At 40.9% G+C, this 62,868-nt stretch overlaps 3 protein-coding genes and 1 pseudogene across 3 annotated transcripts; 2 read left to right on the top strand and 2 right to left on the bottom strand.

Annotated features, from left to right (window-relative positions):
* Positions 1-15,248: 15,248 nt before the first annotated feature.
* Positions 15,249-16,255, bottom strand: LOC134202893 (trypsin-7-like). The gene is made up of 4 exons (XM_062677875.1): positions 15,965-16,255; positions 15,672-15,902; positions 15,506-15,606; positions 15,249-15,441 (listed from the first exon to the last, which is right to left on the bottom strand). The coding sequence occupies exons 1-4, from the start codon at positions 16,253-16,255 to the stop codon at positions 15,249-15,251; spliced, it is 816 nt and encodes a 271-aa protein (XP_062533859.1).
* Positions 16,256-23,849: 7,594 nt separating this feature from the next.
* Positions 23,850-24,865, bottom strand: LOC134202892 (trypsin-7-like; annotated as a pseudogene).
* A 25,611-nt stretch (positions 24,866-50,476) lies between these two features.
* On the top strand, positions 50,477-51,502 carry LOC134202890 (trypsin 3A1-like). The gene is made up of 4 exons (XM_062677872.1): positions 50,477-50,776; positions 50,848-51,078; positions 51,143-51,246; positions 51,310-51,502. The coding sequence occupies exons 1-4, from the start codon at positions 50,477-50,479 to the stop codon at positions 51,500-51,502; spliced, it is 828 nt and encodes a 275-aa protein (XP_062533856.1).
* Positions 51,503-60,018: 8,516 nt separating this feature from the next.
* Positions 60,019-61,040, top strand: LOC134202891 (trypsin alpha-like). Its single transcript, XM_062677873.1, has 4 exons — positions 60,019-60,318; positions 60,389-60,619; positions 60,682-60,785; positions 60,848-61,040. The coding sequence occupies exons 1-4, from the start codon at positions 60,019-60,021 to the stop codon at positions 61,038-61,040; spliced, it is 828 nt and encodes a 275-aa protein (XP_062533857.1).
* Positions 61,041-62,868: the final 1,828 nt, after the last annotated feature.

The following is a 62,868-nucleotide window of genomic DNA, read 5'->3' as shown; positions in this document are numbered from 1 at the left end:
GATTATGATTCAGAATTTTGCTAATGAAATTCTTTCCAGTAATTCCTCAAAGAACTTCTTCGGAAACCCTAGGAAGATATTTTTGGTATTCTTCAGAAATTTCCCTTTGAAATTTATTACAGAACTTTCTCCAGGAATTTCTTTTTAGAATCTCTGCAGAATTTTTTTTTTTTGGGAAATTCTTCGAAAATTTCGTTTGTGAATTCCTTTAATTTTTTTCAACCGTTGTTTTAGCTTTTTTAATTGCAAATAAAGTTTATCTCTCAACAACATCTTTTTGGGAAATTTATTCAAAAAATTTCTTTTAACTGCAATTCCTCAAATAAGAAATCTTTCTTTGTGAATTATTCCTGCAGGAATTTTGTAAAGTTTACTGAAGGAACTTCCTAAGACCTACATGGAGGAAGTTCCAAAGGAATTTCAGGAAAAAAAACAAAGGCCTTTCCGGAGGGTTTTTGAAGGAATCCCTGGATGAATGTCCAAATTAATTCCTGGTGGCTTTTCTAAAGAGATTTTCGGAGAAATTCCTGGGGGAATTTTCGACTCAATTCTTGAAGGAATAACCCAATGACAACCTAAAAAGATTTTCGAACAGAATTTTTAAATGAATTTCTGAAGAAATATCAGAAGGAATTCTGAAAGGAACTTATGAAGGAATTTTTATTAAGCGTTCAGAAAAAAAGCTATTGGAATTTATATAGAAACTCCTATATTTTCCAGGAATTTCTTCGATAATCCTGACAGTAGTAAAATAAACTCAGTTTTGATTATTGAGTCAAGACAAGAAAAACTCCCAAAATATCGAGATTGCGGATATAAAAAATTCCTTCGGAATTTACTGCAGAAGTTCCTTCGAAAATGTCTGCAGATTTCTTTTCGTAAAGTACATTCAGGAATTGATTCGGTAAGTCATCAAGAAACTTCACACCTTCAAAAATTTCGTCAAGAATTCGGAAGATCGTGAATTTCTTCAGGAATTCATTAAAAACCTCCACAAATGAAACCAAATCGAATTGAAATCTCAGGAATTACTTTGGAATTTTAGGATCCTAGAAATTTTTAAGAAATTCTTCTGAAATTCCTTCAAAATTCTTCTAAAATTAATTCTGACATTTCCTCCAGGAATTCATTCTGAAATACTTTTTGGAATACCTTTAAAATTTTCTACCCATGTAGATGGGTACAATTCCCCACAGTTGTAATGGATTTGAGGCGCCCCTCCTCAAAGAAACCATTCCTAAAAAAAGATCGCGAATCTATTAGTCTGTCGGATTACACTGTTGAAAGGATATTCTTAGAGATGTCGTAAAATCCCGATTAATCGATTAGTAATTAATCGATTACTCTCGATTCTTGTCGATTATTGAATCGATTAATCGTTGAATAGATCGATTACGATTACGATTACGATTACCAAAATTAATCGATTATCACAACGATTAGTCGAAATAATCAATTAATTTGCAACATCCTTATGATGTAGTAAAATCCTGAATTATCGATTAGTAACTAATCGATTACTCTCTATTCCTCTCGATTATTGAATCGATTGATCGTTGGGTAATAATCGATTCAAAATTAATCGATTATCACAACCAGTATTGGTAGAATCATGCTCAAATCTTACTCACCTAAGCCTCATGCGCGAGCTGACTCGCTTGCGATTCTGCATGGAGAGCATCGCGCATGAGTTTTTCACGCAGAATCGCATCGTTTCGCTCATTCGCCGAAAAATGATTTTGCTCTGAAAAGTGTCAAAACCCAATCGAAGCGTATTTTATGTTTACGTATGAATTTATTATCCATTGTTTTAAGCACAGAAAGTTATTCCGATGAATTTTACAAAAAAGAACAAGAAAAAATCACGCAATGATGCAAACCGCGAGTCGAATCATGGACGATTCCCTGAGCCATGAGTCGGGTATGGTTTGCCTCGTGTTTGATTTGAATCGTGGATGAGATTTGAGAGTTTGAGATTTCACAACGATGAATCAACTAATCGGAGTAATCGATTAATTTGCGACATCTCTAGATATTCTCTCTATCCCGCGGGCTTTGCGTCTCTGCTTACGGGTCCGCCACTTCCATGTTTTGGCCTTCATACAGCACTGCATTGAAATCAGAATGGTAATTGAATTTGACTGTACTATTGGGTAGCTAAAGCCGGAAGGGTACGATAGGCAGGACATGTTGCAAGAATGCCGGACAGCAAACCTGCAAAAATGGTGTTCGCTCCGATCCAGCTGGTACGAGACGGCGTGGAGCACAGCGAGCGAGATGGGTAGACCAGGTGCAAAACGACTTGGCGAGCGTGGGGCGCATTCGAGGATGGAGAGCCGTGGATTGTGGCGTCAAATTGTTGATTCAGTGTTATCTGTTTAGATTTAGACTAAATCAATGAATGAAAATTATTGGGTGGAGCCGTATGCAGAGCAAGACTCAAGCCAGGATGGTGCATAACTACATACATACATACATACTTTTAAAAATTTCTACAGAATTCCTCGAAGTTCTTTTGACAATTCCACTGGAAATTTTACATTTTCCGTAAGACATTCTATTCCTCGAAATTCATTTAGTAGTTCCTTCGAATTTTCTCCGCCATTTCCTTTTAAAATTCTAGGACGTATTTTAGATATCTCCGTAAGAATTCCTAGAGCAATTTCCAAAGGAAACCAAAGGACATTCTTAAATTTCTTAAAAAAAATTTGGCATTCCTCCAAGAATTCCTTTGGAATTTCGCCAGGTGTTCCTTTCAGAAAATCCTCCAGGAATTACTACAGAGATAAATCCAGAAATTTCTCACGACTCTAAGAATTTTCTACATGCATTCCTTCAGAACTACTCTCCTGGACTTCCTCCGAAATTATTTCCAGGGCAACCAAGAAATTTCTTTGGAAATTGTTTATCAAATAAATCGAAATCATTTTTTTTTCAGAACAATTCTGGCAATTGAAGTACAAGGAGGAGTGAAGGAAAGGTTCAATTTAATGGATCACGTGCTCCATCGTGCTTCAACTCCAAGAGGCAAGTTACCATTTTTGCATTCGCATATTATGAGTTAGCCTCAATGATATGACAATGATACTCCATGTCCAGGGAAGTTAAAAAAAAAATCGTACCGGACTGGGAATTCAAATCAAACATTTATTATATTGTTGACTTGTTGACAATGCGACCAGAATTTCATTGAAGTTGCATATGATATTAAAAGTATATCGCTACGCTCGTTAACTTGTAGGTCTGTAAATCAAGAAGTTCTTGGACGACTCTAGCATTTAACACACCGATGCAGTGACAATATAAAAGCAAACAAATCTGCTAATAGCAATTTATTTAATGTCTAATAGGTTGCCTTGGTTCGGAAGGTTGCCTTTGTGTTGCTCAATCATCGGCGTGAAATACGAAATTCGGCGGCGTGGAGCCAACTGGCAGTGAGGCGCCGCCGACACCTTTGATCGGCGTCGGCGTACGTCAATAAAGTGTCGGCAGCGGCGGCGTGGCGCGGCGGCGCACAGGTCTAGTTGAGGATAAGTTCCAAAAAAGTGAGCTAAACTTTTCGCACTTTTGGTGCGCACACACACACACAGAGACATCATCGCAGTTCGTCGAGCTTATACGTATATAACACTAAGAGTCTCCAGGCTTTCTGTAAAAGTTTGGTTTTGGAGCGAACATACAGCCTTTTCGTATGAACATAAATGGTGTTTCGGCCATAACTTCCGATCCCATAGTCCGATCTAACCAATTTTCAATAGAAAACAATGGGACAAGATTCTGCGTCGAATAAAACTTTTGCGAAAGCGACCTGATAAGCACAATATATTGCACATCTATCACATTAACTTATATATGACCGGATTCAGTCACAATATGGTTACTGCAACCAGATTTGTTGAACTTGTGTTGCTTGGGGAATAGATGAAGTCTAAGGGCTAAAAAAGTGAGCTAGACTTTTTTGAGCTCCTTTTCACAATAAATAGTAATTTGACCATAACATCTAAGCCCATAGTCCGATCTGGCCAATTTTCAGTAAGAAAATATTAGACATTCTGCATCGAATGCAATTTAATGCGAGCAAATCGGTTGAGGAAAAGTTCCTGAAAAATATGTGAGTTTTTTTAGCGATTTTTTCCATAAAAATGGTATAATTTTCGATCCCATAGTCCCGATATGGCCAATTTTCAATATGAAACAACAGGACAGGATTCTACGTCGAATGCAACTTGTTGAGAGTAAATCGGTTAAGGATATGTGCCCGAAAAATGAGTGTCATTTTTTACGCGATTTTTACGTATGAATTTGTATTTTGTCCATAACTTTCGATCCCATAGTTCGATCTGGCCAATTTAAAATAGGAAACAATGGGACAGGATTCTGCGTCGAATGCAATTTGTTGCGAGCAAATCGGTTGAGGATAAGTGCCCGAAAAATGAGTGACATTTTTTACGCGATTTTTTCGTATGAATTTGTATTTTGGCCATAACTTCTGATCCCATAGTTCGATCTGGCCAATTTCAAATAGGAAACAATGAGACAGGATTCTGCGTCGAATGCAACTTGTTGCGAGCAAATCGGTTGAAGATAAGTGCCCGAAAAATGAGTGACATTTTTTACGCGATTTTTTCGTATGAATTTGTATTTTGGCCATAACTTCTGATCCCATAGTCCGATCTGGCCAATTTCAAATAGGAAACAATGAGACAGGATTCTGCGTCGAATGCAACTTGTTGCGAGCAAATCGGTTGAGGATAAGTGCCCGAAAAATGAGTGACATTTTTTACGCGATTTTTTCGTATGAATTTGTATTTTGGCCATAACTTTTGATCCCATAGTCCGATCTGGCCAATTTCAAATAGGAAACAATGGGACAGGATTCTGCGTCGAATGCAACTTGTTGCGAGCAAATCGGTTGAGGGTAAGTGCCCGAAAAATGAGTGACATTTTTTGAGTAGTTTTGCGCACACACACACACACACATACACACACACATACACACACACACACACACACACACACAGACATCACCTCAATTCGTCGAACTGAGTCGATTGGTATATAACACTATGGGTCTCCGGGCCTTCTATAAAAAGTTTGTTTTTGGAGCGATCATATAGCCTTTACCGTATACTTAGTATACGAGAAAGGCAAAAATGGTATAATTTTCTATCCCATAGTCCGATATGGCCTATTTTCAATAGGAAACAACGGGACAGGATTCTACGTCGAATGCAACTTGTTGTGAGCAAATCGGTTGAGGATATGTGCCCGAAAAATGAGTGACATTTTTTACGCGATTTTTTCGTATGAATTTGTATTTTGGCCATAACTTTTGATCCCATAGTCCGATCTGGCCAATTTCAAATAGGAAACAATGGGACAGGATTCTGCGTCGAATGCTGCTTGTTGCGAGCAAATCGGTTGAGGCTAAGTGCCCGAAAAATGAGTGACATTTTTTACGCGGATTTTTTGTAAGAATTTGTATTTTGGCCATAACTTTTGATCCCATAGTCCGATCTTTCAAATTTTAAATAGAAAACAATGGGACAGGATTCTGCTTCGAATGCAACTTGTTGCGAGCAAATCGGTTGAGGATAAGTGCCCGAGAAATGAGTGACATTTTTACGCAAATTTTTTTTTAGAATTTGTATTTTGGCCATAACTTTTTATCCCATGGTCCGATCTTTCAAATTTTAAACAGGAAACAATGAGACAGGATTCTGCGTCGAATGCAATTTGTTGCGAGCAAATCGGTTGAGGATAAGTGCCCGAAAAATGAGTGACATTTTTTACGCGATTTTTCGTATGATTTTTGTATTTTGGCCATAACTTTGATCCCATAGTCCGATCTGGCCAATTTCAAATAGGAAACAATGAGACAGGATTTTGCGTCGAATGACTTGCGGACCCTCCGTAGACTGCGTGGTTGGCGACGTAATGGCGGACCGAGCCGAATGGAGAAGACTTTTATATACCGCAGAGGCCACTTCGGCCTTAGTCTGAATAAATAATAATAATAATCTAAGCCCATAGTCCGATCTGGCCAATTTTCAATAAGAAAATATGAGACATTCTGCGTCGAATGCAATTTCATGCGCGAATCGGTTGAGGAAAAGTGCATGAAAAATGAGTGAGTTTTTTTTCCGATTTTTTCATAAAAAACCCAGAATAATCCACCTAGCGGTGATAGTGCCTTTCTCGTTACTTTCGAGTGAGTAATTTCTACGCACTTTTAATGAAAAAATAGTATTTTGACCATAACTTCTGATATGAACTTTCCGATACTTCAAAATATCGATATTTGATTCGATACGATAATCGAATCAAAGTATCGATATCATCGATATATTGGAATGAAAATATCGATATATCGGAAAATCAAATGATATTTTAAAAATGAAAATATTTAAAATATATTTTATGTATTTATTCATTTACTGTCGTATTACCGTATTACCAATTTACAATAATTATTAGAAATGACTATTTTTAATCCAATCCGCTTCTAGAGTGTGCCAGTCCAACAATCATCGGCGGCGCCGTACGTCGTAGTTTTACCCGGTAGAGACAGCGTTTACGGCACCTCACTGACCTCACTATTTTCCGTTCGTTAGAAAAAATCAACTGAAGTTTCGAGAAATTTGCTGATTTTTTTTCTGTATTTCTCCTCGGGTTATTCTGTTTTTTGACAATATTAAATTCTCTCTTCAGAATTTCCAAGGAAGTTTTTGAAGTTTGAATTTAATTCTTAAATAAAATTCAGAATTTTTACAAGAAAATCCATTAAAATATTCTTAACTAAAAAGGAACTTTTCTTAAACTTTCACGAGAAATTATCCTCTTTGTTTACATGGAATTCTCTTGGATTTCTTCAGGAAATTCTCCTTGATTTTCACAGGCATTCTTCAAAATTATCGCAAAAAGTTCCATCAGAAAAAAAAATCAAAATTATCATCAGGAAACCCTAGAAATGTTTTCAGGAAATTCTGTTTAATTCCTTCAGGGCATTATTTTGAAGAAAATTTTCATATGTTTTCCAATACTTTTAACTCCTATTTCCACAAATCTCTTCCTAATTTCTAAGTTGATTTATCTAATTTATCATGGAAAACGCCAAATAGATAATTGCATTCGCAAAAGGATTTAAGGACCAGCGGCCTGACAGATGTTGCACAATGGTGCATCAATGCAAAGTGTCGAGTTGTCAAAACTATTTGTGATGACAGCGCACACCTTACTCCATCCGCTCTACCGAGAAAAATCCTCTAAATCAGTAAAAATACCGCATTCTGGATCCATTTTGAAAGAGGTATTTTTTCTTCACAAAATACAATACAATTGTTATTTTTGTGTTACTATGTTCTGATACAATATATCGATATCGAAAGCAAAAATATCGATATGACCGATATATTGAAAGCTAAATATCGATACAAAAATATCGAATATCGAAACAAAAATATCGATATTCCGATATATCGGAAGTATCGGAACGTCCCTAACTTCTGAGCCTATGGGTCTCCGGAACTCCTATCAAAAGTTCGTTTTTGAGCGAACATATAGCCTTTACGTATACTTTGTATACGAGAAAGGCAAAAAACTTATTATCAATCCTACAAAATCCAAATGTCTTCTAAATCTTTCGCATCTACATCCAGTTACCATTTTCTCCAGGAACCCCATGATATTACCGTGGATACTATAGGACCTCTTTATGAAACTTAGTACGTATGTGCGCTATGAACGGGTAGCGTGACCAATCAACTATACCTCATGGTTACACTAGCGGGTAAGGACTTGGCCACTGTATTGACAGCACGGTTCTATTCTCGGCTACAGGTTACTCCAGCCCAGTGTATGAGATAGCTATATATGGTCTGGGTTATGCTAAATCGCACCAAGCGCCATTGAAAAGTTATTGTTTATTTCCGTTTGCTTTTACGGACTCTCTCTATCTTATTGGCATTACATCCCCACACTAGGACAGAGCCGCGTCGCGGCTTAGTGTTCATTAAGCACTTCCACAGTTATACGCTAAGAGAAGAATGAATTCTGTCATCAAAAGAAAAAGTAGAATCATGAAAAAAATTTCACAGCGAGGTATGGAATGCAGCTTTCAAAATAATTTCAAAATTTCAAAATAAAATTCATTTATAAATAATTTATAGCATGAGGTTAGAATTTTACAAATAACATTATACATATATTAATTTGATTATTAATGACAATGAAGTTTTTTTAAAATGATTCCGGAGATGGTACTACTTTTAATCTTAATTGAATTTCTAATCCCGCCTAATAAATCATTTCCAAAAAAATCTCTTTTTGTAATTTTTAAAATTATTTTCAATTCCATTGGCTATACCTTGCCGTGTTACATTTCAGTGATTCTACTTTTCCTTTGATGACAGCGTTCATCCACTTCTCCTCGCGAATTAACTGCGAGGTTTCTAAGCCAGGTTACCATTTTTGCATTCGTATATCATGAGGCTAGCACCATGATACTTTTATGCCCAGGGAAGTCGAGACAATTTCCAATCCGAAAATTGCCTAGATCGGCACTGGAAATCGAAACCAGCCACCCTCAGCATGGTCTGGCTTTGTAGCAGCGCATCTTACCGCACGGCTAAGGAGGGCTTTTACGGACTAAGTATCGCAAATTCATCAAAAAGGTGTTTCACCGAACCATGACCATCGGCCATTTGAAGCAGCGAGAGATCTCGGATTGCCTGGTTTGACGTTGTGCCATTTCTACGAGCGACAGCGCTTACAAAGAGTGATTACTCTGCAGAAAAGGACTGAAATTGGGGGTTACTTGAATGGATTTATTGACTCAGTAATACTGGACGATGGACGCATAGTTGTCCTTAAATGAAACGATATCAACATGTTATTAGTCTGTTTCGGAAGCTTGGAGTGATGGGTCAGTAAAGGTACAATGGAGTAACTTTGTTGCATTATTGTACTTCTGGCTAGATTCTTCTTCTTCTGATTGGCATTACATCCCCACACTGGGACATAGCCGCCTCTGGCTAGATTAATTGCCATAAATACCTGCTCTTGGATTACGTTGATAATTATTATTATTAATATCTTTATTAATGAGGTTTTCGGCCCTGGACCGGTTCGCCTCGTAAACGTTGATAATCTTCTATATAGACTAACGCAAAATGAACTCCCCCAAGAAATTATGACGTTTGAGCGGGTCGCATAATGAACTTTTGTTCGAGAAGACGAGCCGCTCAAATGTAAAAATCGTAAAAATCCATCGGGTGAGTGAATTCGAAAACAGCTGTACAGGTCTATACATAAAAATGAATTTCTGTCTGTCTGACCATTATAGACTCCGAAACTACTAAGCCGATCAGCGTGAAAATTTGTATGCAGAGGTTTTTTTTGGGACGGGGAAGGTTCTTAAGATGGTTCGAGACCCATCCCCCCTTAGGAAAGGGGGGCTTCCATACAAATGAAACATAAATTTCTGCATAACTCGAGAACTAATCAGAGAATAAATCAATTTTAGATGAAACGAAGTTCGTCGAGTCTAAATAACTGGAATAAATAACTGGTCTTTGATGATTCTGCGAGCGTTACGGCCCATTCAAATTTTAGAACCCTTCCATACAAAACACATTACGAGGGGGTGGGCTTTTCGGTAAATGACAGCCGGTGTCACTGAGTACGTCGAGAGTATTTCTCATACGCGAGGAGAAGTGGATGAACGCTGTCATCAGAGGAAAAGTAGAATCACTGAAATTTAACACGGCAAGGTATAGCCAATAGAATTGAAAATAATTTTAAAAATTACAAACAGAGATTTTTTTGAAAATGATTTATTAGGCGGGATTAGAAATTCAATTAAGATTAAAAGTAGTACCATCTGCGGAATCATTTCAAGAAAAACTTCATTGTCATTAAAATCTAATTAATGTATGTATAATGTTGATGATAATAATTCTAATATTATTATTTAAATTTTTTATAAATAAATTTTCTATTGAAATGTTGAAAATTATTTTTAAAAGCTGCATTCCATACCTCGCTGTGAAATTTTTTCATGATTCTACTTTTTCTTTGATGACAGAATTCATTCTTCTCTTAGCGTATGGCAAGTGGATACGGTGGGTCAGATTTCCATTGACTCTGTTTTGATTAGTGATTGTTGCGATTACCGGAGGGGCCAGCAGGAAGCCGCAATATTCTGTATCAAGACAAAATTTTCAAAACGACTTATCTGCTTTTGTAAACAAAGATTCAAACGACGATTTGACGAATCTGATAGCTATCCCACGCAAACCAACACCACCAATAGGTAGGTGAAGGTTTCCGCCACCTGTTGATGGTGTTAGTTTGCGTGGGAGAACTATCAGATTCGTCAAATCGTCATTTGAATCTTTGTTTACAAAAGCAGATAAGTCGTTTTGAAAATTTTGTCTTGATATTTTCTCGAGACACTCAAAAGGAAACCGAGAAGGAAACAATGGAACAGGATTCCGCGTCGAATGAAACTTGTTGCAAGCAAATCGGTTAAGAGTAAGTAAAAAATATGTTTTGGCCATAACTCTGAAGCCCATAGTCTGATTAAACCAATATTCGATAAGAAACAATGAGACAAGATTCTGTATCGGGCAAATCGGCTAAGAGTAAGTGTTTAAAAAATGAAAAAAAAAATGTATTTTGGCCATTACTTCAAATCCCATAGTTCGAATCGACCAATTTTCAATACGAAACAATGGGACATGATTCTGCGTTGAATGAAACTTGTTGCGAGTAAATCAGCTAAGAGTAAGTGTCTAAAAAGTGAGTGAGAATTTTTGTTGTAAAAAAATATATTTTGGCCATAACTCCGAAGCCCATAGTCCGATTCGGCCAATTTTCAATACGAAACAATGGGACAAGATTCCGCGTCGAATGCAACTTGTTGCGAGCAAATCGGTTAATGATAAGTGCCTGAAAAATGAGTGAGATTATTTTGCGCACACACATACACACACATACACACACACATACACAAACACAACTTGTTGTGAGCAAATCGGTTGAGGATAGGTGCCCGAAAAATGAGTGACATTTTTTACGCGATTTTTTCGTATGAATTTGTATTTTGGCCGTAACTTTTGATCCCATAGTCCGATCTGGCTAATTTCAAATAGGAACCAATGGGACAGGATTCTGCGTCGAATGCTGCGAGCAAATCGGTTGAGGCTAAGTGCCCGAAAAATGAGTGACATTTTTTACGCGGATTTTTTGTAAGAATTTGTATTTTGGCCATAACTTTTGATCCCATAGTCCGATCTTTCAAATTTTAAATAGGAAACAATGAGACAGGATTCTGCGTCGAATGCAACTTGTTGCGAGCAAATCGGTTGAGGATAAGTGCCCGAAAAATGAGTGACATTTTTTACGCGATTTTTTCGTATGATTTTGTATTTTGGCCATAGCTTTTGATCCCATAGTCCGATCTGGCCAATTTCAAATAGGAAACAATGAGACAGGATTCTGCGTCGAATGCAACTTGTTGCGAGCAAATCGGTTGATGATAAGTGCCCGAAAAATGAGTGACATTTTTTACGCGATTTTTTCGTATGATTTTGTATTTTGGCCATAACTTTTGATCCCATAGTCCGATCTGGCCAATTTCAAATAGGAAACAATGAGACAGGATTCTGCGTCGAATGATTTGCGGACCCTCCGTAGACTGCGTGGTTGGCGACGTGTAGCCATGGACCGAGCCGAATGGAGAAGACTTTTATATACCGCACAGGCCACTTCGGCCTTAGTCTGAATAAATAATAATAATAATCTAAGCCCATAGTCCGATCTGGCCAATTTTCAATAAGAAAATATGAGACATTCTGCGTCGAATGCAATTTCATGCGCGCAAATCGGTTGAGGAAAAGTGCCTGAAAAATGAGTGAGTTTTTTTTCCGATCTGGTCAATTTCAAATAGCAAACAATGGGACAGGATTCTGCGTCGAATGCTGCTTGTTGCGAGCAAATCGGTTGAGGCTAAGTGCCCGAAAAATGAGTGACATTTTTTACGCGGATTTTTTGTAAGAATTTGTATTTTGGCCATAACTTTTGATCCCATAGTCCGATCTTTCAAATTTTAAATAGAAAACAATGGGACAGGATTCTGCGTCGAATGCAACTTGTTGCGAGCAAATCGGTTGAGAATAAGTGCCCGAGAAATGAGTGACATTTTTTACGCGAATTTTTTTTTAGAATTTGTATTTTGGCCATAACTTTTTATCCCATGGTCCGATCTTTCAAATTTTAAATAGGAAACAATGAGACAGGATTCTGCGTCGAATGCAATTTGTTGCGAGCAAATCGGTTGAGGATAAGTGCCCGAAAAATGAGTGACATTTTTTACGCGATTTTTTCGTATGATTTTGTATTTTGGCCATAACTTTTGATCCCATAGTCCGATCTGGCCAATTTCAAATAGGAAACAATGAGACAGGATTCTGCGTCGAATGCAACTTGTTGCGAGCAAATCGGTTGAGGATAAGTGCCCGAAAAATGAGTGACATTTTTTGAGTAGTTTTGCGCACACACACACACACACATACACACGGCCTTCGAGGTGGCGACGGAACAGCTGGACGCCATCATCGACTTTGCGTCATCGAAGCATAATATCAGCAAGGACCTGAAGAGGAGCTTGCAGAAACTTCGAAAGTCGATGCTGGACGCCAAGCTGGAGAGGGCGGTCGGGACGGCCAAGTGTAAACCCGTGAAATCGGTGGAGTCGAGGTCTACCCAGACTGAGGCCCAAGGATTCACGGACTCGGGCAAGGTCGAATCGACCGAAGGCGTGCCAGCGAAGACGGTGGTGCCAAAGTCTACCCAGACTGAGGCTCAAGTATTTGCGGGTACGTCGGGGGTGACTGCTCCAACGGAGCAGACACAAAAACGGGGAAGACAGTCTCCAGGGGATGAGCTCCCTGTGGGCCGCTCCAAAACGCGGAGGGTTACTACCCCGAACAAGGGTAGTGGGGCTGGGAAGCTGAACCCCGGTCAGGTACCTCCAAAACGGGGGAGGAAGGACCTGGAAAGGTCCGTCCACTCAGGAAAGACGGTGATAAGGGGTTACGGCAGGCTGAAAGTTCTCAGCCGCACCAGACCAGGGAAATAGAGGGGTGACGCCTCCTGGACCCTGGTCAAGAACAAGAGGAAACCGAAGACGTCAAGGGCCGAAAAGAAGGCCCAGGCGAATGAGGGTAGCAAGAAGTCTAGGGTAGGCGCCAATCGCTCCAGGGGCGATGCCCTAGTCATCACGGCGGACGAGGCTAAGTACTCGGATGTTTTGAAGGCGATGAGGAGTGACGTCAAGCTCGGTGAACTCGGCGCCGACGTACGTCGAATAAGACGTACCCGGATGGGCGAGATGATACTCGAGCTGAAGCGGGGCGTCTCGCAAAAGGGCGCCGCCTACAAGAAGTTGGCGGAGGAGGTCCTAGGCGAGACGGTCAAGGTGAGGGCACTCACGACGGAGGTGAATCTAAGGGTTAAAGACCTGGACGAGATCACTGAAGTCGAAGAGCTCGTCACGGCACTGCGGCGACAGTGTGAAGTGGAGACGACCACCGCAGCCGTTCGGCTACGGAAAGGTCCGGCAGGGACGCATGTAGCATTGATTCGGCTATCTGCAGCGGACGCCTCCAAGGTAGTCAAGTTAGGGAGCGTCAAGGTGGGATGGTCGGTATGCCCTGTGCGCATATACGAGCAACCCGAAGTTTGCTTCAAGTGCCTGGAACCGGGGCACAAGCAATGGGACTGCAAAGGCCCTGACAGAAGCAATCTCTGCCGACGCTGCGGATTGGAGGGACAGAAGGCACAATGCTGCACGAACCCTCCCAATTGTTTGATTTGTTCCAGCAAAGCTGTGAACAGCAAGCACCCCATGGGGGTCTGATGTGCCCGGCGTTTAAGCGTGCTGCAAAATCACAGTGCAGGTAACGCAGCTGGCTTTCTCGGCCTCGCCCGAGTGTTTGGTGTGCGCAGGTTTAGAGGAAACGGCGGAACACGTGTTGTTCGTGTGCTCACGTTTTCGCGCAATGCGTGACCACATGCTTGCCACATGTGGTCTGGACACTACCCCGGACAACCTAGTTCGGAGGATGTGTAAAGATGAAGTTGGCTGGAACGCCGTTTTATCGGCTATCGTCCAAATCGTCTCGGAGCTACACAGAAGGTGGCGCGTGGACTCGAGGGATGGCTAGTTCAGGCGCAAATAAGAGGTGGTCCAAGGGTTCGGAGTCGGCTTCATGGGTCATACCGGTGTCCTGTGGTCGAACTCGATCCTTTTATCGAACAAGTGGCCGCGCGAAGAACAACATGGTATCGTCGCTTTCGCGGCGTCGGTCAACCGGGCGGGTTCCGAGCCCGAGGACGGAAAGGGGTCCTCGTCAAGGCTGGGGCAGGCGTAGGCCTCGCGTCGGCAAGTCCCTCTGTGTGTTGGCGAATAGGCCCTATCGCAGAAAGGTCAATTTGGGGTGCACGCGGCATCATCATTCTTGATACCAGTCGTGCAGAGGGAAGCAGGCGCGAAGTCGACCCTTCCCACCCTCCGAGGACATAGGGCGTGGTAAGGCCACCTGGAAAGCCGGCAACGCGCTGGCTCGATACCATGGTGTTCTTCTAGAAAAGCGAGTTACGATGTTCGGTGCTGCAAGGACACGCAGCTAACCCCGAGGGTGCGTTGTGCACTGGCCCCCCTTTGAAGCATTACTTTCTGGTTGTACCGAAGGGACTATGGGCTTGGCGGCAATGGAAACGGTTTAGCGGGTCGGGAATGTAGTCCTGCCTCCCTCGGTGATCCCTAACCCCGCACTTCCTGGTCAACCCAGGATGTCTGTTGAGCAGATTCCCCCTCCATGGTTTAGGAAGAAAAAAAAACACACACACACACACACAGACATCACCTCAATTCGTCGAACTGAGTCGATTGATATATAACACTATGGGTCTCCGGGCCTTCTATAAAAAGTTTGTTTTTGGAGCGATCATATAGCCTTTGCCGTATACTTAGTAGTATGATACGAGAAAGGCAAAAAAACAAATTCACAAAATTGGAGATTTTGAAAACGTCTTTATTTGTAAAATTTCATCCCTTAATTTTTGTCACTAATGTATCGAAATTATAATTAAAAGTTGTAAATTTAATGTTTTTTGAATCTGGAAAACTAGTTTGTTACTGGGTTGCAAAATTTACAGTTAAGTTGGATGGGATATGAAAGTTGTCAAACTCCAGTGACATCGTTGATCCAGTTACGAATAGGAGGATGCGCAACTCGAGCATAGCCACTAGGTCGATTGCCAAGACAGTCGGGAGCTCCCCAAGATACAACTCCAATCTGGCGTCCTCCAGTTACCAGTGGGCCTCCACTGTCCATGTTGCAAGCGGAGCGTCCTGATTCACCAGCGCAGAGCATACTAGAAATAACAAAAACAACATCTTCTATTATCTTGTAAGTTGACTACACTGTAAAAAACTTACTCATCTGTCACCGACCCGGGCCATGCTGCACGACAAGTTACCTGATCAATCAGCGGAATATCGATCATCTGCAGGATTGCCGGTGAGGTTCCAGGTACACTCTGATTTTTTTTAAATAAGCTTTTATTATAGCTGAAAACGACATATAGTTATTATAAAATATTACCGTAAGTCCCCATCCCGACACGACGGCACGAGTTCCATGAGGATAGTATGTCTCAGCTGGTACCAGTTGAATAGGAGTAATATGCAAACCCTGCAAGACCTCTACAGTACGGATCACGCAGATATCGTTTTCTAATGTCCAAGAATTGTATTGGGGGTGATTTACAATCAACTCAACAGTAAAGATTGTGCCTCCTTCTAGTCGGTTGGAAGTACCTCCTCGAAGACTGATCTGTAGGCATAGTGATTATTGAATCTAATCTTCATTGAATTGTATATTATCCATAGACTTACGGTGTCTACATCAGGCAATGGATGAGTGCAATGAGCAGCTGATAGAACCCAACGATCAGATATAACCGAGGCACCACAGTTATGTACCCCATTGCGTCGCAAGGAGAGTTGGTAGGGAAAGTTTTCAATGTTGGCATCAATACCTCCGACAATCCGTCCATTTATAAGAGATCTATTCTTGAGTTCATAATATGCACCGGGCATACGTCTGTTGAACTGCAGCCATATGTCCTCCTCATGACCTGCAGTAACTGCCACTACAAATAACGCAAACACCAAAAACACATTCATCGCACTCAGAAATTTATTACTAACTGATACAAATTGATTTCCACCGTTTTTTATTTATAATATATTGCATTGAGAAAATGTCCATTAATACAATTATATAAGGTTTCCCACGATGAGATAAGATTGGCACAAGGAAAGTCCACAAGTATAGCAAGAAGCTGCATCGTTTGTTATCGTTTCCGTCGGGATTGCCCAACAACATGACCAGCTTTTGGAATTTCCGATCCTTTGGAAAATCGTTTAACAACATGCGTTGTTCGGTACTCGATTTCCGATGATCATTTTACATCATCGCAATTGATAATTAAAATTCAGAATTAACAATATTGTACGAATTAAAATGCCCAACAGAGTCTTAACACCCGTTAAACCTGGCTCATGCTGATTTTGGCCTAATTTTTGTGTTTCTCATACATCAAAGTTGTACCTAAAGGCTATAGGATTACTTTAAAAAAGAACTTTTGATAGAAGGCCCGGAGACCCATAGTGTTATATATCAATCGACTCAGCTCGACGAACTGAGGTGATGAATATATGTGTGTTTTTTACTTTTACTTACTCTGGTGGTTCAAAGAGCCGACTTGATAGATCTCCATCCTGAGCGATGTCTAGCTCTCGCTTTAACTTGTTGCCAGGTTAAATTTCGGCCGACTTCTTTTATTTCTTTATCGAGGCTTCACCGCCATGAGCCTCTGGGTGTGCTGCGATGTCTCGCTGGGTTCCGATCCCGAATTTGTGTTGCTATCGGCCTCTGGTGACAATGACGATGGAGCTCGTTGTTTGAGACCCAATTGTGAGGACACCAGGCCCGAATTATATACCGCAGGCATCTAACCGCAAGTCGAGCACATCTGTATATGGGGCTCCATATACAGATGTGCTCGACTTGCGGTTAGTGGCAGTGCAGCCGTTGAGTTTTCTCCACTGATACACACCATGTTTCGCTAGCGTATAACAGATTTCACGTTAGAGTTGAAAATTCATATTTTTGTGCGTTCACTTATCTGCCTGTTTTTCCAGATATTTCTTAAACTCACCCGAAGGGGAACGCTCGGCAAGGTCGTTAAGCTGCATATCAGTGCGCTTTTGAGGGAGGAGTGGAACGTCATCAGCCAATTCGAAGTCGTTTAGGTGATGTACCGCTAGACCATAATGTCCAAACAACATTCTCCAACAAGATACCGAAGTACCACGACTTGGTGGAGGAGTTGAAGCAGATGTGGCATCTTGGCGACGTGCGTATAATTTCGGTAGTCATCTCAGCAACCGGAATCGTCCCGAAATCTCTTCTGAGATCTTTAGAAGAGCTGTAACTTTCTTATGAACTATATTTATAGTATCCAAAAGACAGTGATTCTTGGAACTTTCAGCATTGTAAGATGGTTTCTGAACCACCACAATTAATTCGTTGCAAGTTATCCGGACGGTGCTGTGTGCAATCGAGGAAGACGCGCGTGCGGCCGGTGTGCAGGGAGACTAACGATTGTCGGTGCAAGAACGGCTGACCTGAAATATGAAATTACATTCGGCTTTGCTCCGAAAAACACGCAGTATACTGCCTATGATAGCATATTTGTCCCATATGAATACAAAATCCAGCAAAGATGTGACGAATATGCGATCATGGGCAGTATAGGTAGGTAGTAGAGAGAGACGTAAGTCGTCCTTCGTCAAAATAATTTGTATGAAGGAAATCTCCCCCAAAGAACTATTAAAGATTACAGCTAGTATAGCATTTTAGTAAATAATTACCAACACTTCAGGTAAAATTTGATCCTAGATCAACTGAAAAGTTATATGCTAGCCTTTCGGTACAACTTTGCTGGTATGTATGAGAAAGGAAAAATCGTAGGAAAAAGTGAGGAGACTTGATCCCCGGGTAGACTTGATCACCCACTTTTTTACCGAGAACTAAAGTAGTAGTACTCAAGAGACTAAAGTAGAGCCGGGCTGCAAAATGGTGGGTTGACATCAAGGAAGGAGCGCCCAACAGAGCTCTGGTCCCCACAAGTTCCTATTTCACGCTTCCACGGGTCGTCCGATGACAAAAGACCGCCAGCTAAGAGTTGTGTACTTAGCTGGTAGTGCACCTGGGCACTGTTGTCTTTCTGACATCAACTAGAGTGAGGAGGTTCGCCTCGAGCGTCTGTTCACCAGAAGGTGCGGCTCAAACAGCGTCTGCCTAGTACCCAGCGGCTAATCAACGAAATGCTGTATCGCGTCAGCTGTGTTGAGGATACGGGGCAAATTCTTCAATTACAGCCTAATCAATATTTGCGCACCGACAAACGATAAATCCGATGACGTAAAGGACACGTTTTATGAATGTCTTGATAAAGCCTATGGAGAGTGCCCAAAGCATGACGTGAAATTTGTTATCGGAGACACTAACGCTCAGGTCGGTAGAGAGGACTTTTTCCGTCCCATAATTGGTAGGGAGAGCCTTCACTCCGCTACCAATGACAACGGCCTACGGCTAGTAAATTTCGCTGCTGCCGGAGGGATGGCCATCAGTATCACCTACTTTGCACGAAAGAATATCCGAAAGCACACCTGGAGACACCCAAAAGGTGAAACTTGCAACCAGATAGACCATGTTCTGGTGGATGGGCGTCATTTCTCGGATGTTATCGATGTGCGGACATTTAGAGGTCCGAACATTGACTCTGATCACTACGTTGTTATCAGTAAAATTCGATCACGGTTGTCAACTGTATCGAACGAAAGATCACAGTGAACGATGCGTTACAATACCCAGCGATTGTCGGCGGTAGGAGTATCGGCTGAGTACCGCCAGAAGCTCGACGAACGGAAAAGTGCAGAACGTTAGCGACAACATCAACGATCTATGGGAGTCGATCTGGTGAGCACAACAGCACGAGAAGTGGTAGGCACTGCACAGAGGCGACCCAGAACGGGTTGGTTCGATGTGGAGTGTCAGAGAGTGACAGACGAGAAGAACGTTGCCAGAAGCCGGATGTTGGTGTCGGGTACCCGATCGAATAGAGATCGGTACAAGGAAGCAAGAGCAGCCGAAAAACGAACCCGCCGAAAGAATATGAAGAACAAGTGATTAGCGAGGCGCAGGAAAAAATGGAGCAGAAGGATATGCGGAGGCTCTATGAGTCTGTCAATGGCGTGCGGAGAAAGACAGCGCCATCTCCCGTCATGTGAAACGACCAACAAGGGAATTTGCTGACCGATAAAACCGAAGTGGCTGCCAGGTGGAAGCAACACTTCGAGCCTTTGTTGAATAGTGGAAGTGACGGCGCATTGGTGAACAGAATAAATATTAGCGTCGATTGACAAGCTGTGGAGTCGCCTACACTAGATGAGGTTAAAATATCTCTTAAAGAGCTGAAAAACAATAAGGCTGTGGGGAAGGACCAGAATTGAGACCGCTTGAAGAGTCCTTCGTCGGCGAATACCAGGCAGGTTTTCGTGAGGGCTGATCAACGACGGATCAAATATTTACCCTGAGACAAATCCTTGATAAATTCCGGGAGTACAACTTCATCTGTTTATTGATTTCAAGGCGGCGTACGATTCAGTGGAACGGAATGAATTATGGCAAATCATGTTTGAACATGGTTTTCCGGCGAAACTGATACGGCTGATTCGTATAACGTTGGACGGACCGAAATCAAGTGTAAGGGTTGCGGATGAAATATCGACGTCATTTGTTACCTTAGATAGATTAAAGCAGGGTGATGCACTCTCGAATCTTCTGTTCAATATAGCGCTCGAGGGAGCGATTAGGAGAGCTGGTTTGCAAAGAAGCGGTACCATTATCACAAGATCGCATATGCTCCTGGGATTTGCGGACGACATCGATATTATCGGGATTAATCGCCGTGCCGTGGAAGAGGCTTCTGTGACTTTTAAGAGGGAGACAGCGAGGATTGGACTCACGATCAATACCACCAAAACGAAGTACATGGTCGCTGGCAATCAACGTGGGTTCATTAGTGGTGGTGCTAGCGAAATTGTGCTAGATGGTGAAAAATTTGAAGTGGTAGAAGAATTTGTGTATCTTGGAACATTAGTGACGTGCGATAATGATGTTACCCGCGAGGTCAAAAGGCGTATTGCAGCTGCAAATAGGGCTTATTACGGACTTCGTAACCAGCTTAAGTCTCGTAGTCTGCAAACGAAAACAAAACTCGCACTGTATACTACTCTGATTCTTCCGGTGACGTTATACGGCCATGAGACATGGACAGAGTGTTTGAGCGTAAGGTGCTGCGGACAATACTCGGCGGTAAACGAGAGAACGGTATCTGGCGGCGTCGCATGAATCACGAATTGTACCAGGTTATAAAAGGCTGGATATTATTAAGCTTATACAACACGGCAGACTACGGTGGGCTGGTCACGTTGTTCGTATGCCGGATGAACGTCAAGCGAAGATAATATTTAGTAGAGAACCCGGAAGAGGCCGAAGGCTTCGTGGAAGGCCGCGTACACGATGGCTTTCTGCAGTTGAAGAGGTCCTGAGGGCGCTCAACGTTCAGAGCGACTGGAAGCGATTGGCCCAGGTCTCCAGTGGAGAAGGATACTCCATTCAGCGTAAGTTCATCGAAGAGCTGTAGCCCATCGATCCAATCCAAAAGTAGTTTTTCTAGCGTAGTTTTTAGTATAGATCCTCTAGACAAATGTCCTTTATAAGATGAGTTTTTGTTTTAGATTGACAACCTTATTTATTCTGCAGGCTGGTTTGTATGTTTTGACTTTCTTAAAGATTTTTTTATTGGACACGCAAAATTTGAACAACTTTTCATAACAATGACTAAATGCTTTCGTTTTTTCACAGCACATGCTTAATGATCTGTACTGATGAAAATGGGCTACAGCTCTTCGATGAACCCACGCCGAATGGAGTATCCTTCTCCACTGGACTCGATCCTGGGCCAATCGCTTCCAGTCGCCCTGAACATTGAGCGCCCTCAGGTCCTCTTCAACTGCAAAAAGCCATCGTGTACGCGGCCTTCCACGAAGCCTGTGGCCTCTTCCGGATTCTCTACTAAATATTGTCTTCGCTTGACGTTCTTCCGGCATACGAACAACGTGACCAGCCCACCGTAGTCTGCCGTGTTGTATAAGCTTAATAACATCCAGCCCTTTATATACCTGGTACAATTCGTGATTCATGCGACGCCGCCAGATACCGTTCTCTCGTTTACCGCCGAGTATTGTCCGCAGCACCTTACGCTCAAACACTCCGAAAGCTCTCCGATCAGCCTCCTTTAACGTCCATGTCTCATGGCCGTATAAAGCCACCGGAAGAATCAGAGTAGTATACAGCGCGAGTTTTATTTTCGTCAGCAGACTACGGGACTTGACTACGGTAACGAAGTCCGTAATCAGCCCTATTTGCAGCTGCGATACGCCTTTTGATCTCGTGGGTAACATCATTATCGCATGTCACTAATATTCCAAGATACACAAATTCTTCTACCACTTCAAATTTTTCACCATCTAGCACCATTTCGCTACCACCACAACTAATGAACCCACGTTGATTGCCAGTGACCATATACTTCGTTTTGGTGGTATTGATCGTGAGTCCAATCCTCGCTGTCTCCCTCGTAAAAGGCACAAAAGCCTCTTCCACGGCACGGCGATCAATTCCGATAATATCGATATCGTCCACAAAACCCAGGAGCATATGCGATCTTTTAATAATGGTACCGTACCGTGCATCACCCTGTTTCAATCCATCTAAGGTAACAAATGACGTCGTTATTTCATCCGCAACCCTTACACTTGATTTCGGTCCGTCCAACGTTATACGAATTAGTCGTATCAGTTTCGTCGGAAAACCATGTTCAAACATAATTTGCCATAATTCATTCCGTTTCACTGAATCGTACGCCGCCTTGAAATCAATAAACAGATGATGTGTCTGCAAGTTGTACTCCCGGAATTTATCAAGGATTTGTCTCAGGGTAAACATTTGATCCGTCGTTGATCGGCCCTCACGAAAACCTGCTTGGTATCGCCGACGAAGGACTCTTCATGCGGTCTCATTCTGTTGAACAGAATACGGGACATAATCTTGTACGCCGAATTAAGCAGGGTTATTCCTCGGTTATTGGCGCACTCCAGTCTGTGCCATTTTTTAAAGAGAGGGCAAATAAGGTTGTCCAACCAGATATCAGGCATTTCCTCGTCTACACATATTTTCGACATAATATGGTGCAGAACTTCATAAAGCTGCTCACTGCCATGTTTGAGAAGTTCAGCCGGGAGCTGGTCCTTCCCCGCAGCCTTATTGTGTTTCAGCTGTTTAACAGCTTTTTTAACCTCATCTAGTGTAGGTGACTTCACAGCTTGTCCATCGTCGCTAATGTTTATTCTGTTCACCGATGCACCATCACTTCCACTATTCAACAAAGTCTCGAAGTGTTGCTTCCATTGCTGGGTTCGTTTTTCGACTGTTCTTGCTTCCTTGTACCGATCTCTATTCGATCGGATACCCGACACCAACATCCGGCTTCTGGCAACGTTCTTCTCGTCTGTCACTCTCTGACACTCCACATCGAACCAACTCGCCTTGGGTCGCCTCTGTGCAGTGCCCACCACTTCTCGTGCTGTTGTGCTCACCGCTCCATGGATCGACTCCCATAGATCGTTGATGTTGTCGCTAACGTTGATTGCACTTATCAGTTCGTCGAGCTTCTGGCGGTACTCAGCCGATACTCCTTCCGCCGACAATCGCTGGTTATTGTAACGCATCGTTCGCTGTGATCTATCGTTCGATACAGTTGACAACCGTGATCGAATTTTACTGACAACGTGATAGTGATCAGAGTCAATGTTCTAACCTCTGAATGTCCGCACATCGATAACCATTGTCCTGACATTCCAGGTACCGAGTTTCCAATCATAGTCTTTATTTCATTGTCGGGTCGATTGCCAAAAATAACGTTCTCTTTTTCTTCTATCTCCAATTTTCGTGGTATTTGAGAGGCTTCAGTAAGCTACCTTACCGGGGTCGCGTTACCTACATCGCGCTGATGGGACTGTCACCTTAGGTATAGCTGACGCGATACAGCATTTCGTTAATCAGCCGCTGAGTACCAGGCAGACGCTGTTTGAGCCGCACCTCTTGATGAATAGACGCTCGAGGCGTACCTTCTCACTCTAGCTGATGTCAGAAGGACAACAGTGCCTAGGCTGCACTACCAGGTAAGTACACAACCCTTAGTTGGCGGTATTTTGTCATCGGACGACCCGTGGAAGCCCTACTGCTACAATACAAAAAAACTTTGATCGTTTACTAAACTTATTGATCTTCTGGAGGGACATTTCGATGACAAACCCAGTCAATCGAAATCAGCGACCACAGCTAATCTTATTCAAAATCTTGACGATTGAATCACAGAACTAAGAAAAAACACTAAAAAAACAAATTCACAGGATTGGAGATTTTGAAAACGTCTTTATTTGTTAAATTCCATCTCTTAATTTTTGTCACTAATGTATCGAAATTATAAATAAAAGTTGTAAATATAATGTTTTTGAATCTGGAAAACTAGTTTGTTACTGGGTTGCAAGATTTACAGTTTAGTTGGATGCGATATGAAAGTTGTCAAACTCCAGTGACATCGTTGATCCAGTTACGAATAGGAGGATGCGCAACTCGAGCATAGCCACTAGGTCGATTGCCAAGACAGTCGGGAGCACCCCAAGATACAACTCCAATCTGGCGTCCTCCAGTTACCAGTGGGCCTCCACTGTCCATGCTGCAAGCGGAGCGTCCTGATTCACCAGCGCAGAGCATACTAGAAATAACAAAAACAAATAAAAGATGTATAAAAAGATGTCTTGTAATTTGACTACATTGCAAAAAAACTTACTCATCTGTCACGAGCCGGGCCATGCTGCACGACAAGTTACCTGATCAATCACTGGAATATCGATCATCTGCAGGATTGCCGGTGAGGTTCCAGGTACACTCTATTTTTTTAAAATAAACTTTTATTATAGCTGAAAACGACATATAGTTATTATAAAATATTACCGTAAGTCCCCATCCCGACACGACGGCACGAGTTCCATGAGGATAGTATGTCTCAGCTGGTACCAGTTGAATAGGAGTAATATGCAAACCCTGCAAGACCTCTACAGTACGGATCACGCAGATATCGTTTTCTATTGTCCAAGAATTGTATTGGGGGTGATTTACAATCAACTCAACAGTGAAGATTGTGCCCCCTTCTAGTCGGTTGGAAGTACCTCCTCGAAGACTGATCTGTAGGCATAGTGATTATTGAATCTTATCTTCATTGAATTGTATATTATCCATAGACTTACGGTGTCTACATCAGGCAATGGATGAGTGCAATGAGCAGCTGATAGAGCCCAACGATCAGATATAACCGAGGCACCACAGTTATGTACCCCATTGCGTCGCAAGGAGAGTTGGTAGGGAAAGTTTTCAATGTTGGCATCAATACCTCCAACAATCCGTCCTGTTATAAGTGATCTATCCTTGAGTTCATAATATGCACCGGGCATACGTCTGTTGAACTGCAGCCATATGTCCTCCTCATGGCCTGCAGTAACTGCCACTACAAATAACGCAAACACTAAGAACACATTCATCGCTCTCAGAAATTTATTACTAACTGATACAAATTGATGTCCACCGTTTTTTATTTATAATATATTGCATTGACAAAATGTCCATTAATACAATTATATAAGGTTCTCTTTCCCACGATGAGATAAGATTGGCACAAGGAAAGTCCACAAGTATAGCAAGAAGTTTGTTATCGTTTTCGTCGGGATTGCCCAACAACATTACCAGCTTTTGGAATTTCCGATCTTTGGGAAATCATTTAACGACATGCGTTGTTGAGTGCTCGATTTCTGAAGATCATTTTACATCGTCGCAATGGATAAATAACATATCAGAGTTAACAATATTGTAGTCAAATGCGAGACTCATCAAAGTTCGAATTAAATTGCCTAACAAAGTGTCTGAACAACCGTAAACCTGGCTCATGCTGATTTTGGTCTAATTTTTGCCTTTCTTGTCCCGAAAGGCTATAGGATTGCTCCAAAAAAGTACTTTTAATAGAAGGTCCGGAAACCCATAGTGTTATATACCGATAAACTCTGCTCGACGAACTGAAGTGATGAATGTATGTGTACAAATTTTGTATACACACTTTTCGGAACCTAACATTACCGATTTACTCGCAAGTTGCATTCGACAGGGAATTCGGTCCCATTGCTTGCTATTTTTTTTGTCTTTATTAGCGAGACTTTCAACCCTAGGCTGGCTCTTCTCGTTGTTTGCTATTGAAATTTGGGTCGATCGGATATTGCATCTCGGAATTCTCGGATATTGCATCTTCGGAAAAATCATTGTTTGTTTTCCTAAGGACAAAAAAAATCAAAATCGATTTTTTTAAAGTATGGTGGCAATGCATATATTATATATTGCAAAAACATGCAAAATGATAGCACTATCCGACTTATTCCCCTAAAGTGCTTTTTTTACCTTTCTAATGTGATTGTTGTAAATACATTCAATGATTAACGGCATCATCGTCACGAGGTAGATGATTCTGGTTTATTTTTTAAATCAAATATCAATAATAATCCAAAGATGAAGATGGAGAAGCATTCGATCAAATACATGATCGGATATATAATACTGGTAATGGGAAAACGAAGATTGAAAAAAAATAAAGTTTTGATTAATTTTGAGCACTCATAAGTCATGTCCGATTTAACTCAAATTTTGCATAGGGGGATATTTTGGGATACGGTGTTAAAATTCGATGAAAAAAATTTTCATCATCTGAAAAAAATGTTCTAAGAGAAAAAGGCACCCCTAAATCATGTCCGATTTAGCGCAAATTTTTCATGGGGTCATATTTTGGGTTAATGAAACTTCTGAGCAACGTCTTTTTTTTTTAATTCGAAAATGTCATTTTCATTGGCACCCTAAATACCTTTTAAACAATTTCGTGAGAACAGCAAAAAACTGTTTTTGAACAAATTGGCGCCGAAACTTTCGATTTCTTTGATACAGATCAATAGTTTTTGGCAAAACTAAACACTCTGGGGCACTTCCCGTTCCAAAAATTGCAATTGTACTCCATAATTACTCTTCAATGTGCGTGGACATATGTAGTTTCTTAAGATGCTGGGTCATTAGGCCGAAGGCCGTTAGGCCGTAGGTCATTAGGCCGAATGGTCATTAGGCCGAACGGCCATTAGGCCGAATGAGAGCTAGGGAGTGAGAAGTGAGTAGTGCGAAGTGAAAAAAGGAAAAAGGAGGAAGAAGTAAGAAGGATGAAGGAAGAAGGAAGAAGGCAGAAGGAAGAAGGAAGAAGGAAGAAAGAAGAAAGAAGAAGGAAGAAAGCAGAAGGACGAAGGAAGAAGGAAGAATAATGAAGGAAGACGGATGAAAGTAGAACAAGAAGGGAGAAGGAAGAAGAAAGAAAGAAGAATAAAGAAGGATGACGGGAGGAAGAAGGAAGAAAGATGAAGGAAGAAGGCAGAAGAGCGAAGGAAAAAGGAAGAAGGAAGAAAGAAGAAGGAAGAAGGAAGAGGGAAGAAGGACAAAGGAAGAAGGACGAAGGAAGAAGGAAGAAGGTAGAAGAAAGAAAGAAGAAGAAAGAAGGATGACGGGAGAAAGAAGGAAGAAAACGGAAGAAAAAAGAAAGCAGAAGGAAGAAGGAAGAAAAAAGAAGGAAGAGGGAAGAAGAAAGAAGGAAGACAGAAGAGGGAATAAGGAAGAAGGAAGAAGGAAAAAGGAAGTAGGAAGAAAGAAGAAGGAAAAATAAAAAGGAAAAAAAGAAGAAGGAAAAAAGAAGAAGGAAAAAGGAAGAAGAAAGAAGGAAGAAGGCTGAGGAAAGAAGCAAGAAAGAAGAAAGAAGGAAAAAGGAAGGAATGAAGAAGAAGGAAAAAGGAAGGAGGAAGGAATAGAGAAGAAGGAAAAGGAAGAAGGAGGAAGGAGGAAGGAAGATGGTTGAGGGAAGGAGGAAGAAAGATTAAAGAAGAAGGAAGAAAGCAGAAGAACGAAGGAAGAAGGAAGAATAATGAAGGAAGGCGGATGAAAATAGAAGCAAGAAGGGAGAAGGAAGAAGAAAGAAAGAAGAAGAAAGAAGGATGACGGGAGGAAGAATGAAGAAAGATGAAGGAAGAAGGCAGAAGAACGAAGGAAAAAGGAAGAAGGAAGAAAGAAGAAGGAAGAAGGAAGAAGGACAAAGGAAGAAGGACGAAGGAAGAAGGAAGAATAATGAAGGAAGAAGGTAGAAGAAAGAAAGAAGAAGAAAGAAGGATGACGGGAGAAAGAAGGAAGAAAACGGAAGCAAAAAGAAAGCAGAAGGAAGAAGGAAGAAAAAAGAAGGAAGAGAGAAGAAGAAAGAAGGAAGACAGAAGAGGGAATAAGGAAGAAAGAAGAAGGAAAAAGGAAGAAGGAAGTAGGAAGAAAGAAGAAGGAAAAATAAAGAGGAAAAAAAGAAGAAGGAAAAAAGAAGAAGGAAAAGGGAAGAAGAAAGAAGGAAGAAGGCTGTGGAAAGAAGCAAGAAAAAAGAAAGAAGGAAAAAGGAAGGAGGAAGGAATAAAGAAGAAGGAAAAAGAAAGGAGGAAGGAATAAAGAAGAAGGAAGAAGGAAGAAGGAGGAAGGAGGAAAAAAGATGGTTTAGGGAGGAGGAAGAAAGAAGAAGAAAGAAGGAAGAAAGAAGAAAAAAAGAAAGAAGAAGGAAGAAAGAAGAAGGAAAAAAGAAGAAGGAAGAAAGAAGAAGGAAGAAAGAAGAAGGAAGAAAGAAGAAGGAAGGAGAAAGAATAAAAGAGGAATGAAGAATAAGGAAGAAGGAAGAAGGTAGAATGGAGTAAACGGCGAAGAGGAAAAAATGAAGAAGAAAGAAGGAGGAAGAAAGAAGGAATTATTGAGAAGGAAGAAGAAAACAGAAAAAAACAAGAAGATTTGGATTTTGGATTTTGATTTATTTGATTTATTTGATGGTAGAAGAATGAAAAAAGCAACGGAAAGAAAGAAGCAACAAGAAAGAAAGAAATAGAAAGAAGGATAAAAGAAGAGGGAATAAAGAAGAAGGTACGAAAATAGAAATAAGAAGGAAAAAAGAAGAAGGGTGGGGAAAAGAAGAAAAAGGAAAGAAGGAAGAGGACGAAGGAAGAAGGAAGAAGAAAGGAAGAGGAAGAAGGAAGAACAAAGAAAGAAGAAGAATGAAGGAAGAAGAATGCAAAAAGAAGAAGGAAGAAGGGAGAAGAAATAAGTAACAAAGAAGAAGGAAGCAGAAAGCAGGAAGGGCGAAAAAGAAAAGAAAAGGATGAAAAAGGAAAAAGAAGACAAATAGAAGAAGGGAGAAGGAAGAAGGGGTAAGGTGATGAAAGAACTTCTCATTTTTCACTTTTTGCTTCTTTTAGCTAATTCGGCCTAATGGCCTTTCGGCCTAATGACCGTTCGACCTAATGACCTTCGGCCAAACGGTCTTCGGCCTAATGGCATGACACCTTTTGGATTATGATTCAGAATATATAAAAATCTCAATTTGGCCAAAAATGTTACATGTGCAGTTTCTCAAACAAACAGTTCATTTATTAGTATTCTTTTGTGCACGAGAAAGGCATCAACACCGCTAGGTGGATTAATAAGGGTTTTTTTTTTCATGGAAATATGTTATTTTTCTGGGCATTCTACTGCAGTTAGCTAATATTAGCAAATAATTCTATCATATTGTGAAACTATACATTCAGGAACATCACATCCATGATATCTCACTTGTCCATCTTTGTTCATTTTGGTTTGATGATCGTATTAGTTTTTGTATGAAAATTCAGCAATTCCAATCTATGAATTTTATTTTAAGCAGTTACTTTTGAACTACCGACTTGACCGATTTTGTTAAATAGGCGTAATTGTATTTGACCTTGAAATTTGAGACGACTCATACTCTGTCGGGTAAGCATATTCCGTTCAACCGACGTTACTACCAGATAGATCTCAATCTGTTCTTGCTGTTGAGTACATTAGCTGACCAAAAAAGTTTGAATTAAGAGCACAATCACCGTTCCAAAAATCGAGCTAAGAATCCATTACGCCTATTTGAAAAAAGTTCGTAGAGATCTTTTCTTGTACACAGAAAACCAAAACTACCCAAAAATGGGTTGTTTTCACACAAAACCATACTTTGCGCCAATAACCCAAATATGAGTGAAATGACTTTTTGGGCGCTAGATAGATTGTCTTCAATTCCATGCAAACAATTTACCCACAGCTAAGTTTAATTTACCCAAATTTGACCGTGATCTACTCAAAATTGAGAATAATGAACATATTCAATTTGGGTTATTGGGCCAAATCACCCCGGTGAGGTGCTTGCATCTTGCTCTAGTTTTGACAACAATCATGGGAAAGGAAGGGAAAATTACCCAAATTTTGAGTAAATTATGTTGCGATATTCTCATCAGTAAGTATTATGAACTCAAATTTTGGGTAGATTTATGTGCCTGTGTAGAACAGTAAGAAAAATCTTTTGCATAGTGCTGATGGATTTTGAGTTATCGAATTCGACGAATCCGAGGTACAAGGTGTGCCATGGTACAAAAATCTTGAAATGAGTGCCATATCAATTATTATTTTGTCTTCATCAAATATAGCCTTGAATTTTTTTTTGTCGCCTTGAACCATAATACGAGGAAAACAAGTGTCCCCCCATATTACTGAAACGGACGGGGTCGGCTTAGAAGCTATGCCCTTAATATTAACTCTATGTTAAACAGGGTCCGTGATTGATAGTGCGAACAAATTAAACAATATTTTTTGATAAAATCCACGATAATGAAAATATAAAACATGAATGACAACACGACACAAGATTACAGTGTAACAAAACAACGAAAACAGTAAAACTAATTTCCCCCAGAAGAAGGCTGCCAAACACAGCCGAAACGTCGGGTAGTTAAAACATTATTGTTTGAACAATTTTGAGACTGTAAAGCCGAATCCCATCACTTAATATTAACTTTTACAAATTTGTCATTCACATTTCAGGCACTCATTTTATTGGATTTGCTCCCAAAAAGTGGCATTCGACGGAGAATCATGTTCCTTTATTGAAAGTGGGCGAAATCGAACTATGGGCTAATAAGTGTGACGATCCATACAACATTTTCGGATGCTTCATACAAAAACCCAGATTAATCCACCTAGCGGTGATGATGCCTTTCTCGTGCGGTAAAAAAATAGTATTTTGGGCATTACTTCTGAGCCCATCGTCCAATCGGGCCAATTTTCAATAGGAAATAATGAGACAAGATTCTGCGTCGAATGCAACCTGTTGCGAGAAAATCGGTTCAGGGTAAGTGCATTAAAAGTGAGCTAGATTTTTTTACGCGCTTTTTTCTGAGAAAAAGTATTTTTGCCATATCTACCAAGCCCATTGTCCGATCCGTCCAATTCAATAGGAAACAATGGGGCAGAATAATGCGTCGAATGCAGCCTGTTGTGAGTAAATTGGTTGAGGGTAAGTGCAAAAAAAGTGAGCTAAACTTTTTGCTCTTTTGGTGCACAAACACACACACACACACACACACACACACACACACACACACACACACACACACACACACACACACACACACACACACACACACACACACACACACACACACACACACACACACACACACACACACACACACACACACACACACACACACACACACACACACACACACACACACACACACACACACACACACACACACACACACACACACACACACACACACACACACACACACACACACACACACACACACACACACACACACACACACACACACACACACACACACACACACACACACACACACACACACACACACACACACACACACACACACACACACACACACACACACACACACACACACACACACACACACACACACACACACACACACACACACACACACACACACACACACACACACACACACACACACACACACACACACACACACACACACACACACACACACACACACACACACACACACACACACACACACACACACACACACACACACACACACACACACACACACACACACAGGGGCAGCAGGGACTTTGTCCAAGGGCTTGACGACCCCTCCCCATGGCCACTGCGAGTTAGACCGGGACCATCGTCCCTAACCCCTAATCCCAAGGCGTCAAGCGACCCGTGCCGAGGGGATGCATGGCCAGGGGGGTGAAATAATAAGCTAGGCCTTTAACGGAGCCTGTGGGGTATCTGGGCACCCTCCACAGTAATTGTCCCTTACCGTGTTATGCTGGGCTCTGGCGTGGTGGACCTCTTTTCCCGAGCAACTCGTGGGACCAAAATGGAAAACCAAGTCAATTCTTCAATTAGTAGTAGTAGTGTAGGCGACAACCCCTTCGCAAGAGGTGGGTTGTTCAGGTCTCCGCCTAGGAGGCCAGAGGCAATAGTCGGCAGCTCAGTGCGCAGCGCCAGCGTGGGTCACTCAACCTTCCTCTCGGCTATAAAAACGCCGGTAGGGGTTATTGACGGCCCATGGCTTGTGGAGGCGATGAACCGCAAACGCGATGGGCTTTCGGCCTTCGAGGTGGCGACGGAGCAGCTGGACGCCATCATCGACTTTGCGTCATCGAAGCATAATATCAGCAAGGACCTCAAGGGGAGCTTGCAGAAACTTCGAAAGTCGATGCTGGACGCCAAGCTGGAGAGGGCGGTTGGGACGGCCAAGTGTAAACCCGTGAAATCGGTGGAGTCGAGGTCTACCCAGACTGAGGCCCAAGGATTCGCGGACTCGGGCAAGGTCGAATCGACCGAAGGCGTGCCAGCTAAGACGGTGGTGCCAAAGTCTACCCAGACTGAGGCTCAAGTATTTGCGGGTACGTCGGGGGTGACTGCTCCAACGGAGCAGACACAAAAACGGGGGAGACAGTCTCCAGGGGATGAGCTCCCTGGGGGCCGCTCCAAAACGCGGAGGGTTACTACCCCGAACAAGGGTAGCTGAACCCCGGTCAGGTACCTCCAAAACCGGGGGAGGAAGAACCTGGAAAGGTCCGTCCACTCAGGCAAGACGGTGGTAAGGGGTTACGGCAGGCTGAAAGTTCTCAGCCGCACCAGACCAGGGAAATAGAGGGGAATGACGCCTCCTGGACCCTGGTCAAGAACAAGAGGAAACCGAAGACGTCAAGGGCCGAAAAGAAGGCCCAGGCGAATGAGGGTAGCAAGAAGTCTAGGGTAGGCGCCAATCGCTCCAGGGGCGATGCCATAGTCATCACGGCGGACGAGGCTAAGTACTCGGATGTTTTGAAGGCGATGAGGAGGACGTCAAGCTCGGTGAACTCGGCGCCGACGTACGTCGAATAAGACGTACCCGGATGGGCGAGATGATACTCGAGCTGAAGCGGGGCGTCTCGCAAAAGGGCGCCGCCTACAAGAAGTTGGCGGAGGAGGTCCTAGGCGAGACGGTCAAGGTGAGGGCACTCACGACGGAGGTGAATCTAAGGGTTAAAGACCTGGACGAGATCACTGAAGTCGAAGAGCTCGTCACGGCACTGCGGCGACAGTGTGAAGTGGAGACGCCCACCGCAGCCGTTCGGCTACGGAAAGGTCCGGGAGGGACGCAGGTAGCATTGGTTCGGCTATCTGCAGCGGACGCCTCCAAGGTAGTCAAGTTAGGGAGCGTCAAGGTGGGATGGTCGGTATGCCCTGTGCGCATATACGAGCAACCCGAAGTTTGCTTCAAGTGCCTGGAACCGGGGCACAAGCAATGGGACTGCAAAGGCCCTGACAGAAGCAATCTCTGCCGACGCTGCGGATTGGAGGGACATAAGGCACAATGCTGCACGAACCCTCCCAATTGTTTGATTTGGTCCAGCAAAGCTGTGAACAGCAAGCACCCCATGGGGGGTTCGATGTGCCCGGGGTTTAAGCGTGCTGCAAAATCAAAGTGCAGGTAAAGCAGATGGCTTGCTCGGCTTCGCCCGAGTGTTTGGTGTGCGCAGGTTTAGAGGAAACGGCGGAACACGTGTTGTTCTTGTGCTCACGTTTTCGCGCAATGCGTGACCACATGCTTGCCACATGTGGTCTGGACACTACCCCGGACAACCTAGTTCGGAGGATGTGTAAAGACGAAGTTGGCTGGAACGCCGTTTTATCGGCTATCGCCCAAATCGTCTCGGAGCTACACAGAAGGTGGCGCGTGGACTCAAGGATGGCTAGTTCAGGCGCAAATAAGAGGTGGTCCAAGGGATCGGAGTCGGCTTCATGGGTCATACCGGTGGTCATGCTCTGTGGTCGAACTCGATCCTTTATCGAATAAGTGGCCGTGCGAAGAACAACATGGTATCGTCGCATTCGCGGCGGCGGTCAACCGGGCGGGTTCCGAGCCCGAGGACGGAAAGGGGTCCTCGTCAAGGCTGGGGCAGGCGTAGGCCTCGCGTCGGCAAGTCCCTCTGTGTGCTGGCGAATAGGCTCTATCGCAGAAAGGTCAATTTGGGGTGCACGCGGCATCATCATTCTTGATACCAGTCGTGCAGAGGGAAGCAGGCGCGAAGTCGACCCTGCCCACCTTCCGAGGACATAGGGCGTGGTAAGGCCACCTGGAAAGCCGGCAATGCGCTGGCACGATACCATGGTGTTCTTCTAAAAAAGCGAGTCACGATATTCGATGCTGCAAGGACACGCAGCTAACCTCGAGGGTGCGTCATGCACTGGCCCCCCTTTGAAGCATTACTTTCTGGTTGTACCGAAGGGACGATGGGCTTGGCGGCAATGGAAACGGTTTAGCTGGTCGGGGATGCAGTCCTGCCTCCCTCATTGGAGGTGGCCCCTAACCCAGCACTTCCTGGTCAACCCAGGATGTCTGTTGAGCAGATTCCCCCTCCATTGTTTAGGCAGAAAAAAAAAAAAAAACACACACACACACACACAGACATCACCTCAATTCGTCGAGCTGAGTTGATTGGTATATAACACTATGGGTCTCCGGGCCTCCTATAAAAACTTCATTTTTGGAGCGAACATATAGCCTAGGGTGGGTCAGATTAGTATGGAAAAAACTTTTTTCAACTTTTTTGATGGGCCGCCCTCTCATTCGGTTCTATTTGATGCTCTGATGCTCTGGACAAAATTTCAGCCAAATCGGTCAACGTTTGGGCAGTGCTAGACTCGTTGGAAGTTTATATGCAAAAATGTATGCAGAAACATCCAAAAACAGTGGATTGCAGTTGGACAGCACAACTTACGATGAAGAACTATGATACTCATTCAGATATTGAAGAATTTAATAAAGAATGTTATGCTGAAAACCGCGAGAAGATTAGAGTTTGCCCGGCTAAGTTGTTAGCATTTCTCTGAAGTGGGGTTTGAGCAAATTTCGTTTCTTTTACCTTTGAAAAGAAATAAATTCACCCCTACAACACTCCAGTAAAATGCTAATATCTTTGCCTATTAAGCTCTAATCTTCTCGCGGTTTTCAGCATAACATTCTGTATTTAATTCTACAAGTGCTGAATGAGTATCATGATCCTTGATCGTAAATTGTGCCGTTCAACTGCAAATCACTGTTTTTGGATGTTTCTGCATATATTTTTCCATATAAACTTCCAACGAGTTTAGCACCGCCGAAACTTTGACCGATTTGGCTGAATTTTTTTCCAGAGCATCAGGGCATCAAATAGAACCGAATAAGAGGACGGCCCATCAAAAAATTTGAAAAAGTGTTTTTTGAGCCACCCTAATATAGCCTTTAAGTATACTTAGTATACGAGAAAGGCAAAAGTATAACACAGGAAGAGAGGGGGTTGAAAATGGACATTTTTTGCGTTACGTAACTAATGGATCCCTTACCCCTAGGTGGATTAATCCGGAACTCGGGGACAATATCCACACTTGGCAATGGGTAAGTGCAGTGGGCAGCCAAAAAAGCCCAATAGGTAGAAATAACCGAAGCTCCACCCACAGGCATGACATCCATTGTAGCGCAAAGAGAGCTGATACGGGAAAGCCTTGATGTTTACATCTACACCTCCAACAATCCGTCCAGTAACGGGGGGTCTCTCAATGGGCTCCTTCAAACCGTAGTCACTGGACATACGACTGTTGAAGCGCAACCAAATATCCTCAGCAGGACTTGCAGCTACTGTGACAAGGTATGCAGCTAGCACAACGAATGCTTTTATCTCACGCAAGTCTACTGTCAAATGGTACTTTAATTTTTTTTACCGAATTTATATTTATACTCATTTTCGTCAAGCTATGGCGACACAGGCATAAGTACATTATATGTAATATGGGTTCTTAAATTAAGATTAGATATGTACTGCGAATGACAAACACATTTATGCGAGCTGATGTCATCTCTCAAGTCTATCCGGTAGTGGATTATCTTCCTATTTCTGGGGAATCCTAAGTAGGACTGATACTGGTGCATTCGGTTAGTATGAAATTATGTAAAATCATTTCGCCACCTGTAGCTGGGTTATAGTTAAGCATTCAGTTATATCACATTTTGAAATAGCTTTTAGAAATCAAGACTAGGTCCATTAGTTTAGTAAGGACAGTCAAAGTAACTGCAATCATTTCGAATGCACAGAGCACCTCCAATAACGGCAATAATGGCAAAAGTCGCAATCAATTGTTATCCAACTAGCACTGAAGCCATCTGTGATAAAAATGAGTTCGTGCAAATAGACGTTTCCAGAATTCAAATGGACGGTTGATTGTACAAGTGCCAAATTTACTGTGGGAAAATCGTTTGTAATATCGATATAGTTACAGTGCTCAAAAAGTCATTAAGGATTCATCGAAGCACATGTGTACATGATAGAAAATAGTCCGACCCTCCGACATAATAGGAAATAGTGAAGTGCAAGTCCATCGCCAAGTGCACTTTCGACCATTGCCCTAATTGCCATTGCATCTTCCATTGGGAAATTGCCGCCTTGCAGCTTAGTGTTCATTTACCATTTTAGCAGTTATGAACTGCGAGGATTCTAAGACAAGCTACCTTTACGCATTTATATATCATGAGGCTATGGCGCGATGATTCTGTTATGTCCAGGGAAGTCGAGAAAAATTTCTAACCCGAGAATTTCCTATTTCGGCCACCTTCAGAATGGTATTACTTGGTAGCCGCGCATCTTACCGTACGGCTGAGAGAGGCCCCACGTTCAACCTGCGTAAGTAGCTAATTACGATGTATAACATGCTGATCACACGTCCAACAGCTCGTAATCATAGGATATTCCTCAATACGCATGGATGAGCAACAGACGAAGACGTCGAATATAGAAATCTAGACCCCTGACCTGCATGGTTCTCGTCAACATTGATCTAAAAGTTGAGAAATGGAGCAGCTTGAGCTTCACAAGCTTCATTCTCCAAATAGTGAAGATTTAGATCGATGGTGAGTTAAACGTCATCGAAAGCAGTGATCATCTGAAGCAGCCCTTCGGCAACGTGTACAACTTCGGAAACGTGAATGTTAACAATAATGATTAAAAATTGAATATGCTCAATTCAACGGATGTAGACTATTCTACCAATAATTTATTAGTGATATAGGATACAATTATTCAGAAGCGAGTTTCTCTCCGTTTAACAGCACTTTAGATATAGATATATGCATCGGATTTTTAAGGGGTTTTAAATTAGTGTGAATGATGTTTGCATGATACAAATTGAGGCCAAACTTCAAAATTTGATGCGTTTTGGTGCACAGGAACTATTTCAAATTAACTCGAAAAATAAATAAACTTACTTCCTAATTTTACTATCGGTCGAGTGTAGAGAGTCACAGAGTAGATTTTCAATAGTACCTTAGAAGATTTTTCAATTATCATTTTTTTTTCAATTATCATTATTTTGTAGTTCAGGAAAAAAAACCCTCATTCGTATCTGGGTTGAAACGATTGTATTGGGTTATAATGTAAGGATCTATGTAGGTACATAATTTACAGGTTCGTAATGCGATAAGTTCATCATTCAGTTGCAAAAGCTTGCACGTACTTTATTGCGTTTGTCGGAAGAACCTCGGTTAAGTAAATGAGAACTTTAAACGTAATCAAAAGCCCTACAAGTTTGGAAACTATTAAATATCGTTCGCAACGCTATATTCTCATTTGTTATTTAACTAATTCCATAGGTGATTTTTCCAGTTACATTCATATGATCAGTGGATCTATTCATCAAGTTACTTTATTTGCAAAGTTTACTTGTATTTACTAAGGTTTCAATCACTCATGCAGCGCTAATCTTTTCACGTTATAGATTTGTTCCAATTGCCTTTGCTGTCTGTCTGTTGATCAAATCGCTCATTTTTGTACACTTGGTACAACTCGTGATTCATGCGTCTGGGCCATTTACCATCTTCCACCACACCTTTCAAACACTCCTAAAAATCGATAGTCTTCATCTGTATCTACCGCAAGTAAAATTCCCAGAATTCATCAAGGATTTGCCGCAGAGTAAACATTTGGTTCGTTGTTGATCTTCCTTCTAGAAAACCGCTTCGATATTCACCGACAAAGGTCTCCCTAAACGGGCGCATAATTCGGGAGATTACCTTGAATACGGTATTATTCTCCAACATTCTTGTATTGATTACGTCTGAATTTCGGTCCTAATGTGTTTCCACTCTTAATATCTCAGAAGCTGTTACGAATCTTGATGAAAACTTTACACCGTTTGAAAGAATATTAAAATTCACGTCCAACAAATCGCAAAACAAGTTCCAACAGCAAATTGTAATCGTACAATAATGCTAGAAATTTGAATGTAAAACTATCGATCGAAATTGCACCGAAATCTCAACAGCAGAACTGTTCAGTTTTTATTGATTACAATAATTTAATAGTTCAAATTAGAGAAATGTAAGGGGGAAGGATTTTTTAAAAATCTTTTACTTTTCAAATAGCGAGCAAATGCGCTTTAACCTACGTTAATTAGCCAAGACCTTCGCCCCATCCATGGAAAATCACCTGCCAACCATCCTTCTCTTTCTATGAGGGCGTTGGTGAGTCACTGGCTTCTCGTTAATAGATGTGATGTCATTATTTCCTTACCTATCCTAGTAACGGTGAAAATCCACAAGCTATCAACTAACCTCTGGCGGACGCCGGAGGTCGTAGGTTCAATCCCAGGCTAGTGCCATTCTACTACTTTGCACCTGCCCATATATTTCTTATGTTCTAGTAATTTCAAGAACTGCTAATAGACTTTCATACCGTTTCTATCTTCTATCCTAAACCTTTTACTTTGTTGAATAGTTAATTAACAACCTTTTACTTGAGAGGTGCCTCTTCGAACTTCTGCATTCATTGAGGTACCCCTATTTTTTCGTTGTAAATGAAAAAATAGCATAACTCATAAGATAAATGGAAATCAGGCCTTGAAAACTAATGGAATATATGGCTCTCCAAAATGTCTGAAATCGCTGCTAATCTGTGAAACTTTACAATTCAAATTAGGTTTTTATACATCAAGCTTCCTATAAGACTTTGATGACTTTTGGTAGCTTCTGAGATTCTTGTAAGTGGGTTTCCGCGCTTCACGAAAGGTTGCTTCCGAGCCTCTTGAAACTTTTCTCTAGATAGAACGATGAGTGATAAACTCATGAATATATAACATAATCTTAAAATTGGTAACAAGAGCAAACACCATTACAAACCAGTCTTCGAACTGATGAAGTTGGGGACAACAGCAGTACCGATGTTCGTATGAACATCAACCAAGTTTGCCTTGGCACGAAACTGCATCCCATGACGCGATACCGATCTAACGACCTGCAGTGACCAATGAGTCTCCGCTGTCTCCGTTGTAAGAATCACGCCTTGATGGCGTAGCAAAAGTCACGAAAGCGGCTTAGCGGGTCTGGGTCTTCTGGATCCCAAAATCGAACACAATACAAAGTGTTAGATTTAAAATATTCTTATAACCCTTATTTAATCTTTTCTTTCTGTAATAAGCTTATTTGCCCTTGGGCGTTACAAGGCCTAATATCTCTTAATCGTTTGTGTGGATAACCGACATACCCTCGGGTGACTCGAGGTTAGGGATTACAAACATACAATATGAAAAAAGGGAATTCAGGGTTCCTCTTATGCTATTCATTGTGATGTTGGTGACATTATTTATGTTGGAATTTAGCGTTATTCTGTAACGGCGTTTGTTACGGCGGCGAACTATATTCCATTTGACTTTCTTGTTAAGTCCGTGACACGTATGATTTTTTGCCTCGGTGCACATTCGAATTTTTCTGCTTATATTGTTTCCGGCGGTCACCAGTGACTCCAAGTAAACGAATTCTCAATTCGGTCCGCCTCGATTCCGTCACCGTTTTGTTTACCGTTTTCAGCGCGTTGATGATGTTAAGTCCGATCCGCTTAGCTTCCCTATTAAGCTTGCTGTATGCTTCCTCCAACCCCTGAAAGATACGTGCCATAATATCAATGTCGTCGGCGAAGCCAAGTAGCTGAGTGGATAACGTGAAAATCGTACCATGATTCCTGCCCTTCGTATTACACCTGTTAAGTGATATTTGTTGAATAACGGGTGAAAAAGATCATCACCTTGCCGACTCGTGAAGGCCCCTAAAATTAGAACTCTGCACATCACCGATCCATTGTAACTTTGACCAAACGTGTTGGTTTTTTCCTCCGAAAAATAAAGTTTTGTCTTTTCCGCGCCCGTTTGTATCGTGGCTCGTGCAATGGACGCATCCAGTGACGCCGGGAGTGGGTAGGACAAGTAGGACATGTCCTACGCATGAATGTTCCGAGGTAGGACAGTCAAGGCATTGTCCTACCCATGATTATGGTAAGAAGAAATCATCTACATAATTATTTCAGTTGCAATACTGCCTGATAGTCTGATTTTTAGGTCTACAAAAATATCATCTAATATTATGCAGCTTAACGTATGTAGTTTTGTATGACGTCATTGTCTGACTAAATCTGTGTGCTACCAATGAGGATATCAAAGTTAATCAGAGTTCAAACACTAATCATAAAGGTTTCTGGGACCCTTAAGAAACATTCTAAGAATTGCTCTTAAGAGGTAATTTTTAATCCCAAAAGTGCTCAAAGATGTCTCAAGGTTTTCAAGGGACAAAAAAGAAGTTGTGGGAATCTAACTTGTGATTATTTCAAAATTTACAAAAATGTTCAGTCATTTATTTTGATTATAGCACTTATAATTGGATTATTAGAAGCATACAGGAAAAAGTTTTGCAGTAACCGGAAAGGGTTTATGGAAATCTAAGCAAACACCTGCATCTCAAAACCTGCATAAATTGTCAAAGTTTTGAACTCCCTAAAAGATTATTTGATGATCACACGATTTCCTGGTAGTTTGCTACGATCTATTTTAATTTCTGAAAGTCGTTAAAAAGTCCAAAAAGTTAGTTTTAATCATTTCTTGGAACCATTAAAGACTTGGATAAAATTGTGAGACCCGTGCTGGGAGCTTGAAAACATTTTCGAAAATCAGAAGCCAGGATGGGCTATAGGACGAATGGATAGAAGGTAGAAGAGGGAATCGTTCGTATGAACAAAATTTAAAACAAAATAATTTTGTGTACGGATGATTAAGACAATATTTTAGGCAATAATTTTGGAAAGAAGCTTCTGAAGCAAAATCTGGCTCATAACATATCTCAGAGATTTCGCCTTCTTTATTTATTTGATGGTCAGTTTTTCACCAAATTTACAGTGAGTGTGCAACATCCACCAGTCGAGTAATGGGTTGTTTTTTTTCTAGTCACAATACAGTGAAATTGAATAATTAGTGTTTGATGGTTCGTGCACTTTTAATACGCGTCGTTTCTGTCGAAATAAGCTGTGTATAAGCAACTGGAGTGCGTGGAGTACGTGATGGAATGTGCAATCGCTTATCAGGCGACGCGGAATACGCACGTTAAGTTAAACTCAGTTTTTGTCTTTATGTTTTTGAATTTTTTATTAGCTTTTCAAGGCGACTTCCTATACACTACTATCCCTTAACTAAACTACTACCCTTCTCTTCCCTTATCTTACATTGATTGTGATCAGACGGGAAGAGCAAGTACGGAATAAACATTCATTCTAATTGGAAATGCAATAATTGTTGTGAAAATCGGTTAATTATGTGGAGTTGCCGACCGGAAGGTCTTTTGAAGTGCAAATATTTTTGATTTTCACGGATTTATTAACATCTTAGACGGCCTGTTAAAGTTACAATCAAGTGGTGGAAATAAATCGGTTTATAGGGGAAACATGTATAAAGGGCCATCCAGAAACCACGTGATTATGTTTTTGAAGATTTGCAACCCACTTCACCTCATGTGGTTTATTGTGATCATCTACTGGAACCCCCCCCCCCCCTTGACCACGTGATTTTCTTTCTAGTCAAAAAAAAAAAAAAATATACTGAAAACATATGATTGTGCTAATCAGCGTGCTGCTGATCTTCAAAACTGTGGACATGAACGAAAATGTTGAAACGTGTATTATTAGGATAGCTAAAACTCGCACCTATTCGATGCTTCTGGATACAAAAACCATTTTGATTCACCAAGTAGTGATGCTGCCTTTCTCGCATTTAGTCAAGACACCAACCTTATTTGGGCTTATATGGTTTGATGTACCATTTTCTTCATAACTTTCAAATGCAGCGGTCGATCGTTATGAAATTCAATAGATCAACAAGGACTTGTCCCCTATCGAATAAAACTTGTTGCGAGAAAATCGGTTAAAGATTACTATATTAAAAGTTGTCTAATGTTTTTTTAGCTTTTGTGCACACACATACACACATACATACACACGGACAGGCTGACATGTGTTCAGTTCGTCGAGCTGAGTCGATTGATATATAACACTATGGGTCTCGGATGCTTCTATAAAAAGTTCGTCTTCGGAGTGAAATGATAACCTTTCGGTACAACTTCGTTGTACGAGAAAGGCAAAAAGGCTCGCGAACATGTTTTAAGAACTCCGAGAAAAATCTGTCTTGGTATAGATTTTTTTCGAAATACCTCTAGATTCCTAAGAGTTCTTTGAGTAACGGAAGGTGCTCTGGAGGTACCGGAAATATTTAAGATATATTATATCGAGAAGATTTTTTTTGTCAGAGTCCATAAATATTGTAGGAATCACAGAGTTAAAATGTAATCTTAGAGATGCAAATATACTCCTACTGTTGTTTCTTTTAGAAGTATTTTTGTAGAAATTCCAGTATTGTTATCAGAATCATCAAATTAGTTTACCTTCTAATATTCTTTAAGATTTTCTAAGGGCATGCAAGTTTTATTCAGAATTTCAAAACTCTTTTCATTATGCCACAATTCTATGATTCTAATCAGAGCTGTCACACATTGATATAGATATCCCTTTGCCTGAATTATAAATTATTTGCTGAAAATACTAGTTTTCAATTAAGGACATAGTTGGAAGAGTACCACGATGGCCGTCAATATGGCACCGGACCTTCCACGGGTCGTTACCACACCTCCCGCACTCCTCTCCCACCAACATTCGAATGCATCGAACAGCATCGAACAAAAGTTTAATATTCAAATTACTAACCTGCTCACAGCATATTTATTTACTTCCCGTGATAATTAACATGTTTCTGCAAAGAGTCCTATGCATTTCGGTTCGAATTATAGAATAAATCAGCAGCTTCGTGCCAATTTAATAGCCGTTCGCGATTTGGTGGGCTTATCACTGCACTTCACTTCCTTTCAAGGGGCATTGAAAAAATCAAGTTTTCACACACTTCTCCGCACATGAGCAGCCCGAAATGTTGATGGAATGCTAATTAAACATCACTTTTTGAAATCAGTCACTTGTTTAAAACGAAAACTTAATATAAACTGCTATTTTTGATCGAAAAAACTGACTAAAAACTGATCGCGGATCGAATGTGAAACACCGGCAGCGGCAGCAGCACTCTAATATTTAGGGTGGCTCAAAAATTATTTTGCTCCGCCACGCTCAGTCGAATATGTTTCATATTCTGGGTGTCTTCCGATTGTTTGGGCTGGTTTGATTAGAGGCTTACCTTGTACTGGTCGTTTCAGGTTTGTAAGACAGTTGATATGGCGAGGTTGAATTTAACATTATTTTGATTGTGGCGCTCCGTCATTGGGCCATGGCGAGGGGGGAGACCATATGATTGGATGAAATATTCAAGAGCTTTGACTCCATAGACAATGCATATTGAATTGTCGTTCCGATAGTTGTGAGTCGATTTTATTCGAGATTACCAATCCTTAGCATGATAATTAGGCTTCTCAGAAAGCATCAGTGAAACGTGTCATTCAACAAAATAGCCAGAATTTGTCTGTGATATCTATCGCACCAGGAGCAGATAATTCATACAAAAAGTGTGACATGGGAGTGAGCGGGGTATAAAATGCTATTTTTTGCGTTACGTAATCAATGGATCTTTCCCAAGGTGCGGTTTTCATTCAGCTATGTGGGTTCTCTTTTCGCCAACGTTTGGAAGAGAAGCACTGTAGTCAGTGTAATGAAAGGTTTAGTTTCCCATACTAGCTTTCATACAAACTTGAACCGGCTTGTGACCAATTGGTTTTTGTTCAAATTGGCTTTTGGAATACACTCGGAGCATGGGACGGAATCGATTGAGCGTGGTGGAGCTGAGTCGTTCTTTGAACCACCCTACTAATATTCTTTGCTTTTTTATAAATACTACACCAATACTACTACAGTATATGACAGTTTTCATTGTACCAATACTTTCAAAGCTTTGTTTTGGTACTCAACCAACCTTCACCTTAAAATCATCAGTTTTCATTATCTTTGGGTTCCTTATGGTCAGAGTTGTCTTACGCAGTTGGCCAAAAGTCTTGAACCATGCTTGGCCGTGAAAAGCTTGGTTCCACAATTAATAAAACTTTGTCTATGCAAGGCGGATCGAATCTTAACAGCGGAACTAATCTTCCCTAGTGGTGATCGGCACCCGGGCCGATGCACTAGTACCTAAAGGATTTCGGTATGTGGTATCCACAAGAGAGCACATTGAAACCTTGGAGGTTGGTAAAAGATTGTCTGTATTTCGGTTCTTTTTTGGTATTTATAGGCAAAAGTAAATTTGGGTTTACAAAACATCTTTTTCTTAACATTAACTTGAAGTATGGAAACACAGAGGCGCCTGGGTGAGTGTTGACAAACATAAGTAATATCGACTCAGAATGCTGTAGCTGTAACGCGTCCATCGTATTTATTGTTTTGTTATTTGACGCTCCTACGCTCCTACGCTTGCTACGCTCCTTCGGTGATGCGCGGCTCGTCCAACGCATTGATACTTGAAATAAGAACTCAGCAAAACATATCCGCGGTGTGGTGCATTCTTGCATTCACTTTGGGTTTGCGGTGCTGGTTTCCATTTGTCGATCATGCTGTGGCATAGTAACGAATCACGTGAGGTGTAGAGTTTCTGTTGTGTTTTTGGTTTGAAATTTATTGAGGTATGGTACACCTTCCCCCTTTTTATTGAATGATGTAGTGAAACGTAGTGAAATGAAATCAAACCTATCCCAGACGTCTCTAACAATTTTGCTTCTTCTTTTTGTTTCATTTGAATTGCTTACTTCTACACTGAAAAAAAATCATTGACCTCTTTGGTTTTGTTTATTATTTTTTGAATTTCCTCTTTTTTTGCAAAGCAGTGTCAATTATTCTATTTTTATGTACAGTGGAAACTTTTCTTGTGCTGATTTCTTCCAGTTTACAATTTTGTTCATATACTTCTTGCACTCTAAATGGTCCGATATAATGTGAATCTAATTTTTTCTGTTTTCATTTGTTTTCATTAGACTAAATCTCCAATCGTTAATTTAATCGAATTTGTATTTTTATTTAAATTTTCAAGTCTTTTTTGCTTTTCTTTTATCAAATTTTCTCTAGCTATTGCATTTGATTTTTGTAATTTGAACTTTAACTCATTATAGTATTGATCTATATTGTATATTGGTTCGACTTTTGTCTTTATCATATCTTGTGGCAAGTTAGCTTTTCTTCCAAATAAAAGTTCGTAACGTGTGAATTGAGTATCTGTATGTGTTGTTGTGTTGTAAACGAATGAGTAGAATTTTATCCATTCATCCCAATCATCATGGTGTTCGTTCGAAAAAGATCTCAGGTATGGTTTGTGGATGATAAGCTGTAGCGAAAGTTTGTTTAAATTTGAGAATTTTAGCAATTTGTTTGATTACTTCGTTATTGTATTCTGTTCCCTGGTCGGATCTCATTTCAAGAAAATTTCCGTAAACTAATATAAAATTTTCGATTAAGGCTCTAGCTATAGTAGAGGCTTCCTTATTCTGTATAGGTATAATTGATATGAATTTAGTTAAATCGCATTGGATTGTAATACAATAACGATTATTATGGTTCGTTTTAGGTAAAGGTCCAACTGTATCAATTGATATTACATCAAAAGGTTTAGCAGGGGTTGTTGTTACTATAGTGGGTTCTTTAGTATGCTTACATACTTTGTTTATTTTACATTTCTTACAATTTTTGACAAATCGTGCGATGGTTTTTTTCATATTATTCCACTTATATTTGTCCTTAAGTTTTTTGTATAGTCGGTTTTGTCCAATGTGACCTCCAGTTGATGTCACATGGTAATCGTATAATATTTTCTCAACTTCATCGGTTTTCGTGATCTTTACGCGCGGTTTGTATAGTAATATTTTGACGTCTTTTAATGTTTTGTTCGCGATACTTTTGAACGATTCTACTGATAAAATCGCAAATATGTGACTTTGTGTCGACATGGCTAGCTTTTTAATTTTTTTACTTTTTCAAAACGTCATTTAACCTTAGACAAACTGACTCTAGAGTCTGAATTCCATTGGCTGTGACAGTATAAATTTCTTTAATTCTTTTGTGATCCGTTATCTCTTTTATTTTTCACAAATTTTAACAGTGAAATAAAATTCATTCAGTGAGTGCAGCTAATAGAAAATTCAACAGAATTATAGAATTTTTTTCGGGGTTCTTAGGAAAATTTTTCGGATTTTATACTGGAGATTGTTTTGTTCGTAGTAATTTCCAAGCTATGTTTTTAGAAATTCAACAATCTCTTGTTGTTCGTTCAAATTTCCATGATAATTGTTTTAAAATCATTCGAATTCCAGCACTTCATTAAAATTATATGAAGGACACTCAACCGTCTTTCTACGTCACTTATTGGGGGACGCAAACCGAATGTGACGTAAAAAGCATTTTTGCTGAAATTTCTAGTATTTCAATTAATTTATTGATCGTTGGATACTTTTAAATACATTCACTTGCGTCTTACATGAGGTATTGCAGGATCTCTCCAAATCTAGGCAAATGAGATGTTATAAGATCTCCAAATTGTCCTGGAGTTTGAATCAAGTGGTCTACCGAATTAACCAAGGCTTTCACGATGTCCCCAGCCGCGGTGTCAACCCAGTTTTGTCTTCTAACTATTAGTCTTTCACTTACGTCTCAAATACAGGCATAAGAGATGTTGTAAGAGCTCCAAATTGTCCTGGACTTTAAATCAAATTGTTTATCGAATCAACTAAAGTCTTCATGATGTCCCAAGCCGTGGTATCAACTCAATTATGTCCTCCGAGCATTTGTTTTTCACTTGCGTCTCAAAACAAGACATATTAGGAGTTGTGAGATCTCCAAATTGTTCTGGAGTTTAAATCAAATGGTCTACCGAATCAACCAAGGCTTCCATGCTGTCTTCAGCCGCGCTATCATCAAAATCATGCCCTTCGAGTATTTGTCTTTCACTTACGTCTCAAGTTTTGGTATATGAGATGTTTTAAGGTCTCCAAATTGTCCTGGAGTTTGAATCAAATGGTCTATCGAATCAACCAAGGCTTCCACGATGTCCCCAGCCGCGGTATCAACCTAATTTTGTCTTCTGAGTATTAGTCTTTCACTTACGTCTCAAATACATGCATATGAGATGTTGTAATATCTCCAAATTGTCCTGGAGTTTAAATCAAATGGTCTATTAAATCAACCAAAGCCTTCATGATCTCCCCTGCGGCGGTATCAACCCAGTTATGTCCTCCGATTATTAGTCTTTCACTTACGTCTCTAATCCAGGCATATGAGATGTTTTGAGATATCCAAATTGTCCTGGAGTTGGAATCAAATGGTCTTCCGAATCAAACATGCCTTCTGATTATTAGTCTTTCACTTGCGTCTCAAATTTTAGCATATAAGACGTTGTAAGATCTCCAAATTGTCCTGAAGTTTAAATTAAATGGTCTGCCAAATCAACCAAGGCTTCCATGATGTCTTCATTCACGGTATCAACTCAATTATGTGCTTGCGTCTCAAAACAAGACATATGAGGTGTTATAAGATCTCCAAATTGTCCTAGAGTTTGAATCAAATGGTCTAATGAATCAACCGAGGCTTCCATGATGTCCTCAGCCTTGGTGTCAACTCAATGTTATCCTCCGATTATTTTTCTTTCACTTACGTCTTCAATTCTTGCATGTGTGAAGTTGTTAGATCTCCAAATTGTCCTGGAGTTCGAATCAAATGGTCTACCAAATCAACCAAGGCTTCCATGATGTCCTCAGCCGCGGTATCATCTCAATCATGCCCTCCGAGTATCTGTATTTCACTTGCGTCTCAAGTCCAGGTATATGAGATGTTTTAAGATCTCCAAATTGTCCTGGAGCTTGAATCAAATCCCCAGCCACGGTGACAACCCAATTTCGTCTTCTGAGTATTGGTCTTTCAATAACGTCTCAAATACAGGCATATGAGATGATACCGCGGCCGTTGACATAATAAAACCCTTGGTTGATTCGGTAGACCATTTGATTCAAACTCCAGGACAATGTGGAGATCTTGCAACATCTCATATGTCTGGATTTGAGACGCAAATGAAAGACAAATATTCGGAGGACATAATTGGGTTGATACCATGGCTGGGGACATCATGGAAGCCTTGGTTGATTCGGCAGACCATTTGATTCAAACTCAAGGGCAATTTGGAGATCTTAGAACAACTCATATGCCTGGATTTGAGACGCAAGTGAAAGTCAAATACTTGGAGGACATAATTGAGTTGTTTCCGCGGCTGGTAGACAATTTGATTCAAATTCCAGGACAATTTGGACATCTTAGAACAACTAATATGCCTACATTTGAGACGCAAGTGAAAGACAAATACTCAGAGGACCTATTTTGGATGAAACCGCGGCTGAGGAGTCCAGGAAATTCTTGGATGATTTGGAAAGGAACGGCTGCTAAAGGCATATTGAGTTTGGTTTAATAGATCATAGGGCATGAACCATTTTTAAAAAGAGATAACAGCCTTTCAATTACGCGGGTAAACCTCAAGACCTATACTCCAGGGAATTCTTGGATGACCTGAAACGGAATTTGGTTTAATATGTCAAATAGGGCATGAACCATTTCAAAAAATAAATAACAGCTCTTTCGTTACGCTTGTAGACCTTAGGTTCTTAGTTACGCGTGAAGACTGCAGGAAATGCTTGGATGACCTGAAATGGAATAATTGTTAAAGGCAAATGATGAATATACAAAGCATCTGCTTTGTTCTTTGGGCTTCTAAGAGTGCCCTCTTATAGACTTACTTTTGGATGTCAATAATGTTTCAAATTCTTTTTACGTCACGTGCCGTAAAACGAAGTGACGTACAAAAAACTGCCGTAATTTAGCGTTGAGTGTAATTAAAAAGTTCTGACAGGAAATTGCGTCACGGTATTTTTCGTGAAAATCCATTAGATTTTTTTTTGAAGTTTCTTCTTAATTTTTCCTGGATTTTTGTATAAACTGAAATTGTTGCAACTGATGCCAAAAACCATCGGCGAGAGGTGGCTTGGCACGGCAGAAAGTTTTTTTTATATCGTGTGGTACGTATTGAATTCCAAAATTCTTTGTGGAAATTATGAATAAGATCGAAATCGTTCAACCTTTTTGGATAAAAATAGGATCTAAAGAAGCACTTTGCGTTCATTGTTTTATTGATGTGAACAATTTACACCGCTATTGTAATTCACCAAATAAAAAATAAAATAAAATTAAAAACACGTTTTTCGGGAGCTAAACCTCCCCTCCCCCATGTGGCTTATTGTGGTCAACTCTCACCTCCTCCGTATATAACCACATTGTTTCTGGACGGACCCTTAAAATGCGTTACCACCTTTTCTTGGTTTGTAAGCCATATTTTGTCTCACAATCGCAAATGGCCGAAGCTAAAAAACATTTGCAAGACGCAAAAAAAAATTTTTTTTTGGTCAAAAAATCTGTATTAAAAGTTTCAAAAAAATGTTTTGGTTTTTCCGGCGTAATTTCGGCGTTTTTGTACCCAACTTGTAGTAGGCTAAAGTACCATGAGCAGAGGTGAGCCAGCCAAGGGCTGAAAACCTCTGTAATAAAAATGATAATAATAATAATAAAGTACCATGAGAAATAGGCACAACTAATATTTATTTTCGTTATACTTCAAATTTGATAGAAATAGAATAATATGAACTACTGCGGTGTGATTAAACTGTACTCTCAAGAATTGAATAATTTCATTACAACAAGCAGCAATAGGGCTTATGGAACAATTGGAGCTTTTCTACGACTTTTTTTCTTTTCTAAATTGTACGGGGTGAGTATGATTGGTTGACATTAAAGTAAATGTACATAAAATAGGAACGAAAGCTCCAAAATGATCAAACTTTAATTTTAATAAAAAAAAAATTAACAATTTATAAATTTCGGACAGAAGTGAACTTTTATTTCTTCTAGCGGACACATACAAACAAAGAACAAAAAGATGTAAACGTAACTTGACAACATTACATAAGCTCATTATTTTTAAACACTGACAAGCAACCCTAATCACCCTGTAATCTCATGAATGTACGAAGTAACATCAAATATATCAATCTGGGTTTTTACATCAGCTCTACTTAGGATTCCCCGAGTATCAAATAAACCCCTCCACGATGAATTTGGTAACCCCCACTGAGAGAGCAATAAAACGAGAAAATTATATCGACTGACATGGATGGATTTTCCATTTGTAGTGCATATCTAATCTTAAATTAGGAAACCGAATTACATATAATGCTCATGCCTGTGCCACCTTAGCATAACGAAAAATTATATAAATATAAATTCGCGTATTTCTTAAGTATCATTTGGTAGTACACTTAAGTAGGATGAAAGTGTTCGCAGTGCTTGTGTTATGCCTTACCGTTGTGGCTGCAGGGCCTGATGAGGATATCTGGTTGCAGTTTAACAGACGTATGCCCAGTGCATACTACGGTTTGAAGGAGCCCATTGAGAGATCCCCCGTTACCGGACGAATTGTTGGAGGCATCGATGCCAACATTGCGGACTTTCCATACCAGCTCTCTTTGATTCGCGGCGGATCACATTTCTGTGGAGCTTCGATAATTTCTACAAGTTGGGCCCTTTCGGCTGCTCATTGTACTTACCCGATGCCAAGTGTGGATGCTGTAAGTCTCTCAAAACAACTTAATTTATAATCTGCGCGTATAACTTTTATTTATATTTTCGATGTTTGTAGGTAACCCTACGTGGTGGATCTGCCAGCCGATTGGATGGAGGCTCCATTTTCAGCGTTGATTTGATTATAAACCATCCTCAATACAATGATTCAACTATTGAAAACGATGTTTGCGTGCTTCGTACTGTGCAAGCTATGCAGGGATTGCATATTACTCCCATTCAGCTGGTACCAGCTGAAACTTATTACCCTCATGGAACCCGTGCGGTAGTATCAGGCTGGGGTCTCACGGTAAAAAAACAATATATCTATGCTGATCGTTTGTTGTTCATTTGAGCTCATGGTTTGTTTACAGAGCGTTCCTGGAACATTACCAGTCATACTACAGATGGTTGACATTCCGGTGATCGATCAGGCCACATGTCGCGCAGGGTGGCCAGTAGGCTGGGTTACGGACGAGTAAATGCATCGCAGCGTATTATTGATATATGAAGCAAAATACATTGTTTTTTTTTATTTTAGTATGCTTTGCGCCAGTGAGCCTGGACGTGATGCATGCAATGCAGACAGTGGTGGCCCACTTGTTACTGGAGGACGACAGATTGGTATTGTTTCATGGGGAGCAACTAACTGCCTTGGGAACGAACCTGGAGTTTATGCCAGAGTTGCTTTCCCGCTAATTCGCAACTGGATCACTGAAGCCACCGGAATTTGAGAGTGTTGATTTACCACCCATTAATTATTGAATATAAGATTTGTGAATTAATAGTGTCGTGTCTTTTTATATTTTTACTTCACCAGTACTTTGACTTAACCTTCCTAACGTGTTCGAGTCGGGTCAATATGACCCGTATCGCCTTTTCAAAATGTAATAACTTTTGAACGCAACAATGTGAAGGTCTGATACTTCTTGAATTCAACAATTTCGTGGAAAACTATGTTTCTGAACGTTGACCTACTTTGTACGCAGTTCCTGGAGGGCCATATTCACTCGGATTTGACTTAGCAATAGCTCAGGCATTTCTGACCCAAACTCACGTGTTTATATACCCCAAATAATCATCAGCTCAAAAATTTTCCGAATCTGGCTCAAATTTTTCCGAATCAGTTTGTTAATCGGCAACACCTACATCCTATAATCTTCGGAGGAAGAATCGTCAGTTTGCCACTTTTATATGCGCGGAGATCGTGAACGATTTTATAGCACATGGACGATTTTATTGCTGTTTTGATGTAGGGCTACGCGTGTGTTTCCTATATTTAGGATACATTTGGCGATTGTGAAAATCGGAGAGTTAGTTATGGGTCGTGTACACCTCCAGTGGTGCAAAGGGCTGACTTGAAAGATTTCCATCCTGAGCGATGGCTTTAACCTGTCGTCACGTTAGATTTCGGTCGTTTTTATTTCTTTATTGAGGCTTCGCCGCCATGAGCCTCTGCTGCGATGTCCTGATATCCTGCTGGATTCACTTTGGAGTTTGAACATGGTGCGTTCACTTAGCTGTCTGTTTTTCCAGATATTTCTTAAACTCGCAAAGGAATCCCTTATCTGCCTATTAGTTCGACGATTCAGAATGATCCTACATACTGTCTGTCATGTTATATCTGTAAATGTCTAATATCAATGTCTACTGTTTTTTTTTTCTTCCTAAGTAATAGAGGGGGAATCTGCTCAACAAACATCCTGGATTGTCCAGGAAGTGCGGGGTTAGGGATCACCTCCAACAGCAAACGAGGGACGCAGGACTACATCCCCGACCCGCTAAACCCTTTCCTCTGCCGCCAAGCCCATAGTCCCCTCGGTACAACCAGAAAGTAATGCTTCAAAGGGGGGCCAGTGAACAACGCACCCTCGAGGTTAGCTGCGTGTCCTTGCAGCACCGAACATCGTGACTCGTTTTTTTAGAAGAACACCATGGTATCGTGCCAGCGCATTGCCAGCTTTCCAGCTGGCATATTTTTAACATCCCATTTCCACCCACCCCAGTTGTAAACAAAATTTATTTATCGCTGCTGCACTTTTCCGTACCAATTGCCTCACTATTATAAACAAGCGATACTGTCATTAATTTTCAAAACATTGTGATGGAGTCTTGAGCCTTAATCGCAAATCATGCGCAAGGCCTGTAAGGACTTGCATGGGCACCATGGATTGCTATTGTCTTTGTAACGAATGCCTTGGTAGACCAATTCGTCTGAACTCCAGAATGATTTGGAGAACTTAGAACACACGGTTTGGACATATCTAGACCGTAAATCATAGCCTGATCTAGACCGTAAATCATACGCATGATCTCTGAGGACTTGTATGGGCACCAAGGTTTGCTATAGACTTTGTATTCTCCATTTGATGCTGGGTACCTTCCGTGGACGCTGCTTGTAGGCAGCTTGAAAATCCGCTTCGTGGACATCGGCGCTAAGGCAGACAGAGAAGATGATGCCTTCTTTAAATGGACGCGTTTGCCCGGTCTTTTTAAAAGTAACCTGCCGAAGAAAAACGGATCTCTCTCACTCACTCACTCTTACTCACTTACTCTGACTCACTCACTTTTACTCACTCTCACTCACTGGTTAACTCTTATTTATTCACTCCTACTCACTCACTACTACTTCCTCACAATTACTCACCCACTCACACACACGTCGATTTTGAGATTCAGGCCAAGATTCAACCAGAATCCGTTGCTTTACTACAGCGACCAAAGAAACAACTTCAGCCTTGTTGCCATTGTAGTTGACGTGTACCGCATTTGCCTCCAACTCTCTGGATTGTGCATGAGAAAGTGCTGCATAATCTCTTCTACTCTTCAGGACTCTTGAAGGGTGCAATACGAAGTGGTCGTCCAGGTGAATCTATACCATTTCGTCGAAAGACATTTAGTCGAATGACATTTGGTCGAAAAGACATTACGTCGAATGGACATTTGGTCGAAAGGACATTTAGTCGAAAATGTTTTTTTTAATCCACTAGATACACAGGACATTTGGTCGAATGACGTTTGGTCGAAAGGACATTTGGTCGAATTGACATTTAGTCGAAATCTGATTTCATTATGAAAAATTTTCGTACATTTGGTCGAATGACGTTTGGTTGAAAGCGATTTAGTCTAACAACGTTCCGTCGAATGGCTATTTGAAAGAAAAGAACTTTAGCCAATAACAATAAAAAAATAAATGATTTATTCGGGTTTTCTAAAAGTCACATAATTATTGGTCCAATATTGTCCAAAGAATGGTGGGTCCATAAAAAGAATAAATAAGGCAGCCCTTACTTTGCACCGTTTAATGTGGAAAAACGATCCATAAAAGAATGAAAAACGATCCATAAATAACATCTGAATGTTCCATAAAACGCTACCATAAATCCATAAAATAGTTCGAGAGATTCCATAAAGAATATTTTTATGATCCATAAAACTTTGAAAAATGATCCATAAAAACTATATATTGATCCATAAAATTTCAAATTTGCGCAATTTATATCCTGATGATGATCCATAATTTCAGCCATATGATCCATAATTTTGGTCATATGATCCATAATTTTGATAATGTGATCCATAATCCATAAAGAAGGCCAATGAAACTATATTAATTGATCCACACATTTTATAAAATCTATGGATCATTTATCAAAACTATGGATTAAACTATGGATCATTTGAACGGCCAGAATTATGGATCATATGACTAAAATTATGGATCATATTACTGAAATTATGGATCATCATCACGATAAAAAAATGTGCAAATTTGAAGTTTTATGGATAAAAATATAGTTTTTATGGATCATTTTCCAAAGATTTATGGATCATTTGTCATATTTTCATGGGAAAATAGCAAGAATTGTATTGTTTTTCTTGACCATGTCAATGGAACATATTCCCCAATTAATTGCTAAATTTTAGCTTAGTTATGGATCGAAAAATTATTCTTTATGGAATCTCATTTACTATTTTATGGACTTATGGTAGCATTTTAAGGAACATTCAGATGTTATTTATGGATCGTTTTCCAGTTTTTTATGGATCCGTCTTTATCGTTTATATGCAAAAGTATGTTTTGCCAATAAATAATACGAAAACGGTGAATATCCCGAGAATATTTCCGACTGGATATTGACTTTGGCGAACCCCTCTAACCGACTACGATGAATCTATACCACCTGGTCAAAAGAAATTCAGTCACCATTTCACCAGAAATTCATATGACCATTAGGTCGGAATTAAATTTTCGGCCAATAATAAACGAATTATGGTTGGAAGACAATTTAATTCTGAACTAATTATTGTATAAATATTGAGTGAAAGAAAGAGTTTCAATGAAAAGAATAAGAAAACCATTTTCATTCGACCAAAGTCCCTTCGACTAAACGTCCTTTCGACGATATGTCATTTGACCAAATGTCATTAGACTAGCTGTCAATCGACGAAATGTTCCAAAGCCGACTACGATGAAATAGTAACATTGATATCATTGGTTTTTGATAATGTGCCGAAAAAAATAGAGGGCATTTCACCATCAGTACCTAATATTTTGCTATTTTTGTAGTTTTTCAATTTTTGTATAATATACCAGAGTTTCCAGAAGTTTATTTAGCTCAAGTGCAAAATCCTCATTGACATCCATATTCGTTTCTTCCGCTCTTCTTCTGAACTTTCTCTCGTCGACTGAATTCCTCTTATCAGTTTATCCATGAATCTTGTGGATCATTTATTCAAATTCAACCAAAAATCTATTGACGAATTATCCATTAAACTAATTACCTTTTACCAACTACACACTTTCAACATTCGACTAAATTTCCATTCGACTAAATGCCTTTTGACTAAATGTCCGTTTGACTAAATGTCCATTTGACTAATATTCCATTCGACTAAATGTTCCTTCGACCAAATGTACTTTCGACTAAATGTCATTCGACTAAACGTCATTCGACGAAATGTCATTCGACGAAATGTCATTCGACGAACTGTCCCAAAGCCCGTCCAGGTCTCGTGTCCTACCGGTCTAATGAGCGTTTTGTAGATTGTCAGTTTGGTACGGCGGCGAACTCTATTCGATCGGAGCGTCTTGCGGAGTCCAAAGTATGTACGATTTCCAGCCACTATGCGTCTCTGAATTTCTCTACTGGTATCATTTTCGGCAGTCATCAGTGAGCCCAAGTACACAAATTCTTCTACCACCTCGATTTCGTCACCACCGATGCAAACTCGCGGTGGGTGGCTCACATTGTCTTCTCTTGAACCACTTCCTATCATGTACTTTGTATTCGACGTATTAATGACTAGTCCGATCCGCTTGGCATCCCTCTTCAGTCTGATGTAGGCTTTCTTCATCTTCTCAAAGTTACGTGCCATAATATCTATGTCGTCGGCGAAGCCAAATAGCTGGACGGACTTATTGAAAATTGTACCACTCGTGTTAATCCCTGCTCTTCGTATTACTCCTTCCAAAGCGATGTTGAATAGCAGACACGAAAGACCATCACCTTGCCGTAACCCTCTGCGCGTTTCGAAGGGACTGAAACTCGAACTACGCACATCACCCGATCCATCGTCGCTTTGATCAACCGTGTCAGTTTATCCGGAAATCCGTGTTCGTGCATTAGCTGCCATAGCTGGTCCAGATCGATTGTATCATATGCGGCTTTGAAGTCGATGAATAGATGATGTGTGGGCACGTTGTATTCGCGGCATTTCTGCAGTACTTGGCGAATGGCGACGTCATAGTTAATGGTTAATAGTGGAAAGGTTTACCAAACATAACGAAACTGATAATGACTGAGAGGGATATTGCAATACCAATATTTTCTAATTGTGAATTACTGTCGTTATGCAACAAGAAAAACCGATCAACGTAGGCGCCACCTGAAAAGACCAATTTTTATTTTGCGTGTTATTGTTGTTATACCTATATTCCCTTAGACAATTTGCTTGCCGTTAATTTTGTTTTCGGCTCACTCTGACTGCTAGATTTCGGCTCGGCTTGACTTACACATTTTGTGAATCTGTTTCTCCCTCCCAGGTCACGCATATCTATCTACGTAACTACGCTGTAAGTTTACCGTCGAATCTCTGTTTATTTTGATGTGGATTGTTTCAGCTGCTAATCTGCTCCCGATGTTGTTGATTCTCTCTAGTATTCTCGTGTGAGCAAAATTAAATTGATGACCACGCTTAAAGTTAAGTACACATCGCATGAATAATTTTCACACATCACGGCGACGCCTTGACCGACTCTCACAATGATTGAAAATTTTGTGTGAAACACGACCAGTCGCTGTGTACTGTCTCACATACGCATGGTATGTGTAAGTGAGTTTGCCTCGAACTGTCAAAGTTCCTTCGGGTCGCTACGATTGCGAACGTGTGCAGAATGCACCGCAAGGATTCGTACTTTTTCGGTTGTTTTTCCTTTTGCTTCGATGGCGAAACAACAAAATGTGCGAATACAATCATCGCACTGTGTTTTGTTTATCGAAACGATTGGAGAAACCTCCGAATAAGTATGGAAAAGTTGGTTACTTTTAACAACAATTTGAAATCATACAATTCAGGTTTGGTCCGGATTCCGACTGCTCTCTCACTGTGTGAAATGCCCTCATTGAAAATCATCGGCCATCGGTTACACAAAAGTGAGTAACATGGTAGTTACTCATAATATGAGTTGTTCCATGAGAGGTCCGTTTTGTGTGAACGGAACACAAAAATATGTAATTCATTTTAAGCGTGACCATTTTCCACCGCGTGTTGAGTGAATCCCGTGGCTGATGCGTTGGTGCGTATGGAGTTTTGGTGTTGTTTGATGCGCTTCTCCAATGTTTGTGACGTTTGTCCAATGTAGCTTTTCCGATCACATGCTCCGCACGGTATGCTGTATACCACATTTGTTTGTTTCATTGGTGATATGGCATCTTTTAGTTGAGTGAAAATGGTATTTTTCACCTCATCACATGGTTTGAAGGAAGCTGTTATGTTGTGGGTTTTCAGTATTTTGTTCACCTTCTCACTCAAACCAGGGATGTATGGGATGGAAATGTAGTTTTTTCTCTCACTTTCCTTGTCCTCATTTCTTAGCGTGTTGTAGAGCAGATGAACTGATATGGCTGCTTTGACTGTATTCCAGCAGTCCTCAAGGGGAGCCCCATCGAGCTCACCCTCTTCCGGCAATGCTGTCTCGAGATGCTGCGCGTATGCAGTGGCAACATCAGGTTGCTTCAGTATTAAAAAACACGGTAAGGTGATTATAGAATGAAGCCCGTGGTGAATTTCAAATTCACCACACGTTTATATACATACATTTCCAAAAGCCCAAATCTGGCGTAATACTTTTCGTACTGTGCCGAAACTTAAATTATGATTGTTCAGCATAACTAAGCAAACGATCTACCATTATTTCAGCCCCATACGCGTTATGGTTCTTTCATCTCGTGCTCTAGAAAAAAATATTGGAAAAGCACGTGGTTTACAAAATGGCCGATTTCTTGCTTCATTCTATAATCACCTTAATAAAGTTAAAAAAAAAGGTTGCTTCAGTCGTTCTAGGACGTACCGCGGTGGTATTGAACATTGTTGATGACGGATAGTTTTGGGCGCAGTTTAACCATTACCAGATAGTGGTCAGAGTCGATGTTAGCACCACGATATGTCCTGACTGTCGGAGAAGTACCATCCATCAATCAGAAAGTGGTCGATTTGTGATTCTGTCTGCAGTGGTGAATTCCAGGTGTACCTATACGGGAGGCTGTGTTGGAAGTAGGTGCTGCGAATGGCCATATTCTTAGAGGCGGCGTCAACTTGTCGTAGGCCGTTGTCGTTCGTCAGCCGGTGAGCGCTGAAGTTCCTAATAGTCGGTCTAAACTCCTCCTCTTGGCCAACCTGAGCGTTCAAATCTCCTATGATGATTTTGACGTCGTAGATTGGGCAGCTGTCGTACTCACGTTCCAGCTGCGCGTAGAATGCGTCCTTATCATCATCAGCGCTTCCGGAGTGTGAGCTATGGACGTTGATTATGCTGAAGTTGAAGAACCGGCCTTTGATCCTCAACCTGCACATTCTTGCATTGATTGGCCGCCACCCGATCACACGCCTTTGCATATCGCCCATCACTATGAAAGCTGTTCCCAGCTCGTGCGTGTTGCCGCAGCTCTAGTAGATGGTATGATTACCTCTAAACGTTGATCCTTTCCAACAACTCTCCTGCAGCGCTACGATGCCGAATCCACGGTCCTTGAGCACATCGGCGTGTGCTCCCGATAAAGTTGAGAGATTTACAGTTCCTCGAACCGAGTTTCCAATCGCTAGTCCCTTTTCGTCGCGGTGGTCTTCGCCGATGGTTCCGGTCCGTACTCTCTTGTTGATTGTTCGTTGTGTATGTTTTTGAAAGTGCTGGCTTGCAGGGCCTGACACCAAACCCCCTAAATTTCCGGAGGAGCATTCCTCGTTATTCCCGGTGGACCATGGTGCACAGTTTCACTTATGCTACAAATGCATTACACATTTAAGTTGATTAGATCGAACTGCTGACTACTTGCTATTTATATCTATATCGAAACGAAATTAGCCGCAATCCGGTTGGCTAATATTAAACTGAAAAGTGACTTAACCGTTAAAATTTACAGCATTAGTTTTTGATAAAGGTAATCCCATGAAACAAGAAGAATAGACAGAAGAATGTTTTTTTTTAAATGTCGTTTTGATGCATGCGATTTTACATATTTTCGCAAAAATGTAGTAGGTAGGCTAAATAGATCTAATTTATTGGCACAATTGATATTTATTTCCGTTATACACTTATTGATAGAAATATAATAATAGGTATTCAGTAGTTTGGTATGTTGTACAACCAAAGCATTGGATTATTCCATGTCAAGCAATAGTTCTAATGGAACAATGTAAGATTCTTCACAGAACTAAATTGTAATTTCATGAATGTACCAAGTTACACCAAGTTTATCAATATGGGTTTTTCATCAGCCCTACTTAGGATTCCCTGAGTATCGAATAAACCCCGAACCCATGATGAATTTGGTAACCCCACTGAGAGAGTAATAAAGCGAGAAAATTGTATCGACTGGAATGGATGGATTTTCCATTTGCAGTGCATATCTAATCTCAAATTAGAAACCGAATTACATGTAATGCTCATGCCTGTGCCACCTTAGCATAACGAAAAATTATATAAATATAATTTCGCCTATTTCTTAAGTATCATTTGGACTTGAGTAAGATGAAAGTGTTCGCAGTGCTTGTGTTATGCCTTACCGTTGTGGCTGCAGGGCCTGATGAAGATATTTGGTTGCGGTTTAACAGACGTATGCCCAGTGCATACTACGGTATGAAGGAGTCCATTGAAAGACCCCCCGTTACCGGACGAATTGTCGGAGGCATCGATGCCAATATTGCAGACTTTCCCTATCAGCTCTCTATGATCCGCGGCGGATCACATTTCTGTGGAGCTTCAATAATTTCTACCAATTGGGCCCTTTCGGCTGCACATTGTACTTTCCCGTTGCCCAGTGTGGATGCTGTAAGTTTCTCAAAAAAACTTAATTTTTAATCTGCGCATATAACTTTCATTTATATCTTTGATGTTTTAGGTAACCCTACGTGGAGGTTCTTCCAGTCGTCTGGATGGAGGCACTATTTTCAGCGTTGATTTGATTATCAACCATCCTCAATATGTCACTTCAACTATTGCAAACGATGTTTGCGTGCTTCGTACTGTACAAGCAATGCAGGGATTGTATATTACTCCCATTCAGCTAGTACCAGCTGAAACTTATTATCCCCATGGAACCCGTGCGGTAGTATCAGGCTGGGGGCTCACGGTAACAAATATTAAATAATATTCGATCATTATTCTTCATTCAACTTCATGAATTGTTCACAGAGTGTACCTGGAACACTACCAGTCATATTACAGATGGTTGATATTCCGGTGATTGATCAGGCAACATGTCGTGCAGGGTGGCCAGCAGGAAGGATTACGGACGAGTAAATGCTTCGCAGTATATTATTGATGTGTGCTGTATAATACATAGTTGTTTCTATTTCAGTATGCTTTGCGCCAGTGAGCCTGGACGTGATGCATGCAATACAGACAGTGGCGGCCCACTTGTTACTGGAGGACGACAGATTGGTATTGTTTCATGGGGATCACCTAGCTGCCTTGGTAACGAACCTGGAGTTTATGCCCGAGTAGCTTTCCCGCTTATTCGCAACTGGATAACTGAAACCACCGGAGTTTGAGAGCGTTGATTTCCTCCAATTATTGAATATTTAGGTGTCTTTTTATATTTTTCCTGATTTACGTTTTTTTGTTGTTAATTATTCGTAAACTTAAAGTATAATAAGATTAAAACAATAACTTTAAAAAGGGCTTGTGTTGATAAAATCGAGCTATCCCTGTGCTCAACTCGCGTATTTGGAGCAAGTAATGAAAGCTCTACTTATTTAGCATGGCGCTAAATTTAAAATAACCCGTTCAAATTCAAATCATTTGGCGCGACTTTCAAATAATACATTCCCTTAAAGAATAGTTACAGAGTAGTAATTTCAATACAATTTAATAGTGCTGAAATTCGAAAAGAGGCACAGTTTCTTGACGCAGATATTTCATCCGCTCGATAATTTCGCTAGAAAATCAGACATGTACGCGAAGCCAGGTCGTTTTGGGTACGTGTGCCTCTAAGCGTCAGGGCGATCGCCCCGAGGGCAGAAACGACATTTATTCGCCGCCATCGCTGTCGTAGAACAAAGAAGGAAACTTACGTTCCAGCTGACACATGTGGGTCCTTTTCGCACTGCGCGCCAAATCGCAGCGTGGACATCCCGGTGGTAGCCATTACACCACCGCCATCTCCGTGAAGCCAACATCGTTTCCCTTTGAGCAAGTCGCATCAGAGTCGTCGAAGTTTCAACGGACCCCATCTATTTTCTTGTCATCAAAAAACCAGCGCAGGTACGTTTAGAGCTAAGTTGTATGGCCTGGCCATGTGTACTTTTGTGTTTTCATTTACGTAGAAAAAGTCCAGCACGAATACACTATTCCATAAATGAGAGTTATGGTGATTTGTTTAATTATGTTTAACAAAAGTTTGCCTGAATAAACGAGTCATTGATTTCAGAAGCGCACAACGGTCGGATTCGTTCTTACGTCTTCAGATGAAATTTTCTGCAAGAAAAGATCTATTTTTTGGTGTACATTGCCATTAGGATGGCCCTTTTGTGACATTTTTTTTATTATTTCGAGTTAGGGAATCATACTATTTTACAAAGTTGTAGAGAATGAAATTCTAAGGATTTCCGCTTAAAAAACATTTTTGGCTTTCTCATACAACAAAGTTGTACCGAAAAGCTTTAGGATTACTCCAAAAATAAACTATTGATAGAAGACCCGGAGACACATAGTGTTATATACCGATCGACTCAGCTCGACAAACCGAAGTGATGTCTGTTTGTGTGTATGCATGTATGTGTGTATGTGTACAAACTTTGTAGACACACTTTTAGCATTACCCGATTTACTCGCAACAAGTTGCATTCTACGGGGAATGCGGTCCCATTGTTTGCTATTGGCCCGATCGAACATTATTGAATTATTGGAATTATTCGGAATTATTGAAAAATGTTTTTCCCAAAAAATTTAAAGTGGTTGCAATGCATAGTTATTAATGCAAAAACATGCAAAATGATAGAAAAAATCTTCTCCTAAAGAGCTTTTTTGACCTTTTCTATGGGTTTTTTTTTCAATACATTTTACGATGCACGAGAGGCATCATCACCGCTAGGTGGATTCGTTGTCGAGAACCATTTTCCCCAGATTGCTCTCCGACATTCTGGCTACGTGCCCGGCCTACCGCAGTCTTCCGATTTTCGCGGTGTGAACGATGGATGGTTCTCCCAACAGCTGATGCAACGCGTGGGTCATTCGTCTCCTCCACGTACCGTCCGCCATCTGCACCCACCATAGATGGTACCCCAAGCAACACCTCTTGTTTCTCAGTGAGTAACAACAACTGTGGTGTGACTTACTAAAGGTCTGACTTATGCACAACGGCGTCGTATTTGGAACTCC

The sequence above is a fragment of the Armigeres subalbatus genome, unplaced genomic scaffold (genome assembly GCF_024139115.2).
Source record: "Armigeres subalbatus isolate Guangzhou_Male unplaced genomic scaffold, GZ_Asu_2 Contig1499, whole genome shotgun sequence".
NCBI lineage: Eukaryota > Metazoa > Arthropoda > Insecta > Diptera > Culicidae > Armigeres > Armigeres subalbatus.
The sequence above is the reverse complement of the archived record's forward strand: the minus strand, read 5'-3'. Positions and strand labels throughout refer to the sequence as shown.

Excerpts from the sequence above, each read along its gene's own strand:
- LOC134202893 (XM_062677875.1), bottom strand. The coding sequence starts at position 16,255 with ATGAATGTGTTTTTGGTGTTTGCGTTATTTGTAGTGGCAGTTACTGCA. Across the intron at positions 15,607-15,671 it reads TGTCGGGATGGGGACTTACG|AGTGTACCTGGAACCTCACC; the intron begins GTAATATTTTAT and ends AAAAAAAATCAG. Across the intron at positions 15,442-15,505 it reads CCCGGGTCGGTGACAGATGA|TATGCTCTGCGCTGGTGAAT; the intron begins GTAAGTTTTTTA and ends TGTTATTTCTAG.
- LOC134202890 (XM_062677872.1), top strand. The coding sequence starts at position 50,477 with ATGAAAGTGTTCGCAGTGCTTGTGTTATGCCTTACCGTTGTGGCTGCA. Across the intron at positions 51,079-51,142 it reads TATCAGGCTGGGGTCTCACG|AGCGTTCCTGGAACATTACC; the intron begins GTAAAAAAACAA and ends GTTTGTTTACAG. Across the intron at positions 51,247-51,309 it reads GTAGGCTGGGTTACGGACGA|TATGCTTTGCGCCAGTGAGC; the intron begins GTAAATGCATCG and ends TTTTTATTTTAG.
- LOC134202891 (XM_062677873.1), top strand. The coding sequence starts at position 60,019 with ATGAAAGTGTTCGCAGTGCTTGTGTTATGCCTTACCGTTGTGGCTGCA. Across the intron at positions 60,319-60,388 it reads CGTTGCCCAGTGTGGATGCT|GTAACCCTACGTGGAGGTTC; the intron begins GTAAGTTTCTCA and ends TTGATGTTTTAG. Across the intron at positions 60,620-60,681 it reads TATCAGGCTGGGGGCTCACG|AGTGTACCTGGAACACTACC; the intron begins GTAACAAATATT and ends AATTGTTCACAG.